Source organism: Cyanistes caeruleus, chromosome 16 (assembly GCF_971803275.1).
Source record: "Cyanistes caeruleus chromosome 16, bCyaCae1.hap1.1, whole genome shotgun sequence".
In the NCBI taxonomy this organism is placed as follows: Eukaryota; Metazoa; Chordata; class Aves; order Passeriformes; family Paridae; genus Cyanistes; species Cyanistes caeruleus.
Genome location: NC_141716.1, coordinates 9,705,595 through 9,777,435, shown reverse-complemented (window position 1 = coordinate 9,777,435; position 71,841 = coordinate 9,705,595). Strand labels below are relative to the sequence as shown.

The window sequence follows — 71,841 nt, the reverse complement described above, 5'->3', positions numbered from 1 at the left end:
GGGCTGTAAAAGAGTGAATTTCTCATCTCTTCAAGGTGCTGAAAACCCTTCCATGAAGCTGTTGGAAATCATTGGATCAAAACCAGCTGTGGAAGTTCAGAGTGTGCTCATTTATTTTGAAACAAAGACCTCTCCTATGAAAAAAATCAAATAAAGTGTGCAATGGGCAAGTGGGGGGAAAATGTAGAGCTGATAACAATAGCAATAGAAATGGCTTTTGAAAAGCTTTTATACATATATAAAAGCCAGGGAGTAAGGAGAGAGAGTAGAAGCAACTTGGATTGGCATCAAAACCCTCTTATCTCCCACATTTACACTCTCCACTGCACAAATTGCTCTAGTTCACCTTTAATTTGCCTTTTGATAGTTGTAGGCTGATACCAAACACTCCTGAAAGCTGACACTTGGCAAATAGCACATTGCACTCCCATCTCAAGTGCATGACATGAGAGAAGGGTTTGAGGCCATCAGAGCAACAAAAGCTGTTGCTGGTGTGTTCCTAGGACATTTTAACATGACTTGATTTTGCTATCCCTGTGCAGCCCAAATGTGCATGACAGTGGAACAGCTATTTTAAAAAACGTCAAAGCAAAGTGTTGATGAGATAAACTGGACATCTCTTATCAGAAACATCTCCCTCCACCTTCCTTTCCTTTTTGGCAAACTCTCAACAGCTGAGGTGCTCTCTGTGCCAATATGGGCATCCCTATGGGCAGCTGACTCCTCCACCCCTCTCCTCACCCCAGAAGGTTTCTCCACAGTCCCCTCTTTGTCACTGACACCTCGGGAGGCCCTGACCTTCACAGCACAGAGAGTGAGTCCCCACACAGACATGCTCAAGGGTTTTGATATGTGCTGCTGCTGCCTGAGCTGCCAGGAGGACAAACAGCAACAAGATAGCTGCACAGCATCAAATATCTGGGGACTAAGTGGATTACTTAATGGTACAGGAAAATCACCTCGCTGACAGACATCAGCAGAGCAGGAAACAGAACCACATGTACTTTGTGCATGAAGAACCAACAAAGATTTGAACCCATCTGCACTGTATGAAGCACCCAGTTCTTGCTCTTAGGGTTTCATCTAATTCTTGCGTGCTGAATATTAAACCTACCCCTTCTTGTCCTCCTGACAGCAAACCCAGACATTATTTTCATCCTCCTTCAGAGTGAAGACCATTGCCTTTAACCAAGGTCTGTTTATAATATGAAAATAGCTGTTGAAATGGATGTTCTTGTGATGCATAAAGTTGTTTATAGATAGGAATTATTTCTGGCAAAAGTTCATATTCAGAGAAACAGCTTTGGAATTTTCTGACCAAAACAAAATGAAACAAAGAAAATTTCCAAGTGATTCCATAAGAATAGAGCAAAGCTGCACTTCCACCTGTAAATTTCATGGTTTTGGATCCACAGAGTTCAGTAAGATGAGGCATATGAAGGCATGTGGTTCCCTAACAAGGTGTAAATGCTCTGACTGATGGTGTCCTGATGTCCTCACTGCATCCAACAGAGCAAACAGGAATGATGCAGACAGTGTTTGCATAAATATCAAACCCATCACAAAGCAGCATCTGGAGTATTGGAAAAGTGATGCTGAAGCAGCTTTCTTTTTCTTTCTATTTTAGTTTAATATTTTTCACTCACTGAGAGGGATTGAAGGACAAAACTGATTTGCTCTTGCTTGGCCAGGGTGTTTAAACCTGAACCCTAACCTCATCCGGGCAATAATTTAGAGCGAACACAAACTCACGTACAAGAAGGGGAAATCACTTTGAGGGCACTGTCTCCAGTCCACGCTGCTGCTCACAGCCACATTTCCCTTCTCTGCTGTCCAGATTTGTTTTCTTTTGTAATTCCAAACAAGCATGTTAGCCAACATGATCATGCATAATTAAATATCTGTCAAACACGCCATGAAATGAAGAAACAGTGTCCAGTGGAGTGTCCTGTGGAGTGCTGGGGAATGGGTTTGTTGTTTGGAGGGCAGGATTCACCCTCTGGACACCAGGGACCTTCACTGGGGACCTCTGTGCCCCTGCAGTGACAGGAGATTCCCTGCTCTGTGGGGGCAGTGCTTTAAGCAAAACGGCAGCAAAAGGAAATGCAAGATATCAGGGTTTGTCTTGATCTGCCTCGCAGCCATTCCTCTCTCATCCTTTGGCTCTTGGGGTGGGAAAGTGGCCCAAGAGGTCACCTGGCTGCAGCCCCCCAAAACAGACAGGACTGAGCTGTAATTGCCTTTCCCTCAGCAGGAGCACTGTGTTTGGTATCTGTCTCCTGCTGAATGAAAAATCAAAATAGGAAAAATTTATGGAAATTGAATTGTCAGACAAGGTAAGACAAACCTCACTTAGAAAAATGGGGTGAAAGTTAGTTTGAAAAAAGCTAATTTTTCATAGGCTATTGCCTTTCTACCATGTTCCTCTTGCTCAGGGCTCTGGATAAGAGAGCTTTCAGTTTGGTATTCTAACCCTGGGACATGCACTGTCCATAAGAACTGAAGATCATTCCTGTTTACATTCTTGCTGCTGTAGCTCTGCTTTTTCCTTGGCAGTTAGTGACAAAATAATGATAAATACAGAGCCAAACAATATCAATTGTTAGGCCACACTTTGCAACCCATAGTCCCCAAAGCTTTTTTGAAAGATAAAAACCATTTTGTTCCTTTATGAGATAGATGATCATGGCTCTACAACCTCCCCCTTCATCCATGACCAACCACATCACTGTCTCTCTCTGCCTTTTCCCATTTATCTTTTTTATGCATGGCAAACTCAGCCAGGCAGGGTTTTGCTTGCTCCTCAGAAGGAGAATCCTTTGCCCCCTCTGAAGTCACCCAGAATATTCATTCCCATTTTTCCTTGCCCATCAGGCTGGGGCTGCTCCCACTCCCTGCCACATTCTCCCTTCTCTCCCTGACATTGCCATGCACCACATCAAATAATTGTTGTTATAACTCTCCTCCTTCCCCAACTAAAATATACTTGATTGGGAGGGAGAGGGGGAACAGGGAAATAGCTGGGTTTATTTTAATAGTTTCCACTCTCAGTTCAGCTTTATAGTACAGTATATTTAACTTTAACGTATGGACAGCTGGATGCATTTAACAGCACAATGGAAAGAATTTAGCCAGTATACATTTCAGGGCCTGGATTTGGAGCTGATCATTACATATTTCTTTATAATATTTAGATGCACCCGTTATGGATTGTGTTGGGCTGATCAAAATATGTTTGTGTCAGGTAAGATTTGTCACAGATGAGTCTCTTTATTTCTTTACTTACTGAAACTCTTCCTGCAGGAAGCTGGGTTTAGCTGATATCAGCAAGTTTAGCCCAGTGCTTACGATGGGGTTACTCGCCTTGCCTGCAGAAGCCAAAAAAAGCCATAAATACACAGAAACACAGGGACATATTCTAAGAGTGTTGTGGGCACATTACTCCACTTGTGGTGACACCAGCTGGAGAGTAAAGGGTCACCAAAGGATCAGCATCTGTCCCCTCTCCTCCCCCCGCTACACTGCAATGATGGAAAACAGCTACAGCCATGAGACAGAGCTATAAATCCTTCATGTCTTTCCTTGGGACCTGCACCCCTCTCCAAACTGGCTGGTTACCCTCTTGCACCCTCTCTACAGCACTCTGGAGATTTTTTCAGTGACAGTCAGGGAAATGAGGCAGTAGGCTTTTCCTCTCAGCAATAAGAACGAAGGAAATTTTTCAGCACACTTCCACATTCATTTGTCTTTTCTCAAAAAAATTAGAATTCTGTTTATTATTTAAAAATACCCTCCTTCCATAATTTTATGCCCTCATGCAGAAGACAGGGTGCCTGAATAACATGATTTTATCAAATTTATCTCGTTGTCTTGGTGTTACTGAGTGTCTCTTGCAGCAGTGCAAACAGAAGGCAGATCAGCCAAGGCACTTGCTGGCCGGTTTAGCCAGCTTTCCCTCCAACACTGGAAAATAACAACAGCTTCACCTTCCCACAGGCCTGGGATTTTTCATGTGTGTATTTTAAAAGTGCTGTTTTCCTCCACTACTGTGGGAACACGTGATTAGCACAGACAAAGTGTAAGGGGTTGTGTTTTAAAGGTATTCTTATCAAAATGCCAAAGAGAAGTCAGAGCCTAAGGAAGAGCGACACTTATGATTTGGAGAACTTCCAGCAAGTAACACAGCTCAGCCCCACGTTCCAAGCTGTGAATTTGGGAAATTGTGATGATTTTAGATGTGTTTGCTCTGTCTCTAAACACTGGGAAAGGAGGAAAGAAGGAGAAAGATGCTCAAGGAGAAAAACCCCTTCAGAGGAAAGACCAAATTGTTGGAAAGCTGCGAAGTGCTCGCATTAATGTCATGTCATTACTCCATATTGCTGCACAGGTTAATATAATTGGGTTACTGTGTGTGAGCAATGATCCATAGCATGTTATGGCACTGAAACAAATGACATTTAACCAAGAGATTTGTAAGGCACCTTGTTATCTGCATGGTGAGCAATTGTGAGGGAAAGTCAGATTGCTAGACGAGCGACTGACAAATTAGTTGTTGGGTTTACTGGACAGCTTGGATTTATAACCTCACAAATCCAACATAATTTATTAGATCCATAAACAGACAGATCCAGTGTTTTTACTTAGATTACGCTCTTATTGCAGTTTCTGATCCTGTTCTGTTTGCAATGCTGTATTATTCATGCAGTACTCAGTCCTCATGGGTGGGGGCAAGGTGAGCTGAGATCAATAAGAAGCTGCAAGTTTCTAGCAAAAAAAATAAAATATTTACAGCCCAGTTAATAAAATAATAATTTGCTGGTCCCACACTCCAAATTTAATCTCTCCAAAGAGGAAAGGATGCAAATAGAAGGGATTGGTAAAAGATTCAAATTCAGCTCAGTAAAATATCTACTCTGTTTCTTGGTAGAACAGAGGCCAAAGCTCTTGTCTGTATGCTAAAAAAACAAAAACAAACAAGCTGAATGAGATATAGTGGGGGAAAGGGCTCAGTCCCACCTGGATAGACTTGATGGTCTGTTTCCACCTTGGCCTCTGGGAGGATGAAATATCCCCATTTCCTTCTGTCCTTACAGAAGGCTCAGCATTGCCCTGGCTGCAGGACAAAGCTGTGTCCTTTCTGGAAGGGCTTTCTTTAAAAGCTCATTGAAAAAGAACATACAGCTTCCACAGGCAGAGTATTCCAAACTCTTAACTGGTGTCAATTCCCCAAAATCCACCTGTCATGACTCAGGTCAATGACTTCTCTTTCTTTCCCTAGGGACATAGAAGAGAAATAATTATCTCCCTCTTTATTCCCCCCTAAGAAGTTAGAGGACACTTTTCAGGGATGCCACCACCCTGTGCACCTCACTGTCCCCTGCAGCCCTCCTTTCCTCTTCCCACCTTGTCCAAACCCAAACTTTGTCCTTTCTTCAGCATCAGTTTTGCAGCCCTGTGAGCATTCCCCTTTGCAGTCACCCCTGTGTCCCATGTCACTGCTGGCACACGGTGCCCAGAGCAGGATCCTGGCCCTCAGGAGGTTGGCTCAAGGCAACTGTGTCCCTCCAGCTTTTTCTATTTGAGGAAATTATGAAATTTTGCCTCTGTTCAGAGCCTTGGCTCACACCAAAATTTTTATGAGGTGATAAAATGATCACCTTTGGGCTTATGGCTACTGACTTAGGCCAAAACTACACCACCCAAGAGAGTATTCTTGCTCCTAATCCAACTGGCATTTGGGATCACTTGCTTTCCAGGTTAGAGGACAGTTTGTTTGGGCTAGAAAAACTCCAGAGAGTTTTCCAAGTGTTTTAGATGTTCCTGTACAGAAAATCTGACCTCCATTTCTTCTGGAACCTTTCCTTTCTCTGAGTAAAAATTTAAAACTCCTCTCATAGTTTGGGTTGATCAAAAATAACCGGGGGAGGCTTGTGAAGCTGGCCCTGAGGTTCAGCTGTAATACTCTGGGTTAAGTAATGAAAATAAGAAAGGAGTCCAAACTCAACCAAAGCTCTGAAAGCCACGGGCTGCTGGGTGAGTTTGGAATCCCAAGCTGAGATGTGGAGCTGCAGCAGTATCTGTCTGCACACTTGGGCTGGTGACAGTGAGCAGCCCAGGGCCGAGTTTGTAATTTGTTGAGCTGAACAAAGAAATCAGAAACACTGGCATCAAGTGCCACTGGCACTGGCAGGGTGCTGGAGAGGATGAGGCTGGGATCAGATAGCAGGACATGGCCTGGCTGCCACAGACTGGGCAGTGCCAATGCCTCCCCCAGGAGCACAGCTGAGCCTGGGCTGGGCTCTGAGCCTGGGCTGGGCTCTGAGCCTGGGCTGGGCTCTAAGCCTGGGCTGGGCTCTGCTCTTTGCTTGCTGCACAGCTACAGCCTCTCAAAGTCCTGCTGAACGAGTCCCTCGGGGGTTCCCCTGATGTAAAGCTGTTATTGTTAAAATAAACACGCATTTAGCTTCACCATCTAATATTTCAGGAGCCTGAGGCTCAGCAGTTGGAACTCATCTCCCCCAGCCTTGAAACAGGAGGCGACACCAATGGAGGACTGGAGCATTTTCAAGGCAAACACTGGGGGATTTTATCGGTGCAGGTTTGGTGTGGCTGTCACTGTGTGGGGCTGTGACACCCCGTGCCTGGCACAGCACAGTGCAAGGTCCCAGCTACCACTCTTCTAAACACATCCCACAGCCAGCTCCTGGAGCAGCTTGGACTGCCTCAGCCAGATGTGCTGGACACTTCAATCCATACCTGAGTCCATGTTAAACACTGAATGGACTGAAGAAATAGAGAAACAAACCCTGCCTATCCCTGCCTGATGTCTTCCTGAGCAGATTTTGCTGAGTTGCTTTGTTGGAGTAATTTGATTCATATTTAATATTTATAAATATTACAGACCAAGTTCATGCCCGGTTTAACATCAATTAATCTACCAATGGGCAAAGCCAGAGAAAAACTTAGAACTTAAAAAGAGCAATCCAACATTCTTTCTTGTTTTCTTTGAAGCAGGTTCTATACAGAGATGCAATACCAGATTTTATATAAAATGCCTAATTAAAGCAAGCCCCCATCCATGCATTTTCATTTTGTGGAATTCAAGAAAGAAAAAAAATCCAGCCCTACTAATAATTACTAAAAAGGAAACTCAGCAGGGTAAGCAGGAGGAAACATGGAAGGCAGTGGAGGAGGAGAAATGCTCAGCATATGGAGGGGTTAACTAAATCTGAGCCTGTGATAATGCTCTCGTGTTTGCCAGGGAGACTGGGGAGAAAATCCTAATGGACCTACTGGAAACTGTTAATGCATTTTGGTTATGTGTACAAAAAGGACACGAAGCCAACACAAGTGGCTAATGAAAAATTATGTGAGCATTCAGCAGCAAACATTATTCAGAGCCCTGATGGTTGTGGAGAGATGTGAATGATGCTGGTCAGGTGAAGAGCTGGAAAACCTGGTGCAGTATCACCTTTCAGAGTGAGTGCTGCCAGCACACTCAGGGAAGCATTGAATCATAGCTGGAAGATGAGATATTGCTTTAGGGAGGTGCAGAGAGGCATGTTACTAGCATATACTTCAACCCAGAGAAAACAGTCATTTGTTTCACAGGTGAATAAATAAGCATTTCCTTGAGCAGACCCAGCCATCCAGCAGCATGCAGTGCTATCACCAGCAAAACATGGGAAAATTTCATGGCTAGATAGAATTCAAGCCCATTGAGCTCCCAGACACTTGGGCTGTCACAGCTTTGTGCAGGGGTTCTCTTTGTGCAGCACCCATTCCAGTGGGAGCTTGCTTTGGGATGGAAACCTCCCTGTGTGGCCACAGAAAAATACACATGTGGTCTTGGATACCCCAGCTGTGGCTTCCTCATGGACAAAGGGAGATGGGCACACAACATGAATTTCTACATTTGGACAGTGGGAAAAATGGCTTTGTAAAGTTTTTCTTTCTACTAATATTTCCTCTGTATTTTCAATGGAATTTGAGAAAAGAAAAATGCAGCTCTTTTTCCTCATCAACTCAGTGGGATACTGCAAATATCAAAAATTTCAGTTTGAGGTTGGGGTGTCTTTCCCTACTGTTAGTTGTCAGCAAGAGGAAGGGTACTGAAAGACCAATTCATATTCAAGACAGGAAAGAAAATTCTCCTTTCTGTTGCTGCCATGAGGCTGAGATGCAGAAAATGGGGTGACAGAGGTGTCCAGCTGTGACCTTTTGCTGAGGTGGACTCCTAAATTCATTTGTCTCAGGGCTATGGGCCTTCCATGTGTCACCATGAGGAGAGCAAAGAGGGAGCCAGGGGGTGTCCTGCTGTCCTTCTGCTGTGCTGGTGATGCCTTGGGCTGTAGAGTGTTACTTTGGGTCTTTGATTTTTTAGGTCTCATTTGAGGAAATCATGAACTCTCTTTCTTGAGAAGGGATGATATTTCCCTTAATTTAAACAGCTTTGAGCAAACAAGCACCAATTTGGATGTACTTTCCCATTTAATATTTACGTGATTTATGCTTCCAAGCAACCCTTCTGCTCTCCTGTTTATATGCCCTCCAAGCTCATTTTTTAACTACAGTTAATCACACTGAAGCAAAACATAACTCACAGGGAGAGGATAATGGCCAACTTTATAACTGGGGCTACTGTATTGGATGTCAGCTCTGCTGCTAAAAATAACTACCCTGGGACAGGTGCCTTCCCTGGACAGCAAAATTTAATGCCACTTTTTAAAATCCTGGCTAGCAGAAGCCTTGGAAGAGAAGAAACCCTTTAGCATTTGGGGAGGGATGGATTGGTATTCCCACTCCAGGAACTGAAAGCTGATTGTTTGGAGTACTGACAGACAAACTGGCTGGACATGAAGCAAACAGCAGAGGCTCAGAGCACTTTGCCTTCTTACCCTTGTCAGAGTTGAGGTTGGGAAATGTCAGGCTGAGTAATTTCTAATCTGTTAATGCTATTATTTGCTGTAAATAGTAAGAAGTCCATCTGTGGCTCCAAAACACAGCTCAGTGATAGGCAGGTGGGACTCAGAATAAAGGAAGAAATAGGAAAAATGCTTTGTGCCATGTTTCTTTTTCTGCACTGAAAATATTTCAAGCTCCTCCATAGGGAAAACACCTATCCCTACCCAAGTCGTGACCCCTGATGTTCCCTTAACCAGATACCAACTCATCAGTACCAAATTCACCAGGCAAACCCACAGACCAGCAGAGATCTGCACCTTCAGGGAGCAAGGAAGAAAAAAGAAATGTGAGAGGAGGAGTTTGTGAGCAATTGAGGAAATACCTGCAAGTGGTTTTTCTCTCTGAGCTTGGCAGATGGACAGGGCACTGTGCAATCCACCTGCAGCAGGGATTCACTCGGTTAAATGCACTCAGTGTTTTAGCAATAGAGTTGGCAATACATAAAAAAATGGTGTTTAACTGCACTGGCAGATCCCAGCACACCAGGGAAGAGGGGAGATGGGTGCTGGCCATGGCTGGCCAAGGGTTTGTTCCCTGGTTTTACACCTGACAGCTCAGCTGCAGTGGGCAGCAGTGGCCCTGCAGAGCAGAGCTGGCCCTGCAGGATTGTTCTCAGGGTGCAAGTGAGCCTGCAAAACCCACAGCTGCTACAGAGGTGTCAGGGAATTACAGACATGAATTCTCTCCTTCCTCTCTAAATGCAGAGTTCTGCTTAACATCACGCTGGTTTTCTGCAGGGTTGTGTTTTGGTTTTTATTTCCCAGTGGGATGAGAAGCCTCCCCAGGTGGTAGGATATGAGTATCCCAGGATGCTTGTCAAGAACATGAGGGAGTGGACAAGCTTCAGCAAACAGAAATGATCAGGTTTCTCACACCTCCCAGAGACACCCCAGCTATGGGAGGCAGCGCTTCCCTCCACCTGCAGCTCCCAGGAGCCCACATTGCCAGGCTGGGGGAGAAAGAAAGGAAACATCCCAGCTCCAACCTCATCTCCAATAACCCACCTGCTCCTCGTGCTTGACAGAAGCATCCTCTGCTCCTTTCAGCTGCTAAACCAAATCCAGCTGGATTTGCAGGGTTCAGCTGTTCCCAAGACCCTCACCCACTGTTGGTAGTGCAGGGAATGCTGGTTCATGGGTCTGGGAAAGCAAACAGGAATTAGAATATCTTGCATGATTTCCATATGCTTTGTGCCAAATTATTCACACCTTGGTCTTCCTTTTTACAACACCAGGAAAAAAAAAATCCACTCAATTAGCTCTAAATCTTCCTTTTCTTCCAGGGCTGGGGGAGAAGAGAAAATGCCTCTGCACAACACCTGAGAGGATACAGAGAAGTTTTTCCTGTGGTTGAGTCCTAGGGCCAAACACATCATCTGGAAAGATAAAGTCACTTTTACAGACTATCATTTTCTAGCAATTATAATTTCACACACATTTACCTAAGGACAATTCTGAAAAACAAGAAAAGTGACAAGTAAACAAATGATATTGCTACCTTTCCTTGAAAAGTATTGTAGGTTCTTTTCAGATAGCAAATACATTAAAAAGCAGGAAAAGAATTTTAAACAGGAATGTATCTCTTCAAAAGGAGACACCAATTCAGATACTGATGTAAGAGGTAAATTAAGGAATGCCAAGTGCAGCAAAGTCCCCCATTTCTTTGTAGGATGCAATTAATGGAAAAGGCTTACTCAGATTACCACAAACCAATAGAGAGAGCTCAATATATAGTTGACTATGTCAATATTTCTGTTCAGTATAGGTATTCTATCATTTTTATTCAATATTGAAACTTCCAAACATGAATTCACTTCCACATGTGATTACAAAGCCATCTGGTTTTCCAGTGCCAGCCCTGCACAAAGGACAAGGTTTCAGTTTGAAGACCCCTTGCCCAGTCTGTCACCACGTGTCCCTGCAAATTGTCCCTCACAAACAGGACATGAGGATCTTTTGAACTGAAAGAGAGAAGATTTGATTGGATATTAGGAAAAATCCTTCCCTGTGAGGGTGTGAGGCCCTGGCACAGGATGCCCAGAGCAGCTGTGGCTGCCCCTGGATCCCTGGCAGTGTCCAAAGCCAGGCTGGACAGGGCTTGGAGCAGCTGGGACAGTGGAGATGTCCCTGCCCATGGCATGGATGAAATCGGCTTTGAGGTCCCTCCCAACTCAAACCATTCCATGACTCTATGATTTATGTTATCCTTGTGACCACTTTGAAACTAACTCCTTAGATAGCAGAGATACTTTTTAGTCCTGAACAGTTCACCTGGGTTTATGGGCAGTGACAACAACCTCAACAGAAAGTAGAAAATGAAGCCAGAATGATTGACAGCTGTATTTTCATTTCTTTTGCATTATCCAATCAGCACTGATCATTACCTCTTTTAATAAGATATGGTTTTATTGGTATTTTGACCCAGGATCTGGATTTGGTACAAAGTCAAAGTCTTGTGCTGCTCCAAATTAGGTCACCTAAAGGAATCCAGCATCTGTGCAAGAGCCCAGGTCACAGAGCTATTTGTGGAATGGATACTGCAGTTTTTGTGAGTGCATGATATATGAACTGTATGTATTACCTTGATAAATTGTTTTTAAATATTTCCTCCTTTTTATTAATTGAAGAGGAAACTCATGCATCAATGACATTTTTATGCTGGTTTACACATAAATTATTTCCCTGTGATGTTCATTTTTATTATTATTGCCGATATTATAGCAAATGCATTTTTTTTGCCTTGTAAACAAGATTTTGCTTACAGCTAAATGAAAAGAAGAGAAGTTAATCACGTTGAAATAATAGGTTTAAAAAGGTAATTCAGTAATGTTTGGCTGATGTTTAATCTTCCCCAATAGAAGCCATGCTGAGAGAAATGACAGAAATTCTGCTTTTGTAATTAAACTGTATTCATCACTGGCAGGGCAGCTGAAGGAGAGCTGAAATAATGCAGTGCCTGCTGACTCCTGGCAAAGCCTCCAAGCAGGGACTTCAAGGTTTGTTAAGTGACAGTGGTGGCTGCAAATCTTGAAAATGAATAGTATCATCACAGCTTCCAGTGTAAGAACTTAACACTGTGGGTCTTTTTTGCAGGAGGGTGTGAAGGTTTTTCTGAGCCCATCAGAAAAGACGTCTCTGAAAACAGCACCCATCTCTCTGCAGAAGAGTAGAAACAATCACCCAAGATATGTCCAGGGGCCTTTTTCCCACGAGAGCTCAGTGTCTTGCTGTTACAAGTTTTTCTGAATCTGATCCCTAGCCAACCACTCTGTATCCATCTCTAATTCCAGGTCTGAGTGCTCCTCCTTAGCACTTTTGAAAGAAATCCAGCACTGGACAGGACCTGGGAGTCCAAATCCCACAGGAAAGCTCAGAAGCTTTGAAGCTTGGTCACCCCTGCTATAAGTCAGCTTCACACTGTCTCCCCATGCTTGACTAAGTCAGTAGTTCTCAGCAGTTCAGAAACCCAGCAGATTTCTTGCATTTGTTCCTAGCTTTGCTTTCTGCTCAGCAGCTGAACAGTCAAATGACATTTACTACGTGAGCTCTGAATGAAAGTTACATTTCCCTTTTTTGCCTTCTGTAGTTTGAACCTCCAGCAAACTTCCCCCTGCAGCTCTGGAAAATACAAACAGTCTTTTCTCTGTTAGAAGGCTGACATGACCAAGCTTTAATTTGTGATTTTCTAGGGAAGAACTGTATCATCCCTCAATGAGAAGATCTGTATGTTGGAGTGGCAGAAGCAGGTCAGTCTCAAACAGCATCTAATTAGGCAGATTTCTGTTGTTTAGCCAAGCAGATGTATCCATCATTGAACTTTAGATGCTGCATCATCCACTTATAGCAGCTTCCAGCTCCTTAAAAATGCAGAAATAGGAAACTTCCTTTGCTTCTTGGCTGGTGCTTTGACCCATGCAGCAGCAATGACTTCCAAGGTATCAGTGAGAAAATTAATCAAGTAGCTGGGAATGAGCTCAGTGTTTTCCCACCTTTGGGATCTGTGTTTAAAGCATTTCCTAACAAAAGGAAAGCAATAAAAACATTTGATTCTTTCCCCAGGCAAGTTTTCATTCTCTCCCACCTTCTCTAAGGTCAGGTGAAATTTTTCTCAAGGAGTTTAAAAGGTGATCAGGCATAAACTGTATCGGATGGAACAAGGAGTCTCTTCAAACAAAGCTGCTCTGGGGCTCATGGTTCCCTGCACTCAGTCCTGCTTGAAGGGGCCAACAGGAGTAACCTCAGTACCACAAGGACAGTATTCTGCCTAAAACCACCACATTCAGGCTTTTCCTCAAGCCGTGCTGCAGCCAAACCTCATCGTGCCCACCTTCACCAAGAAATGGCCAAAATCCTGTGTTGCAGCATTCACATCACATCCCTGTCTCAGGATCCCACATCCCACTTTTTCTATCATGTCCCAGTGTCAAGAATAATACTTAGAGCATCCTAGAAAATGATTTTATCCAGCAGGACTGGTGAAGATGATGTGCTCTTGATCTGCCCTATCACTCTCATTTTACAGGAAGCTGATTCAGAGAGCATTGGGTGCCTGAACCCTGGGATCCATGCTCACCTGTGCTCACAGGTAACTGAGTCATCTCCATGGTCCTAATGCTAAAAAAATAAGCTTCTGTGTCTGTGTGTTGATGCTTTCAAACATTTTTATGGAGTGGATTCAGCTTCCAAGTCTCATACACCTTTCTGGAGCCTGGGATAGTTTGCAGTCAGAAATCACAGCAGATTAAGGATGATCCCTCATGACCTATTATATCCATTATTCATCTGACCAAGGTTTCACACAATGCAACAACTTTGCTAAACACCAAGAGCCCACAGCGTGTCGTGGGAAATGTATTCTGAACAGAGCAGGGGAGCTTAACACACAGAAATTACTGTTTGCCCAATACACAACAACTTCTTTCCAAATAAATGCTTCTTTTCCAAACCATTTCTTGTTTTGTTTTGTTTTTTTGTGAAAAGTCTGATTTTTCTGTTGAAGAATTTTCTGCTTTTCCATTTCTATAAAAATGAAAAACAAAAGTTTACTTTTCCCACTGGTTCAAAGGGACTGTCTGGATTGAGAATCTGCAGTGCATCCTTACCTAAAACTATCAGCATCAATCTCATAACCTGTATGACAATCACCTGAACCCAGTCCATAAAGGGATTTTTTTTTAACATAGTGCTATGTATTACTAAGTTTTTAGAAAGTTATGAAGATGTTTTTACTGAGGAATATTTTCAAGTTTCAGATGGCTGGCAGATGTGTTAAAGAACATATGATTCAAATAGAAAACCTTTCTTTTTATTGCTGAAACACTAATAAGAGTGCACTTTAATATGCCTTAATGTGTTACTCCTTAATTGACAGCAGATGTTTCCTGAACAGCATTTTTTAAAAGACGTGCCGCACTTCAAAACAAGCAGAAATAAAGCCTTACTGTACATACAAGAGTGTCCAAAAACAACGCCTCCCCGTGCCAAGAATTGTTTTTAAAAACAGCATTCTGGATTATTTGAAAATCAATATTGAGTCCCATGGAATATGTCAGAGTAAATCTGATGTTATTTCAACAGGACCTTAACACAGCTTGTGTTCAAGGTCTCCCTTTGCTTTCCCTCCAGTCTCCAAAAATGGGAACCATCACCCAGCCCTCGATGTTGGATCAGAGGAGAACGGAAAATCCCAAGTAGCCAAGTATCCAGCTACCTGTTCAGACAGAGAAAGCTTGCAGCAGAATCAGTGCACCTCACCTGAGGAGCATGACAATTATTCTTATGCTAATGTGTAAAATATTCCAAGATTTGGAACCTCCTCGTGCCTGTCTGCTGGAGTGACACCAAGGAAAGGAGAGGAGAGGAGAGAGGAGAGAGGAGAGAGGAGAGAGGAGAGAGGAGAGAGGAGAGAGGAGAGAGGAGAGAGGAGAGAGGAGAGAGGAGAGAGGAGAGAGGAGAGAGGAGAGAGGAGAGAGGAGAGAGGAGAGAGGAGAGAGGAGAGAGGAGAGAGGAGAGAGGAGAGAGGAGAGAGGAGAGAGGAGAGAGGAGAGAGGAGAGAGGAGAGGCTGCTCCTTTAGCCTGGAGATTCCCCAAGGCCAGGCTGCAAATGGCAAGGGATTGTCATGGAGGTGAGCAGGATTGCAAGCACCTCTACCATCACAGGCCAGAAAAGGAGGAAGTTTTCTTTCACTGTCTTGCCAAAGTCTTGCTCCAACTCCAGATCAAAGCAGATCCCTCAAGGTAACTCAGAGCACACAGAGACCTTCACAGGGATGGAGTTTTCACTCTTCTCAGTACGGTCCTGCAAATTTGGAAATCTGTTTATTACTGAAAATGGGTATGATTACAAAGGGCTAGAGAGGGCTCAAGTTATGTGAGAAAAGAGAAGAAAGATTAATAATGCAGCCCCTTCTCCTTCCAAGTCCTCTTGGCAGACTAGACCATGCTTTGGAGTGCAGAACTGGTCTCAGAAATGATGTCCTGCCCAGTGCTGCTGCCACTGGTGTCACTGCAGACCCTTCAGCAGGTCCTGTGTGACCCAGGGCACTATCAATCTGGGCAGAGTTTAACTTCAAATCTTCTCATGCTAAGGGAGGAGTTAATCTGAAGTCAACTTCATTTGTTTCTTCTTCCCTTTCCTTTGAAAGGTTAATAGTGCTTTTATTTCCTCAGCCTTAATTTGGAGAACATTTCCACTGTGTGTTGTTGCAGGACAAGTCTAGTGTTGCAAAGCAAACAGCTCTGTGCCAAATCCAAGAGAGATGAGCCTGGTGCTGGGCAGGGGAGGTGCTGCCCCTGGGACCCACAAGCTCCAGGCAGGTCCTGGCATTGGAGTGAGAAAGGACACACATTTGGATCCACTGGACACTTTGTACAGACCTAATGTCTGCAAAGGCAATAAATAGCAAAAATAATCAGCAGCACAAGGCAAGCGAGAAAAGCAAGAAAAAACATGGAATTTTATTATCTTCATGAAAGGAGATGGGTGAACATAATCAAATTATTGATGGGGAGAGATCAGAGGGCGACCATCCTTTGTAATCACAGCATCAGCCTTACCAACCTCAGGAGGCCTGCTGGTGTCCTGGGAAAATAAGATTTGCAGGATTTAGTGCACTGCCCCCCAAACCCACCCAGGAGCAGCCCCCAAAGTCCCCACCCCTCCTGCCCGGTGCTCGGGCCCCGAGCGCGGCTGTTTGATGTGTGTGTGATGCTCCCACGCTGGGCTCCCAAACCCTGCTGGGATCTGTGGCAACAAATGACAGAATCTTTAAATACAGCCAAGCTGTGGTCAGTGTTTATTTATTTTTATTATGTAAACAACCCATCACTTTGGGTTGTTACAGTTTAGCTTGAAAGGCATTTGATCATTTAAAATGACTTGCTGTTATAAAATCTTTTTTTTGGGGAAAAAAAAAACTTGTTAAAATACTAAGTAATTGACAGTACTTTTTGTTATCCTGCTTATAAAATACAAATCATAGGGTAATAAATATTATTCATTTAGAGCTGATGCAAACCAAATGTTTTCTTCCTTAAAATACCCATAAAAATGAAGTTTTATCTTCCATCTGGCAATGCCTCTTATGCCAAAATGTTCTGAGTGGAATTGCATTAATAAGAAGACATCAAGAGAAATATGTTACTTGTATCCTTTAATATGCCTTTGTAAACTGAGATACACGTTGGCCTTCTATCAATAAGCATCTCTACCTGTGGGGTTTGAGAAGGATTAATAGAGAAGAACCATTATAGGATGAAAGGACAGAGCATGCTGGGAGAAAAATGAAAATCAAACATCCACCAGTGCATACACTTCCTTCCAGGATAATATTTAGATTTTATTTTATTTTCTTAATTTAAATATATATATATATATATATATATATATATATATATATATAAATAAAACTTTTAAGCTGGTTTTAGATAGCACACATCTGTACTGCAATAAGGCCATTTTCAAAAGTACAGCTCTCAGTGGGATATTTATTTAATTCGTATTGGTTTTGGACCTCAGCCTATAATGAGAAAAGATATGGGCACATGCTAGAGACGGTGGCTGCAACTGGGACTTTTTTGAACATAAAAGTAGAAAAAGCCTTTGCATGTAGGAAGGGTTTAGTGAAAATTCAATAACTTTTGCTTCAGACACTGTGCTTCAGAGCACTAACAAAGACAAGAGAGAACCGATGCAGACACTGAATTCATGACCAAGCTGCCTGGAAAATGCCAACTGGATCTGGCAGCATTCCCCAGCCTTTCTCTCTTTGAACACTCTTCACCTTTCTGTTCAAATTTGATTTTGAAACAATTTCCAATCCCCCTGCATTAGTCACATCTGAGCTGTGCAGGGATGGTCTCTCTGTGGGTGTGTCTGATCCACACATCCCTTCCCACGTTGGTTGAAGAGGTGTTTAAGGTGTTGCCTTCCCAAACAGAGTTAAAACTCCTGCTACAACCACTGGTGCTTGTGCCACGCTGCTTTGCAGCCTCCCAAAGTGCACCCACAGCATCACAACTTGCCCATTGCACAAACACTGGTGGTTTTGCGCCACATTCAGCAGATTTGAGAGAGTTTTAGCACAGGGGAGAGGGCAGAAGGCTTTCCCCAGGAGGTTGGAGCTTGCCAGGTTCTCTGGGCAATCCGTGGGGCAGCTGTCAGTCCTGCTGCTGCACAAACCACAACTAGACATGAAGCAGGGAAATGTTCCTCATCCAGACACTGTACATCATTTCCTTGCTGCTCTATTGTGAGTCTTGCCCATTTTTCTGCACCTTAGGGCCCAATTCAATGACTAAAATTGATTTTTGGTACTTCAGTGGCCATGTGTGGGAACCAGACGTATTATTTTTTTATTGAATACAACCCTTAGAGCACTGGCTCACAAGCTCTCTTCACTACACTATAATAAAGTAATACCAACATTTCCCAGCTCTCCATAACTTCATTACTCTGCGTCTCCTTGGGACACTTTTGTCTCCTGCCCAGGCTCTTTCGTGGATGGTGGGTTTTTCCTTGGAATCTGAGAGCTTCTCCCTTTTCCCTCTGTGTGAGTGAGCTGACACACACGTGTGCACACTCCCTTACACGTGCTCAGCATTATCTGCCAGATTTTGCCAAGAAAACAGCACATGCAATGCACCTCTCAGAAAAATGCACTTGGCTTTCAAGGAATTGTTTTCATTAAAGCAGGATCAGGACCTGCCTGCAGACCCAGAAGTGTGAATGGAAACAATTTCCCCATGCAGGAATCTCAGCTGATGTGCAGCTGCCAAGCTCTGTGTTCCCTTCAGTTGTGTTTTCCCTGAAACCACAAATTGAATAATAAAGTCAGCATAAATCTCCCAAGGAAAAGTGAATCCCATTGAGAGCACCAGCACCTCCTGTGCTCTACCTGTGAGGTGTCCCCTGCATCCCTGGCTGTGCACATCTCCCTCACCTGAGAGGAGAGCAGAGGGTTTCCCTCCTCCATCTGTGCAATCCCAGGCAGGTGCTGGGAGCTGTGGGAGCTCTCCTGCACTCCAGGTGTGCAGTCACAACCAGCAGCAGCCTGTCACTCTTGTGATATCCTGAACTGCACTTCTCTCTCTTTCCTGCTGCATCTTCCAGGACCACTGGGATGAGCATTCAGATAGGCTGCTGCAAATTCCTGCCTAAAATGGAAGTGCTGGGAAAGCCATCAAGTTATAGCTGGAAGTCTGTTCCAATTATTGAGGGCTTGATTATCCAGCCTGTCCAGCCCTTTCCTCCCTCCCCAGCACTATTGAAATCAATGGGTATTTTCTGAAAATCAGATCTGGGTTAATGACGAAGGGTTTTTAAGGATGGAGCAGGGGAAGCAGTGGTTACTGGGGCAAGAGGAAATCTCCTGCAGGTATTAGTCTCACAGGACTGCGTGCCAAAGGTTACTGTGGCGCCCGTGATGTGGAACAGTGATGAAATACCATGGGAAAAGCAAGTCCCCCAGCCACAATGTGTGCATTTGGTGGTCATGGCTATGCACCACTTGTGATCAATGGCTGTAAAGTCAGGGTCAGGGCTGCAGCAGCCGGAGATGCTGGTGCTTTGCAATCTAGCCAGGCCCCAACCAAGGGGCTGAGTTTCCACAATTCATTTATCATAAACCAGCAATTTGCAAATGTTAGCACTTTTCCCACACATCATGAGCCCTGATGGACTTTAATAAAGAGGAGAGCTGGAGAGAGAGAGAAGAAGAGGGAGGGGGAAGAGAGAAAGAATAAAACCTACATAATTAACTAAAGTTCTTAGAATGGCTTTAATTGTGCAATGTTACCTTTTTAGAAGTAATTGCTGTACAGATTTTCATTTGTTGTCTAGTTCTGTTTTTTTACACTGGTTTCACTTCAGTTAATTAGCCACTTGTCTCTGTTGGTGGGGTTTTGTACCTCTCTCTTTTACCCTTCTGGCTGTACAGGAAAGATTTTCCAGTTTGTTTGACGCAGGCGATCATTAAAATTTGACTACCTGCATTAATTTGGTTCCTGCACTGCTTTTAAGTGAAAGGTCTCTAAAGATGAGGGATAACAAAGAAGAACAAATTGTAAACAGAGCTTGAAAATATCTGAGAGTGAGAATGTGCAAAGCTGTGCAGATTCTGAGAGAGATGCTCATCAGAGTCACTGGCAGGTATCACCAGCCAGGTTCAACACCGCTGAGCTCTGAGGAAGTCCTGCTCTGGGTCTGGCCTGTCTCCAGTCCATAAATGAGTAATGTGGCTGAAAGAATGATATCTGTAGACAGAAGAAGGAACAAGAGTTGACACTTTTCACTAATATCAATGATAACATCACTTTAACATGATTTTCCAGGCATCTTTTTTTCCCCAGGCTCGTATTCTTCTTCCCAGAGTGAACAATAACAGAGATTTCGATGACAGGGATAAAACATTCAGAGCAGTGATCATAAGTTTTACTCCTACTGTGTCAGGAAGGAGCTGTACCTCTCACTGAGGGAAAGAATCACAGCTCTTCTGGCTGTAGTTTAAGTGATAGAGCAGAACTAGAGGGTGCATGTTTACTTGAATGTTTTAGGTAGAGATGATCCTGCTTTGAAGCAGAAGCATCAACTGGCTACTCATCCTCTCTGTTCTTTTGCTGATCAAATCTGCTGATGTCTGCTTTGAGTCACCTCTGGAAGGGCTCTGAGGAGTAGGTGGTGGCACTCAGGGGGCATTGATGGCTGGGTTAGTCCAGCAGCCCCATGAAATGGCACTGCCTTGCTGCAGCCATCAGCATGAGGTGAAGAAAGGGGCTGCTCTTGCTGGCCTTGGGCTCTTTGGCAGCCTGGCCAAGCAGAAGTGGGGAACTGTGGGCTTGCACACCTCACAGTCCCCAGCAAAAAGGAATGTGTGATGAAACCTGACCAGTTTGTCACCTTTTTCTCATGCAATTCAATCCTAGTATCATAAATCTCAGAAAATGTCTCATCAGGGTCCTTCTGTAGTGTGCTTAAACATTCTTCCCAAAAAAGTACAGTGGTAGGGTTATTTTATCCCCTTATTTCCAAGCCTGAAACACACTTCATCCCAGCCAGGCTCTGCAGCACGAGGGGCTCAGAGCAAACCCACCTTACAAAAAACACAATCCTTTTGGTATCGCTCAGTTCCAAGCACCACCATCAGAAAACACCCCAAACCACAGAGACAGCAGATGAAACCTCAAAAAAGTGGCAAGACTGATGCATCCTTGGAAATCCTTGGAGCTGCAAGTTTCTCCCAGCCAAAGCCAAAGCCAGAAGCCAGACCTGTTCCTGGTTAGTGCCTGTGCTCTCTTGGTGCTCCTCACATGGTGCCATCAGCCCTGAAGCATCTTCCCCATCTCATTCCAGCCCAGGCACAGCCCGAGGTGCTGCTGGGTGTGCAATGAACCCCTGGCAGAGGGAACAGAGCAGCTGAGCACTGCATATCTCTCAGTGCATCTTCCCTTTAACACATCTCGGGTTTTTTCCTCCCTTTTCATGACCTGCTGCCAAAATCTCTCTTGCTAATGTTTCTGCCACCATCGATGCCATGCAAGAAAAGTGTCTTTGTTAACACATTTAGGGCCTGCTTTTAATTTCTACAGTATTCCCTTTAATAACAATGTCTAATTAAAACATCTGTTAAAAAGTCTGTAACATTAACTTTACAGGGAGAATTTAATAGAATTATATTTGAATTGCAGCCATTTAACGGGTTTCCTAATTAGGCTGTAGAGTTTTTATTTTTTTTAACAAAAACATTACACAAATTAAAATCAGGCCCAGTTTTTTATTATTATTATTACAACACAGAGTGTGGTCAAAGAAAGGCAGGCAGTATGTGATGGTGTGTGAAGGGTAAAAAAACTCAGTGCAGCAACTGAGGACTGAAACACTAAAAGGCATAAAATGAAACAAATAAGAGACAATGTTTGAAAGGGGGAGGGGACCAAGAGACAAGCAGGGGAAAAGTCTCTGGCCTTTTATTTGCACAGTTTATTCTCAAACTGATTCCTGTAAGTATCTCAGCATTTATCTGCCCCCATTCCCTTTCTATTTTTCCCAGATTTCACTTGTTTGGATCTTGTCTCTATCTGGGGAGAAAGAGGGAAAAAGTCTTGAAAAAAAATTTATTTATGTCAGGTTTGTGTTTGCTTGCATTTCGGAAGCTTGGATATGTTTCTTACTAGGCAGAGATTTTCTGCAGTTCATTTAGTAAAGCTGAGCTTTTTCTGTAAAACTTTGCACCCATTGACTTATTGACTGGCACCACTTACAGAAATGTGGAACCTCCAGCTCCTTCAGGAGTTGTGTTCCAGGCTTTTAAAGGCAGGATTTGACAAATATTTTTTTAAATATAAGAAACCATGGATGAAAATTTTTTTCTGGGGAGAAAACAGATCTTCCCATTCACATGAAAACTTCTACTGTTCATTATTAACCTGTTCTGAACCAAAATGAAAACTAACAGAAAAAAATCTGATCTACTGCATGAAGAAATCTAGTGAGTGCTTTTAAATCACTCACTGCAACCCTCAATTTGACCACACCAGAACAAAGTATCTCACAACATAAATGGTATGATTTTCCTAAGAGTGGTGATTTTCCAGTGAGACAGGGTAATTTTTGTGTTCAGAATGGGATGCAAGAAAACAATACATTTTCACTCTTCAACATAAATATTTCATGTGGCTCTCAACAAGATGCTAAAGTTAGTGCCTGTACAAACATCTTGGGTGAAATCCTGGCCCCTGAGTCGTCAGTGATGAAACTCTTACTGACTTCAGAAAGGCCAAAACTTCATCTTTTGTCTTTAAATTGAACTTACATTTCTAGTGAGCACTGGCAAGGGAAAACCCACTTCAAAGGAAGGCTCTGACAGTTGGACACTTATCTCCCACTGATCTAAACTATCGCAATCTCTTTTTGTTTCCCAAGCGAGCCTGGAAATCCCATTGAGAGCAAGTTCATCAAAATAGTTCTTTTGTTCTTCTAATTTACAGCAAATCCAACTAAGAACAAAACTTCCCTCAAGGAATTTTCAGTACTGCACAGGCCAAAGTCAGACAGAATGGGCAGGTTTAGTAGGAAAAAAATAACAACAAAATGTTCAAAACAAAGAATAAGAAATGTATTAGCATTCTTCTGAGACCCAGGACACTGGTGAGGCCTTTGATCTCCTCTGCTCTGCCAAACTGCATTGCTTTTGTGGCTTTTGGACTTGTAACAGAAGTCAAAGTCTGTCTTTGGGAAACCACCTGGACTCTTCTAGCCCAACTATCTATTCTTTAGTGGCTGTGAGGGGCCTCTCCTCATAACCAAATTATTTGTCCCAGGCCTGTATTTCTTCAGCCCACCATTCTGTGTGTTCTTTTTTTCAAGGGAAGAAGCTGAACCCAACTCAAATGTAAATACCAGAGCCAGTGTCCAGGGCATGGATCCCATTCCCTACACTCACCCAAAGGAGCCACCCAGCTCTTACAGCATCCCACAAAGCTCCTCAGAGCACGTCCTCCAAAAACACCTTTCTTCACAAAGAGGGGTCACAATCACTTTGCACAATGATTTGTAGGGTGCTTCCCACAAACATTTATGGTCACCAGCACTCTGCAAATGCCTGTCCAGGAATGAGCTCCAGGGAAATATGCAGGACAAAGTTGCACACAGGAATTATCACAGGACCGTGGTCAGTGTATTTTCTGTGTTTTTGGAGCCTCAGGGAACAAAGTTGTTTTGGAACAAATCCTCAAATCTGCTTGGGTGTTGGTGGGGAGAGGACATTTTGGTAGTTTCGAATGGCATTACACATTTGTGGAGTGGAAATTACAGTTCAGTGTGTGGGCATACTTGATTGGACAATCTTTCAGTTGATGGGTTCTTCTGTTCAATTACTATTAAAATTCATCAAATGGAACAGAGTGGTTTTAATGCCCGTAATTGTTGTACAAAATGCTCTGTAATTGGTCTTACAAATGAAGCTGAAGAGCAAGATCAAACTCCATTGAAAATGAATCTGTCTTTCCACTGAAGAGTTCAAGAGTCACTTCGAAAATCCATTTCACGGGGAAGTGTTTAGCCAATTCCAATTCTGGTTCGTTTTGTGTGGCAGTTTTTATTTGCTTATTTTGGCCTCTCATATGCAAATGAATCTGCCAACTCTTGAACTTGGTTCCACGTGCTCCCCTCACTTGTTAATCCAGTGCTGCAGTCAGGCAGCAGCAGGCAAATTTCAAACCCTTTCAGGTGCATTTTTGGGTGAAATGGGAAGTCTGGCAATGGAACTTGGGCAATGTGAGGTGAGGAGCTGGCAGGTCTGAGCTGCCTCTGGTAGAGGAGCCAGTTTCAGCAAGCCTTGCCAAGCTGTGCCTGGTGGTTTTTTGTGGATGGCAGGGAGTGGTTTTACCTGACAGATGAAAGGAGAGGCAATCTGAGACGCAGGAATAAACAGAAAATCAGGATTTCTTACACCACTTTTGCCACCAAAAGCAGCATAACCTGGAGCTACACTGTGGGAGAGCAAGCAGGACATTCAGGTCATTAGTTTTATTTGGTGCTCCATAAAGAATTCATAGAGATGATCCCAGATTCTCACCTGGAAGCCTCCCTCAAAGTGATTTTCCCAAAGGTGGGAAACAGTACAGATGTGATGAGATGGAGCAGCCAAAGCACCTGGACACTCACTGGGGCCCTTCCTGACCTGCCCATCCTGGTGACCAGCACTGGTCATGGTCCATCAGGGTGCTGAGGCCCTGGCAAAGGTTGCCAAGAGAAGCTGTGGCTGCCCCATCCCTGGAAGGAAACAAAGCTGAGCTGGACAGGATCAAACAGGTTTAGTGGAAGGTGTCTCTGCCCATATGGAAAGGACTGGAACAAGATGACCTTTGGGCCTCCTAGCCCAAACCAAACCATTCATGATTCCATGGTGGAACACGATGGATTTAACCATGGACCCAGCGTGTCACAAGCCAATATTTAATTCTGTCTCCTACATCCTAAAGACTCCAGACAAAATCTTCTCTCTGGCCCCTCTTCAAAGCCACCTTCTTCTTCTACCCCTTGCCTCAGCCAAAAATTTCCTGGTTTTCACTATCGATTCTGGAAAACACAGCTGATTGTTCATGCTGCTTCTGTCAGTTCTTTTCTGCTTTGTCTACTCTCAAAGAATTAAAAAGAGGGCTCAGAGGGGATCACTACTCTTTGTATAGTGAGTAGAGAGCGTTCTGTGGCACCTCTCCATGGAATGAAGTGATGGCCGTGCAAGAAGAGCAAATCAGAACTGAAACTGGGTGGGGGGGAAAAAAGAGAGAGAGAAAACTACATGCTGCTGTCCCAAATCCATTTAAAAAGATACAAATCCCTCTCTGTGCTCCTGACTTTTTACCAGGGCATGTTATTCACACTCACTCACACTGACTCTGTCATTATAAATCTGCTGAGGGCGTGTGTGACAGGAGTTCAGGCCAGCAGCTCCTGGGGATAAGAGAGGAGCTGTGCAGGAGTGAGTGTGTGAGCTCCCCTGTGTGCCTGTGAGCAGGTAGCTGGGGTAAAACAACCAGCCCTAATTAAACTGCAAGTGTAAACAAATAGAGCAGAATTTCAGATTGCATCCAACAAAATTAGGAAAAGGTCATGGACAAGGCTTTATTTTTTAAAACCTATCAGCTCTGTTTATTAAATGTGATTGCTTCGTACACACTCAGCACTAATTGGATTGCAGGTTATTTTGTGTTTAAGTGGGGGTGGGTGAGAGAATAGAATAGTGAAACACACTTCTAATGGCATCAGTTATGTCCTAAAATAGTTTGTTAGTCAGCATCCTGACCTTTTCTTTTCCCAGCCCAAGCCCTGAACAAAACACCTTGATTTTTTTGTCTGGATTTTTGTTGCTGATAAGCAATTCCACTGCAACTCCACGTCTGGAGCCGTTTCTGGGGTGTGTTTGTGTGTGTGTATGTGCATGTACAGCCAGGAAAGGTCTGTGAAGCTGCAGGAATGGCCCTAATTGCAATTAAATCTGGGTGCCTCAGCTTCCTCCACATCCTTGCCTGTGTAGGATGAGGTGTTCAGGTGTGTGTTTTAAGTCATCAGGGGAAACCAGGGTGAAACAAAGAAAATGCACTGTGAAGAACAAGCAATTAAAAAATTTCCCGATTATAGAAAAGGCACAGCAGAGCTTTTTCTGTGGAGGGCACTCTGGGGAGGCTGGAAAGGTTTGGGTGCAGGAGCCAGAGCCGAGGCCAAGTGGTGCCTGAGACCCTTCCTCACCTACAGAAGGAGAAAATAGGAGCAGAGCTCTGAGAAGCTGTGGGGGAAGCTATCCCTGACTGCATCTCACCTGCCCTTCACTCACCCAACAGGGCACAGGGCAGAAAGCAGAGCCCTGAGGGCCATGGCTGCTTTTATCCCCTCCGACCCTCGGGTATTTTGTGGAGCTCAGCACTGGGTTTCAGTGGCTTTGATGAGAGACACCCACACACCCCCATTGTCAAACAACAGCGTCCTTTCATCTCCCTGCCCGGGATGGGCATCCCTGGGGGGACACTTTGTCTTTTAGAGAGCTTCCTTGTCCCCCCTTTCTCTCCTTTAGCTTCCCCAAGCTGGAAAAGACAAAAACAACCCCAAGGCCTTGAAGCTGAGGGTGGGTGTAGGACAGGGCTGGCAGGAAAAATCAGAGCTGATTGTTCATGGGGTTGCCAGTGTAATGTCCCCCAACTCTGGCTGGTTTGGTGACGCCAAAAATTCCTCTCATGAGCACAACCCTGCATGGGGAGCTGGGCTGGCTGCTCCAGGGATCTGCTGGAGAAGCTGGGATGGAGTGAGGCCCATGGAGACACCTGTGGGCACATGATCCTGCCCTGCTGCCATGGGATGGGGGCTCCTCATCCCCCTCCGTGTAAAACCCTGCAGAGCTTGCACAGATCCCAGGCTCATTCCAGAGAGGATTTTATTTAAATTGCACAACGGAATGATAAGTGAACTGACAGCCAGAAATGGGAACTGGGACTTACAAAAAGTCCTGGAAAAGATTGAGTTTTCTGCCTAACATACTGAAAGTATTTTCTCCTGAAAACCAAAATATTTCATTTTGTTTCAGCTGGAATCATTGCATATTTTGGTGAGGAAAACCATACATGTGTGGCAAGGGAGCTTTGTCATGAAAGGCATAACCTAACTAAATTCCAATTTTCTGCTGAAACAACCGTTTTGATTGCAATTGTTAGGTTATATTAGCCATTTCTCCTTGTTCACTGAATCATGTGTCACTTTGTAGCCACAAACAGTTCAAAATCATATTCATACATGAATTAAAATTATTCCTGCTTTTCTTCAGCAATTGTTTGTTGCTAAGAAGAATCTGAATATTTCTAGTCATGTCTTGAATCAGCACTCAGGGAGCTGTTTTGGTCAGGCAGCATCACTTATTTTCTGCTCCTTGTGTAACTAAACAGCAAGCTGAGAATTGCTTTAGCTGGCACCTGAAAGGATATTGCAGTTTACTGGATGCAGACACATAAGTGAATTGCTGGTAACACAAATGAGGAGATGAACTGTTTTCCTTAGATCAAAATGATCCTTCAAGTAAAAACAAAAACTGTGGACTGATTTGAGGTTATTTTAATGGCAATAACAACAAAAGGATGGAGATTAAGGTCTTTAGCAGGGAGTTTGGGGGGAAACTGAGATTGCTAGAAATAGTTTCTAAGATAGATTGACTTGAATAATACTGTGGGACACAGAGAAGAGAGAGAGACAATGCCTGAAGAGAATAAATCAAATATCTTACAGCATTTTAGGCATTCTTTCCTTTCCTAGACACTGTTTTTAGCTTCCAGAAATATGAACAATTCCAGGCAAGCAGAGAATAGCCTGTTCATTTCCCCCCATGATGAATAGTTGCACGTTAGCCTGCTCATTTAATGACAGCTATATATAGTGTGTATAATAAATCAGACCCCAGCACACAAATGCTTTCTGTTTACCTTTGAAATACTACTTTATTTTTTTTTTCCCCCTGAGAATTGTGATTGTTACAGGAATCAGATGAATCCACCTACATGTGCAGGGATCTGAACAATAAATTACCAGAAACTTTTGGTTCAGTGAAATCCCCCATCCTCCCAGGACTGCCCAAGACCCCAGGGCCTCACAGGACCAAAGTCTGCACAGGCTCTGGAAAATTAACTCAGCTCAGAGGGAATCTCAGTCTGAGCTTTGCATGAAAAATCTCATTTTAATCAGGGATCTCAGCCAATTAGTCTGATTATTGCATTATAAACACTTGTCAACTTTTATAATATGTGCTTTTGAAATACGATGCCTGAACTCCTCATCCCCGAAATAGAGTACTTTTAACCTGAAGTACACTAAGACTTCCTCTACAGTAATTTACCAGTTACAGTTTATATATACATGTATTGTCATAGATATGTGGGTGTGTGTTTGTGCGTTTGTGTGTGTGTGCATTTGTTGGATGAAAATACCTGATGTTTAGAAAGTATCTGAGATATCTCACTTCTAGGAAAAAACAGATTCCTTTCCCAAATAAGTATTACTAATTTTATCTGGGCTAGAAGATGCACATTTCAAGTCATTCTCTCCTATCCTGAGCCACTTCCCAGGGAGCTGGCACAGCACTAATAAGATGAGCTGATATTCCCACTTCCAAGATGAGAAATTCACAGATTGGATTCCCACTCTGGTTCCACCCCAAAGTATTGTTCTCCAGGGAAAGAGAAGGAGCAATCTCTATTTTTTCCTTTATTTTGGGAAAACTTTTCATGCAAAGAAATGTAGTAAAAAGTATTGAGAATTGCTGAAAGACATACAGATTATGTATGTTTTTATAGCCGTGAAGTCACCCAAATGGCTTTGTCTCCATTTCCCTGTTTGGCATAGATCACTTATTGTGCATATGTTTTCAGATGGAAATGCTGAATTAGACTATGGTGAAATGGATAATGCAGCCCTAATGCTGGCATGAGCTAATAAGAAAACAGCAATGAATCCACTGCTGCAGATTGAAGTACATGCATTTCATATTATTACTCAAGGCTTGTCTCTCCGATTAGATGATTGCATAACCTTAATATTATAAATCTTGCATGATGTGAATTGTTCAGCTGTAACCATAATCAGTTTTTACTAAGGTGGCATTTCTGTCATCTTGTTAAACACAAACATTATATATGCTCTAGTCATAATTTTATAAGAGTTGCTTTTAGTGGGTGACGGCTTTGTCAGTCAGGCGATGCTGTTTAGCTCAGATATGCAGTGCAAGTGCTTAAGATACTCATAATGGCAGTATTTGCTTCAGAAAACATCTCTTTGTAGATCCTTTAATTTTCTGAGGGTAAATTTCTCTTCAGAAGAAATGCAAAAACTTGCAAGCTCTTAGACAGAAACCTCTAAGGGCAGCTTTTCAGATCTTCCAAGAACCCAGTTTATTTAATCAAGTGAAAATGGCTGTACACTCCACAGAAATCACTGTGTGCTGCTGGTCTTCAAGTTCCCCTGCTCAGCTCTGAGATCCCACTTGCTTCAGTCCAATTTTCCACATCTCCCAGCTCCACATGGGTAAATAAATTCCCCCCAGCACAGCTTTATGGGGAGCTCACTGCTGCCAGCGTTTAAGGGTTTAAGACCCATTATATAAACCTCAGCCAGGTTCCTTTCTCCCATCAATTCACTGGGGATTTACACAAAAAGCTCACAACTGGGTGATAAATTTCAAGGCATATCGTGGGAAGAAGGGGACATGGTGAGTGTGGTTGTGCTGCAACACCATCCTTCATGCAGAACCTGGGGATTTACCTCCTCAACAAATTTATTGGCTTAGTCAGATGCTCTGTAGAAAAAACAAAAAAAAAATTAAAGCTAAGTTCCTGCCTTCTTCAGGTAATGGGCACTTTCCTATTTTTCCACTGTAGATCTTGTGTTGAGATAGTTCTTTACAGGGAGGAACATGTTGAAGAGATAAGGGCAACACGAGCACTTCCACATTTCTTCAGGGTTAGGAAACGCTGAGACTGCATAATCAGGGAATCAGGAGCATAAAACAGGAACTATCTCACCTCTCCAGCTCTGCAATAAGTCTAATCATCCTTGTTGGCTTTAACAGCAACAGAATTGGTCTTATACTCCATAATTTTGTACTCAAAATTACTCCTTAACTTTTATGCAAGAACTAGGTTCAAATAGCTTTTATAAGGCAGCCTGTGGATGTGATTTTCTGGTAGAATATATAAAACAATCAATTGCAGTGATCTGTTCTTTGGAGAATAAGAGTCTTTTCTGTTTTCTAGTATGCTAAGCATCCCTGCAACAGAACCTGGCACATTTGTTTACTGTGGAAAACGCAAGGGACAAAAAGAGTAGGTTTAGATTAGATATAAGGGATAAATTCTTCCCTGTGAGGGTGGTGAGGACCTGGTTCAGGCTTCCCAGGGAAGCTGTGGCTGCCCCGATCCTGGAATGTTCCAGGCCAGGTAGGACAGGCCTTGGAGCACCCTGGTCTGGTGGAAGGTGTCCCTGCCCATGGCAGGGGTGGAACTGGATGAGCTTCAAGGTCCCTTCCAACCCAAACCATCCTGTGATTCCACCTGCAGGACTCTGTCCTCTGCCTGTTCTCTGCCTGTTCCTTGTGCTGTGGGAGGACTTGCAGAGCCTTGTGGGAGAGTTCTTAGGAATTGGTTTATTTTATGGTCCAGAAAGGGACCTGCAAAAGCCTTGTGTTCCTAAACTCCCTGAAGCACAGGGCTAGCCCAGCACCAGAGCTCGAGGCCCACATCCAGCTGTTCATGGGCATCTGGAAATTTTCCTGTACATGACTCTATGAAGGCAAGAGGGAGATGGTTTGGGTGGCAACTCATCCTGCAGGAAACCCCATCCAGTGATTATCCTCAGTGCTCTGCCAGCTGCTTTACTATGCTGGAACTCTGACACCAGAGAGGCTTTCTCTCGTGGTTGGGAGGGAAAAATAGTTTTTAATATCAGATTTTTAAAAAAAGAATGTATGGCCCCTATACACTGTTAAACTTCACTTTATTGATCATAAATCTGTGTTTTGCTCAATGCAAAAGTTTTTCATCTTGCACAGAAAAATGCTGAAACAGCTACAAATGTCAAAAACACAAAGTTTTCTCTCCTGGACAATTTATATGGAAGTTATTGGATTTTTTTTTTTGTTGAAAAGCACTCTTACCACACTGCACTCACCCACTGGGTTAGGAGAAATTGCCTTTCATTGCCAAGCTTTGTTCCTGCCCTTCACTGAAAGGAAGAGACCTGAAAAATAAAGCAAGGCTGTTAACCTCTTCTACATGCCACTAGGGATAGAAGGGCTGAATTGGATAAGAAATCCAACAATGGGAATAAGACCTCAATAATAGCAGAGAAGGAGATATTCCTTGGCAGAGCCACTGCCTAAAGTAGGACACAGGCAAAAGTGTAAGGTGAAAGTGCTGTGGCTCAGAGCAGAGACACCTCACACTGAGATTTATCCCAAGCTCCACACCCAAAAACAACAGCTGTAGGAGCAGGATGGGCAGGCCAGGCCCCAGGGTGACATTTCTGGAATTAATGTGGCCCTGGGGTGCATCCCCCTGCCCTGTGACCAAAGGCATGGTCCCACCAGTGTCCCAGCCTCTGTCTCTGCAAGTGGGTCAATGCACCTTGGGACCAAGAGATTAACAGCCCTGTCTTGGTATTAATGACCTGCAAAAGCTGTGAAGGTGCAGAGCAGGGCAAAGAAATCTTGATTTATTAATGGCAAAGCAGAAAACTGGAAGGAAGAAGTGGAAGAAAAAATTCCAGCCCAGCCAAGGGTGGTATTGAGACAGATTTACCCTATTGTATCATGCATTTAAAATGGGTCATTTCAGCTAAGGCAGCTGTGTGTTAGCACATTGAATATTTGGTCTCATATATTTTTTTTTAAATAATACATCCCATTCAGGAAGATGAAATATAGGAAAAAGGATTCTTTTTTCTTTGCATCCAACTGTCCAAATTTCAAAAATTGTGCTTTTCCCTCATAACCTGGAAGCCTTCTTTTTCTGCTTGTTCTCCATCACGTGGTACAACAGGTCTCTGTGCTCCACTACAGTGGTCAGCATCTCCCTAGAGATAATGGACTGCATCATCACCTGGATGCAATTCTTCCCTTTGGTCATAAATCATGATGGGAATACAGTAACCAAAAGCCATGAAATATGAAACCACATAAATAAAGGAAGGAAAGGACTGTGAATTGTCTGGGGAAATCTGCAAAGAAAGGGAGGAGGAGAGACTTGCACTGTTGGAGGAGCCACAGCAAATATATATCCTGATTTTAAAGTCAAACTGTTGCTATAATTATTTAAGATTGGCCTCCCCCTGTGTCTCACAGGATGAGGCTTTGTTCTCCTTTCCACTAATTTCATGTGCTTTCTGTTCCTCTTGGGCTTTGCTTTTATTTCTGTGCTTTTCCCACTTCTAGTAGTTCTGTCTACAAATACCCCTGTTATTTCGTCATCCCTCCCAGTCCTCAGCTTCTGGACTGCTTCTTCTTCCTTTGCCTCTGTTCTGTTAAAATCACATGATTTTTGTTACCAAAGCTGAGAATTCCAAACCTGAGTTCCTACAAGGAAAATACTGGTCAGCCAAGTCAACAACTTCAACTCTCATCCAAAAGGTGGGGTCCAAGCACATCTACATGTTTAATTATATCAGAAATGTTAAATCCTCCTTCACAACTGCCCAGCCCAAACAGGATCAACTCTACAGTTTTGGAAACACAATAAAAAAAATTTAGTATATTGTCCTATTAGGAAGAAAAGTAAAAAGAAACTGAAAACAAAACATTGAAAAGTTTAAAAATGGAGTCCTAAAATCCTACATGGGAATCCTTAATGCTAAAACTTTGCTTAATTTTGTAGGCAGCATTTCACCCTTTAGATTTATTGAAATCAAGGCAAGGAATCTGTCACTGCTTTGTTCTGTACCAGTAGCTGGAGTAAACCTGTGTGTCCATTCCACTGTGGGAAGAGCTCTGTTTTCCTCAGAATCATTGCAGACATACCATGTAGTCTAAAATACCCTGGGATTTATAATTTGAGCACAGTTACTTTATATATGTCAAAACCAGTGGCTGATCCTGCTGTCCTGAGGCTACTTCCATGTACTACAGCACTAAACACTTTTTTTCCAAACTGCTGGCTGCCACCACAGGTTCCCTTGTCCCTGGGAAACTTGATATTTCACAGAGCTGAAGGACCCTAATTAAAAAATATTAGACCTATTGAAACATGCATGATAGAATATTTTTAAACATATTTTATTTTCATTGTATTTTAGCTTCTCCTTACGGACACATATTCACATTATATTCACATAGATACTAATAATATTTAAAACTTGACAAACTCCCACTTTCAGTGGTTGGTTGTTATGCTCTGTTCAGGTTCCTCCTAATGAATTAAGGCATTGATGAGGATTTTTACCACTGGTGTAATTTTATTTTTATAACACACACCCATCTGTTTGATGATAGGTGCATATTAGAAGACAGGATAAAACACACAGAACCTGGAGGTTTGGTTTGAACCATGTTTAAGTGGTACAGGTAGAATTGTGTTTCTTTTGGATCAGCTGCTTTCCTTCAGCTCTGCAGTGCAGTTAATAAACACTGCAGACTGCTCTTTCAGAGCTTGTAAACTTAGCAGAAATAAAAGGAACTAAGGGGTCTGACAACTGAGTGAAGCATATAAATGCCACTGAAAGCCTTTGGGGCCCCAGCTCCTGGGGAATATATCAGAGCCCCTGCAGGGTTTATAAATTCTGCTTATTTACAGGCAGGTTTCTGTCCTGACCATAAAAACCATAGGTCAAGAAGCCCTGCTAGATGGGGAGCACAAATCCCAGATTTCAGTCAACTCCAGCTTCTTCTTTCACAGGTCTGTGCAGCTCATCAGCAAATCTGTGGTGTCTGCTCCTGGATGTCACACCGAGCCTGTCACAGGGAAAGCATCTGCAGCTCCTGACCTGATGTAGGACTGATCCCCTGCAGATGTGAGCTCCTGGCTCCTGCTCAGGCTCTGCTTGCAAAACTCTTCACACTTTACAGCCTGGGGGACCTTGCCAGGTAGCTCAGATGGGAATGTTTCAGGGCCAATGTTTTAGAAGCACATAAGCTGGCTCAGCTGCTTCTCAGCAGAGGACAAGCAGGGCCATCCCTTGGGGCTGTGTCTCCGCTCACCTCATGTCCCCAGCATCTAAACAGGCTCCCCAAGGCATAAATCAAATTTGCACTCCCTCTACATACCCACCTAAGTCTCAGCTTCAAGGAGGCTCATGAATAGACAGATGTTTGTAGGAACCCAAAAAGCCCTTCACTGATTCCATGCTCCCGAGTGCTGTAGGCAGGCATCCACCCAGCAGCAGGAGGAGGAAGCACCACGAGCACTTCAGGTTTCCTCTCAGCATCCTGATCCCAGCTCCATTCCACCACACCCACTGTCTGACAAGCTGCTTTAATGGATGGGCACTGGCCTTCTGTGGAGGGGCTACGTGTAAAACTTCCCTGGGCTTCTCTTGTCGAAGTTAAAAGCTTTTCACGTCTGTGTTAATGTTTCTTTTTTTTTTTTTTCCCTCCTGTCTGCTGGCACCAATGACAAATACTACATCTTGCATTGAGTAGCAGTATATTGAATGGCTGGCAGAGGCAGAACACGGCACCTGTGATTTATCTCCGGGAGTTTGGGTTGGATGACACTGCTGGGAACAGACGGGGGCTCTGAGCTGTCACCTGATTACTAATTCTAGGATTTCTCCTCCGAGAGTGAGAAGGAGTGAGCTGGAATGAAGGGTACAAAAAGCAAATCAATAAACAGGTTAGTGTTTGCATCATTATTAACACTCGGGCTGTCAACACACCCATTGAAACTATCGCTCAGGGCAGCTCCAGATTTAATGGTCAGTGTAACAGATTTACTGTAAATGTTAGCTAAGGCAGAGCGGGAGGGGGGGTCTCGCTGACAAATAAGGGAGATTTCAGTGGGATGCATGGAACCCTTTATGTGTGTGCATAAATAACACCAGGATTGCCAGGCAGAGGAGGGGAGCCTTCTGCAGTATTTCTTCTGGCAGGGCTGTGGTGTGTCTCCATGCTCCCCTTCCCTCCCCAGAGCCCCTGCCTCCCTCCACTCACAGGCAGCAGCTGCACATCAATTAAATCACCAAGAGAGCTTTGATCTTGGGAGTCCCTCACAAACCCCTTAATAGCCCGGAGAAGGGAGGGGAAGGGAAGGCTGGTGCTGCCATATTCACACTAAATTAGCCTGTGATGAGAAAAAGCTTTAAATGTAGTTGGGTTTTATTGGTTTTACCCAGCTGATGAGCTCCTGCCAAATCCCCCTCTCCAGAGACAGTCACCTTTGCAGAGGTTTCTTAGGAACACTCCTGGCATCGCCCCTTCCCTGTTGATCTGTCCTCACACTTCCCACAAGTAACACACAACCAAGCAGCTCTGAGCTGTATAAATGAATGCACAATCAAGTGTCTCTGCTTAAATTACTGATGAAATGATAAATCTGCTGCAGAATAAATTGGCTGAAGACGAATCTTTCCAAGCCCTGTTGGTGCTGCCACTTTTTCAAATGAAAACCTTCATAAAGAAATTAAACTTGTTAAAATGAAAAAGCATCTAAATTCAAGTAGCTTTTGCAGGGGAGGATTTCCCAGATTGCACTGTCATCTCACAAAAGTCTTTCTCCAGGAACACTCTGCTGCTTTCCTTGCTTGTTTTAAATGGTTCCCACATGCACATTTGTAATTGTGCATCAATCTCCAGGTAACTGCTTCTGCTCACTGCTGCTGCCAGGAGAAGGAGGGACCCAGAGGCTGAAAGCTCAGAGTGTCAGATATTCCAATCACAGGTACCTCTCCCTGCCCCAAGGGCTGCTCACTGTCCTGGGGGTTCGAGCCTAATGGCAAAACACAGTATTCTGGAGCTGCCCTGTTTTGATATTCCCAAATGACATCTTCATCTCCTGCCCTCCAGACAGACACCTCAGGAAGTACAGGTTTGTACAAGATAAATCCCCTGTGTTCCAGGCTTAAGGAATTCTTGCTGAGAACACCCACCCCAGTGGAACTCTGCCCTCAGAGCACGGGCTCAGGACACAATGAAAGATGCCTGAAAGCTCCTAGCCATGTCCCAGCTACTGCAAAAGCCTCTCATAGGAAACTTCCACTGAGAGCATCCAGAGACCCAGCAGGGACCCAGGGCAGAGTCTGAGACCATTTGAGAGTCACATCTCTGCAGGGCACGGGTCAGTCACAGAGCCCAGGGACGGGGGGAGATTGGTCACCCAGGAGGAATCTCAGGAACAAGAGCAGCACAACTCCCTCTCCCCCTCTCTCCAGGCTGTCCCAGCCTCACCTTCCCTGTCCATGGTGTCTCAAGATGCTTTTTATGCTTTTCTGCCCCAGAACAGGCTTCTCTCAGCCCTTCATTTCATTAGAAACAAGCCCAAGATGAAGCTCATAGATTCCTGAATGCCTTTTTCTTCCAGGACAAGCCTACAACAGTGGCAGAGGATTTATTTACCTGTTAGTACTGGCATCCCTGGGACAGCACCCCTCAAATGTCTTCCACACTCTGTGACTTGCATTACCTGCCAGGACCTCAAGCCCTTCTGACACCAGTAGGATTGTGCAGGAATCAGGTCTGGTGGAACATGAGGGGATGCAGGCAAGGTTTTCTGTGGTTGTAGTTTATAACTACCAGTATGGAAACCCTTCAGTATCTGACTCGGGCCCAGCAATGTGGCTCTCCTCACATCATTTGATTTTGTGATGCTGTGTTGTGGTTCAACCCCAGATCCCCAAAACAGAGCTGGTAACTCTGCCAAGTGCATGGGGGCAGCTCAGATGGACATCCCCAAAGTGCCTCTGGGATAACCTGAGGCTGTGTCTGAGCACCTCTCCAGAGGGCACATCTACTTTGTGCCACAGCGTTGCCAGCTCAGGCTTCCAGGCTTCCTGGGACTTGCAGCATTAGAAACTCAAACCCAAATGCAGCAGCTGCAAAATCAGCATTAACACATTTCAGTTTGATTTTGATTTCTAAAGGGCTGGTGGCAAAGAAAAGCTCTGGAGCCTCTCTGTGGAGTTGAGCTCTAATTCCTGCAGAAGAGAGCAGCCCCATGAGTTCAGAGCACTGCTTGCTCCCTTTAATCCTCACACTATTGACTGGAGGAAGAACAAACCTCCTTGGAAGCCTTAATTGGAGCAAGTGGCGTCTGACGATTTTTGTTTAAACTGTAAAAGAAGACTCCTCCCTGGTGGGAGATGTTCAGCAATCAGAATGAGGAGGAAAAAAACAAACCCTTACTGCACACAGCTTGGCTGTGCAGTGGATAACCCAGCAGAGAGCAGCCCTGGGAGCTGCTGGAATATTTGGACAAGGTGACCCTGCACCGGGCACATTAGCTGCATTATCGGCCTATAAACTGTCTCACTGCTTTACATATCTGCATGGCCCACATATTGAAGGGAAAGATTAGCTTGATTATCAATGGGGGAATGAGCCAAACAATTACTTTCATTATTGAATATCCAATTAATTATTCAGGAGGCAAATCAATTATTCATATCTCATTTAAACTGGGTCGGGGGAGAAGCGTTGCCACTTGACAGAGATGTTCACAGCCTCTCTGGGTGTAGCAACAATTCTGCTGCAACAGGGAGGAATTGTATTGGGAGCAAAAGCCATGTCCAAAATTATATTCCCCAGACCATATGGATATCCATCCATACACATTTGGTGGCCAAGGCAAATTCCAGAGAACTGTGAGAGTTTGGGATTCCCTGTAGGGTCTCCTCAGCCATGATTATTGCAACCTTTTTAATGTGATACAAAGCATCCTGCAGGCCAGCACCAACAGGAGTTCAGAAGCCCATGGGAGTCGAGCAGGTGCAGTAGGAGCACTGAGACACAGAGCACTCAGATGTATTTGGTCTTATGTGAAAGAAAGAAAAAAGTTCTCATGCAGATAGCAGGAGGGAATCTCCTGAAGAACAGCAGACTCTTAACCATTTTTCAAAACCTGGTATCATCATAGAGACATTTTGCCAGCAAAATATCTGTATATCTTGCTTCCCTTAAATAATGGAAATAATATTTTTTTTAAATGGTTTTCCCACTCTCTTGTTGTATTTGCTTTCTTTGGAGGCAGGAATGGGAGCAGCACCCCAGTTCTGCAGTGCCCAGCTCATCCACACACTCTGCCATGGCCACACATTGTTCCTCCACCCAAAGCATCAACAGCTTACTGCAGGTTCCAGAGCAACCATGGCCCTGCAGAGCAGAGGGTAAGGCAGAGAGAAAGGGGAGACTGAGACAAGGTAAGGAAAGAAATACAGCCTGGACAGAGCAGATCCAGGAATATAACCAGGATGAAAATTGTATGGAAAGGCCAAGGTCTGAAAACTCTGCTTTTCCATAAAACTACCCACACAGGCAGTGACAGCTGGCTGCAACTGTTTGAAAAGCAGGAAACAGAAGGAATCATAACTCTGTGTGTGTGTGTGTGTGTGTGTGTGTGTATTTCCAAGACAAATGAGTCCCTGGGATGTTCAGTGTCTGGGAACACTCCTTTCCTCCATGCTTTCCTCCATGCTCTCTCACACAGTCACTTGTCCTCACTGCAGCCAAGCCCCAGCCCTCCAGTAATCTCAGTTTTGTGTCTTCTTCCTCCTTTGCACAAGCAGAAGCGAGTGATACCATATTGGAAACAAATTGTCAATTACTGAACAATCAAGCCCTCCATTTGTTTGTTAGATTGACTCTCAAATAGCCCGATTAATTATAACAGCACTAATTATTAAGATACACTGGTAGTCATCGCCTATTCCAGAGAGAGGAAGAAAGTCTTTCCTTCTGCTTTTGCTGTCACAGTAGCAGCCTTACCCAATAGGGCGATTTATCTCTGTCAAGCCACTAAAATGATAATGCCAATTAAATCACACAAGTAATTGCTGTTGGGGTCCCCATGGAGTTCTCCCAGCAGAGTCAGGTGGAATATGAATGCAGGCTGTCCAGGGAGGGCTGGATCCTGCTCAGGGAGAGCTCCATCCACCCTAGTCCCCGTCCTGCTCTGATCACTGCCGTGGGGACCACAGGCAAAGCCCCCCTGCTTGTGCTCTTGGGTCCCCAACAGCCCCAGCTGAGCACTTTTCCAGCCAGGAGTGGGGGAATTTCCTCAGTCTCACACAGAGATGCCACTGAGCACTTCAGGGCATGAAGAGGCACAGGGCTGCCCCTTTTTGTTCTCTGCAGGTTCAGCTGGTTCGCAGCTTCTCACAGCTTTGGGAGCCTCCAGCATCTCCTGCTCCTGTCCTGGCTGGAGCTGGGCTGTGTCCCCCATACCCTCAGATCAGAAATGCAGCTGGATGTCTGGGCAGAGCTGGTGTTAAAGGCCTCCTTGGGCAAAAAATAAAGATAAATGTGCAACACAAATATGCAGTGTGGTCCAGAGAGGGTTGAAGGATCACGTACCCAGGTAACAGTGGTTGTGACTGATACAGCTGCTGCAAAAAGGGAAGTGTGGGCCCCATCCCCTGTCCTGTGCTTGCTGGTTATTGTAATGAATCGATGTCTCTGCAGCTGGGCAGACCCCACCTAAAAAGAACAGTGTGATCTAACCCAATCTCGCTCCTCATTCAATTAAACCCCGTGAAAGCAGGCATGTAACCTTGTTAATATCACGTTTATTAGAGGGAAGGGGGACAGAAGATTAAGATATACTTCATGTTGTTGCTAATTAGAAAAATTGAGACTTTGCATCTGTGCAAGGCAGAGCAACATGTGGCATTAACAGATGTGAACTCATTACACAGCTGCATCAGAGGAAATTGTGCCACCACAGCGACAAAAATCTCAAAATCAGATTTCCCCCAGTGCCCCAGCTTCCCACTGCCTTCTCCTCCTTCCTCTAAAAAAAGTTTGCTCTGGGGTTATTGGGATTTTTTTTTTTTTTACTGTTTTTCTTGGGGAGCAGAGAGGAAGGGAGGCTGTTCTTTTTGCAAATATACACTGAACCCCCCAGAGAAGCTCAGAGCAGAAACAAGCCAGGCTGCAGCACGACAGCACAGCCTCTGGCTCCTGCTGACACACAAGGTGCTCTGCAGCTGGAATCAAATCTATCCTGCCTTTCCCTGGCTGTGGTGTCTCACACAGGGAACAAGCAGGGAGGGCTGCAGGCAGCCTCTTCCCGAGGGCTTTCCCTGACATGACTTCCCTGCAAGGTGGAGGGAAGCAGGAGTAATACCTTAAATGAGGTGTCACCAATAAAGTGCTTCAAATCCTGCCCTTCATCCCCTGGGAGTCATCTAAGATCATCAGATCACTTGTCATCTGCAGTAAAGAGCAGCCAAACCACATGAAAACAGGTCACTTTTTTATCATTTCCCCTGTATTTTCTGCTTAACTTTTTGTCTCAGATAGCAGAAGCCAATACCAGAGAAAAATCAGAGGTCAGATTTGGGATTCCTCCCTTGCAGTGCTCCCAGGAGCTGATTTTCTCCCTGGCACAGCAGAGAGCAGCCCAGCAAAGCAGCTGTGCAAAAATGCACCAACTTTGCTGATGCTTGTTTCATTTGTGCTTCATTCAGCTCTGGAGAGGCTCAGCTGTATTTCTGGGCAGTCAAAAACATCACAGTGTTATCAAGAGGCATCACTGTAGCAGGCTGATGGGTTTGGGGATGCACAGGCAGGGTGCTGGGGTATGGATGAGGGCTGGAATCCACTTCCCAAATAGCTGGGCACCAGCTGGACACAAAAAAAAATAGAGGCCGGAAAATGAGCTCCAAAGACAGTTTTTTGCTTTCCTCTGAGAAGATTCTGCAGAGACAAAGGGGTTTTTTTGGGGTTTTTTTGGTTTTTTTCAGCAATGCCAACTCTTTCCATCTCCCTTCTCATTCCCAAGGATTTCTACTGACTTGCAGTGCTACATCAAACACCTGATCCCAGCACTGCTCCAAACACCTCAGGGCAGGGTGAGGTACAAGAGGTACACCTTGGGCAGCATCTGGAAAATGAGATCAGCTTTCCTCCTGGCCATAAACTCAGAGCCCTGGACATTTTGCTATATGAACTCCCCCGTTGAAGAGCTCTGCTGATGAAAACCTTCAGTGACTTGCCTGCTGCCTCCCTTGTCAAGGAAAACATTGAGGAGGGAACAAAAAATAAACCCCAAAACCTTATTTTTAATGAAAAAATCTGGGTGGTGGGCATGCTCTGGACTGTCTGGGAAAGTTCTTCCCTTCATTTGCACCGGGAAAGAGCTGGTCAGGACTGGTTTCACACCAGCTGCTCTGCTAGAAATGTTCCTTGCTTGCACCATTTCATTGCAGGCCCTTTATCATCCCTTTGTCCCAGGCAAACACACCCCGTGCAGCACAGAAACCATCACCCCACACACTGCTGAGGCCCTCAGTCCCTTTGTGCAGGCTGTTTCATTTCATAAACTCAAGGGTCACTTTTATTGTGGTCTCTGCTAAATGAAATCACAAAAGCAATTTAAAATCGCTTAAGCAAATCATGAAAGATGCAATATGAGGAAAGGGCTGTGAATAATGGTTAGCCTAAAGCATTGCAACAAAGGGAGTGACTGTGCTTCTGTCAGGTCCTTTCTCTTGGTCTGTATCCTTCATGCTGAATTCCTCATCTTCTGCCTAAGATTTTGGGCAGGAATTCATCAAAGGAGAAAGCCAGTCTTATCAAATTTCTAACATTGCCTGCTATTCTTCATGGAAAAATGATCTGCAGGACATAGAGCTGCAACAAAATCTGCTATTTCAGACATGCAGTAGCCAGAAAATAATAACAAAAACATAGGATACAATTTTTATCCTGGAAATTATTTTCTGGGGAAAAAAAAAAAGTCAGTGTAGCCTGTGAAATTCCTTATCTGACCAGCATTCAGAAGAAACTTCTGGCTGCCTCCAGCCAGAAGCTTTGTCCCAGTAGGCAATAGTCCAATACAGAACAAAGTTCTGGAGGTGACTAAAACGACAGTGAGATAAATTTTCCATCCCATCATCAGCAATATTCTTGACAGAATATTTTCATTGCTCAGGGATGACTTTCTTACAGCTCTGAAAAGCTCTGTTCACCTTTCCTCAGGCCTTTTACTTGTATGGCACTGGCTCCCACGCTGCCTTATCCTGCAAGCAGAGCATGTGTTTTCTCAGCTATTCCTTGGTGTCCTGGAACCTGTGAGATCAGATTTCCCTGCACTCAGTGCCCAGGTAGGGATAAAAATTCTCCTTAATTGAGCACAGGCACCCAGCAAGGGGCAGCCCCTCTCTGTGACAGATTCATTGTCACCCAGGATAAAAGATGTCTGGGCACACTCACAAGCCAAAGTGATGCCTGAGAGCTCCACTGGACCAGGTTCCTGTGTGTCAGAACTATTTCTACTCATGTTTTCTTCATCTAGGTTTTCTAAGGCAGCCACAAGTCAGCAGCATTCAAGGAATTTACAAAAAGCTGTAGTTGGCTTTGGTGCCTTAATTTCTGGCTGGGGTGGGGGAAAGAAGCAAAGGAGAGGATTTGATCCAGGAGTCTCAAAGTGAAGGTCAGAAACTGCACTCACCATCACAAGAGACTTTTGGAAAGCCTGTACTTTTGCTGTGGTGATGCTCAGCTCTGTGAAGGAGGAGGAACACCCAAATTTCCTTCCTGTGGCCAGCGTCTCACAGGCCCCAAACTTGAGGCTTCCAGCTGGATCTATTGGACAATATTCAAAACAAAAAGGTGCTGCAGCAGACTCTCATCTATAAAATGTGATCCAAGCTGGATCTGCACATCTGAAACAGCAGAAATTCTGCACATGGCAAGCCAGATATGCCCTTACTTTAAGCCAAGGATCACTCTGGATCTCAACAACACCTTCTCAAGTGGCCACGCTCTGCCAGCCACAAAAACAATCCTGCAGAGACACAGCCCAGGAGCCCGAGGATCCCCAAGAGCTGGAGAGGATTGGGTGCTATGGAAAGGAGAGGTGAATTCCCACTCCAGAAGTTCATAAGGTTCCAATGCTGCTGCAGCACCTGGCCATTAACCTAAGGAGCCCCAGAGTGTCTGGACAGGTCAGAACCAAAGCAGTAGAGGAGATGGCCTAGAAAAGAAGAGCTTTCTATCTCTTGCCTCAAGAAGTGTGTCAATGAATGCTTTTAGCACCCCCCGCTTCAAAAAGAAAATCCCTTCTAAGCTTATGCATGATAATAACATTTCCCACATTTTCAATTAGCTCAAATAATCTCACTAAAAGCTATTGATAACCCACCTTTAGCTGCGAGCACACTTGCACCTGTGTGTGCAAGGAGACAAGCCATGCCTGACAGAGTGGGAGGCAATGAGAAATGAACTGCCTGAAATTAACTTTAAGCGTCCAAGTGATTAAACCATTGTGCTGTGATTGTGTAGGATACTGCCTTTCTTCGGCAATTAAGACTGTATTGATCAGATAGCAGGAGGAAAGGGGCCGGCAGAGCGATGCTCATTCAGGCTGCCATAATTAAGAGTGATCATCTATTGTTCTGGAGCACGAGCACAGCCCAGCCCCATCAGGCTCTTCCCTCTCCCTTCCCTGGCCCTCACTCCCATGAACACGTGGATTGAGCATCTGCTTGGAGTGAAAACTGGAGCAGGAGCTGGCTGAAGTTGCTCTGTAGCAGGTCAGGATTAAATTTCTATCTTTCCCCATCCATTCAGCTTCTGCTGTTTACTAGAAAAAAAAAAAAATAGGGGGGAAAAGGGAGTATGAGAGAATGCAGACCACATCTGAAAGCAGCTCTTGGGCTGACTGTGGGGCAACAACAGCTCACCAAAACTTTGGGGGAATTGAACCTCTGCTTTTGTGTGGGCCACTCCATCAAGAACACTTTCCAGAATAGATCCTCTTGCTCCCAAAATATTTTTTCTTAAGTCATTTGTGTAATGTATATTTTTTTCCTTCCCAAATGCACTCAAACCAATCTTCTCGCCTTAAACACAGCATGAAATTGGCTTCTTATTTATATCTTAACTAGCAAATTTTTTTCTTACAACTCCTGCTGAACCTTGCTAACATGCAGTGTTGATTTGCCTTTCTTCACTTTCATGGCTCCAGCCTGGGAAAATTGGCATGGCATAACAGCATTTAAAATATCAGCTGACATACTGTAAGTTCATGATTTCTATGACAGCAGTCCTTGGGCATTTAAACTCTTGTGGTAAAGGGTATTTCCTTACTTAATTATTCTAGTTCCCAGTATATCATTTCTCAGGGTATGGATGGTACTTACTGTGAGCCTCAGAAAAACGATCCATGTCACTCAAAGTGTGTTATTGTGGGCTTGGGGGAGGATTTGGATCATTTCCTCATGAAGACTACAGATTGCAGCACCTGAAAACACACTTCCCCAGAAAACAAGGGAACGTGGCACTGAGCCACATCACTCCAGAAGCGATGCAGTGATTTATTATTCACCAACAGGACCTTGCAAAATCCTGATGCTGGCATATAAAACACAGTGATAATCACTGATATTTTCCTTCACCTCTGTGGATTGCTATCAAACTTAAAGAGAAAAGAGCTGCACACCTGGGTGACGTTACTTGCCACAGCCACAAAGCGAGTAGCCTAATTTTCAGTTGGTCCTTTAAACCTAAGTGTGTCTTCCCAGTTGTTTATAGGAACCCACAAGTGTGACTGAAGATTTCTCATTTTCCATGTCTGTCCCAATCCCTGAGCTAAAAGTGTAGCCTGGCAAGCAGGGCAGGCACACAGTGTCTGTGTGCAGTCCACATCCATGAAGTACTTTCCTTCATAACAGTAAGTCAAGAACTCTGTCCTATCCTCTCAACCTCATCAGCCTCACTTCACTTTAAATACATCTCACTATTTTAGTCACAGTTCTTGTTTTAGTAGCTGAGATGTGGCCTTGCCATTGTTTCCCCAGTTCTCTCAGTCCTGGCCCTTGCGAAGATCACTGTTCATCTCTGTTAGCCCATGTTCTCTGCTGCTCACAGATCTCCTTCCTGCCTTTTTGCATTTCCTGCTGCTTGACAAAACCCCTACCCATGATAACAGGACACCAGGTCCTGGCAATCTGAACCCTGGCAGTGTGCAATTTCATTTTCACTGCCCTACCCCAATCCTGCCTCCTTGCTGACTTTGAATGCTACAAGCTGCTGCAGGACAGGAGTTGGAGATCTCTGCCTTGCTCCTTCCCTTCCTTTCATAAGCTCAGTGCTGCTCAACAGCTCTTGTCTGGGCAGAGTAAAGGGTTAAACATGAAGATCTGGACGAGGCAGTGCTGTCCTGTCACAGAGCTGCCCTTTTGCCTCTTGGTTACACACATGCACACTGCTCACATAGCCTGCGTTCCTCCCCGTTAACACCATTAAGCTTTGACCTGAACTAGACATCGAGCTAAATATGCCTGCACCTGTCCCCTTATAATGACCTGCTATTATCATTTTCCACCCCTCTTTCTTGATTGATGGATATTATATGCAGAGTGACCCTCAGGATTTTTTTCCCCCCTCTTTTTGTTAGGCCTTGCTAAAGCAACCTGCAAATTAATTTAATATCCTCTTTTGGTTGGGAGCTATGAAACGAGGGCTCGAGGCTGATGATGCGTAAACCATTTGTGGCATGTATTTAATCTCTGGACAATGGATAGAGATGTTAGTGCATGCTACACTAAGTTCTATTTACGCTGGCTATTAAGTGCAGTCAAGCTGAAGGCAATCGGAGCACATTACAGGGCCTAATGGGAGAGGATGCTACACAACAGTACATTAAAGACTGAAAATGAATTAAGAAGGAAGCATGGTAGAGAAAGCAGACAAGGAAAGGGTTCTGTATACAGATAACTCTTATTGACAGCACAAATATTCATGTACTCTGAGTTCCCAAATCCAATTTTGGTATTGGATACCACTCTAGAGGGAATGTTTTGAATTCCATTTTCGTGCAGATACAAAATGACTCGCAGCCAACCTGCCCCTCCCACCTCCACCTCAGTGGTTTGCCTAACCTGATGCTGGGAAATGCATCCCCTTTTTCTGCCTTGCAAAGCTAAGCCAGATCCCTCCTGACCGCCTAAATCAGGCTAAACTTTCTCAACCTGCTCCCTGAAATGAGTCCACCCCAGGAATGACAAATAGAGCTCGCTGCACTCCCAGTCCTGCTCACTCTCCTTGGCACATCTTGTCTGGCTGTCACTGAGAAAATTCAAGCCCTCTGGGACAGACAGGAGAGAAATGCACAGTGGGAGTAGCCTGTGAGTTGTGAGCACTGTGTCTTTGCTTTTGCCCTTTTTGTCCCTGTTATCTGGATGGGAAGAATTTAGAAATTAAAAAATGCTGGCCTGCTGTCTTTTCAAAAACCAAGCTCCAGAAGGGGTGACAGTGTGCCTCCCAAGGGTGGCACAGATTTACTCCATCTCACACATACAATTTTATGAGTTTACTTTTCGGCATAAAAATCTCTATTTGTGAAGAGACTGTCTTGCTATGTCTCCCTGAGTACAGTGGCTTCACTTAGATGGGTGAAAGAAGAGCCCAGTTTATAATTAAAACTTGCACATGAGGAAAAGAGAAGCAGAAACTGACACACTAAAGCCCCATGCTCACACTGATCAGCTCTGCTCGTTATTTCACCAAGGCTTTCCCAAGATCCAGCTCTGACTGACACTGTTCCTGCCCACTTGCCTGACCCACTCCCTGCTCCCCCAGGGCAGGGAAATAAACTGTGCCCTGAAAGCATCTGCCCATGGTACTTTTGACATTTATTTTAGGACCATATTACTTTGGCTCAAGGATTCCCTGCCTGTACTGCTAAGAGCTTCACTGACTGACTAAGGCTGGCCACCAATCCTGGCCAGAAGAACCTCACCCCTGAGTTATGAAGACAGGCCCAGTGTGTCCTCCCTTCCTTTGCAACTCCCAAAGGTCAGACTTGCCTCTGACAAGAAGCTCCTTGATACTTCTGGCAGGTTGGGCTTCTTCACCAACTTGATGGGAACAGAAAATACCTGTTAAGAATCAGGAAAACAAACCCTATTAATATACCCAGTAAATACACTAAGAATGGACAGAGAGCCTGCAAGGAACCAGGCGCTCTCTGACATCCCAAAAGCCTGAGTCTACACCTGGAAAAGAGTTTTCCTTCAGAATGAGATTGTGCTGAAGAAAATTTTTTCTTTCTTTTTGGTGTCCAAGACCTTATGATCTCCTCTTCCTTCCTTTTCTTGAAGTGTACAGTAAGGGCATAAAGGAATTACTTTTCACATAGTCAGTTTATCCTAAAAGCAGTTTTGGCAATAAAAGGAAAGAATATTAGAATCCTTTAATAACCATCCTGGTTTGGCAGCAGGGGAGAGTTTTGGGTCTTTTAAAGTACTAGCAGAGTAAAAAAATCAATTCATTGCTAACACAAACAGAAATATAGTGAAACCAATACCTGACCTCAACTACTACAGACACAGGAATTCAAAGGAATCTGTTCATTGACCAGCCCATGACTTTGTCTGGTTTCAAGGAGCAAACCTGTAGTTAAGCTCTGCAGAAAGAGAAGTGCAGTTGTTTGCAAGCAAACCTCCCTAGTCCAAGACAAATGACTTTCACATGGTATTTGGATAGGGCTGGAGAAAGGAAGAGAAAGGAAAGTGTTGTTTTATGGGGGTCTTTTTTTCCCTGGCTGATGAAACACTTCCTCCTCTCAAGGATATTCTTGTAACAAGTGTCCTTTCTGTTTTCCAGAGCAAAGCATATTCTGGAACAGATATATCATTTACATTTTCTATTAAATATATCTAAATTATTTAATTAATAATTATTTCCCTAGGCAATATAGCCATGTTTGTGGAAATTTGAGACCTTCCTCATATTTCTGCAGTAAGTTTCTTTTGTCACTGTCATTAGAGTTCAGAGTCTTTTGTGATAGCAAGGCTGAATTAAATCTGGGGTGTTTGTAGGAAGCAGATGCTACACAGCTACCATGGGCTCTGCTGTGTCTGATAATTTTAGCACAACCTCCTGCCCCATTCCTGTGGCCATGGCCCAGCTCAGTACACAAATCACAGCCACAGCCTTTCAACAATGCCCCAAGAGTGATGAGACAAACTGCAAACCCAAAAGATGTTCATGGGCTTCTTATCCCTTTTTGGGTGTTGAATGTGATGCTCAGCCGCTGTGATCTGCTGAGTAGTTCAAGAATGAATTGTTCTGACATCAGTTTGAGATCCTTCCTATTTTTAAAAGCATCTTGGGAGGAGGAAGAGTAAGGGAGAGATGTGAACAAGAGTTTCCTTCTAGCTAGCACTAAAAATCCAATCACAGCTTTTGTTTCACCTTCCTCTTGAGAGTTTCCATGTCTTCCCATCCCCATCAAAAGACTGGGTAAGAAAAAGAAAGAGCAGGCAGGGGAGGAAATATTCTCAAAACTCTTACAGACCTCAAAACTTCTCATCAGAAGAGAAAAGGCTGAATTAAATCAATTTCCTGCCTTGGAGGAAAGGAGAGGGAAGGAGGAGTCAGGAAGTGAAGCAGTGTCACACAATCAGCAAGAAACATTTGTCAAAGACCCAAAGGTCCTCTTTTCCTGGGGCTAACAGGAACAAACTCCCACTGTGGCCAAAGAAGAAGGTGTCCCTACCTTCAGAGCACCCCTCACTGGTCACTGGTGAACCAGGAAAACTCAGATGCCACTTGCAAGGACCTGTGAGTAATGCAAGGCTGGCAGCACTTTGCACTTTGCTTCCTCCCTGAGGGTTACCAGCTTAACAAGTTCTCCACAGTCTAGGGAGTGTTTAAAAGGTTCAAAGTTTCTTGTTGTTTATAAGAAGAACGTCTGTGTTTATCGCCAGTGCAATAAAGCTGCTGAAAATAATCATCATAATCAGTGGATGCAGCCCAACAGGAACGTCAAGTCCAAGGCAGGACCTTCCCAGCCCAGATACAACCATCATTGCTGATCATTAAACTCTCTGTGGAAGCCAATGCACAAATGAGAACCCATTGGGCAGTGCCTGACCCTTTGTCAGGGGTTAAAACAAGCAACAAGGCAGGGTGAAGGACTTTGAAAACTGAACACTTGCCTGCTGGGATCCAGCCTCATCTGGAAAGCCTCACCATCATCATCTTGTCTAACACACCCCTCTGGGCACTCTGCACATCCTCAGATGGCCAAACCACTCCTCAGTGCTGTCTCACATGGGCTGACATGAGGTAAGGGAGCAGAGTCTTTCAGACTCACATTTCCAATGCCACACCATCCATTTGAATACACTGCTCTAGAAGAAAAAACTTGGTTTAGTTATTAAAAAAAAAATCTACTTTTCTAAAAGTGTCACTGGCTCTGATCCACTGGCATGTCCAGGGAATATGCCACTGCACATACAAACATGGGAACATTCTCTCTTCATGTGTGTAATCAGAGAAATCTGTGGGGCTGAAGGAGGGGGCAGGACAAGCAAACTCCCAAGGGCAGAACCTTCTACTGAAGGCCAGATGGGAGAGAGCAGGGTGGGAAGGCAGCACATTAAACAAAGCACAGGAATGCACTGCTTTGTCCAGCTGCTGCTGCTGATGAGCAGAACAGGCCCACGTGATGTGAAGTGGAAGAACCACAAAAATTATCACGTAGGATTAATTTAAGATAGCAAACACATGACAGCCCGCAATCCCTGATTTTGTTTTCCAAATCACAGGCTCACCTGCCTATTGCCCAGGATTTATGCATTGGGGCAAAGGGTGGGAAACCCATAATTCCCATACAAGTTAAAAAACACTTCTCCTTTCACAGAGAATCCATCGTTTTAGTTTGTCCCCATGACTTTGTAATGTTTATACAGATGACAGATACTGAGTATCCCTCTGATAACCTCGGAAAAACAGGGTAAATAGAGGTGCTGAGGGTAGGAAAAGCACATTGTCCTGATCCAGGAGGTTGATAGGAGAGCACAGGTAAGCACAAGGGTCAGCAAGGAAGGTTAGAGCCTGACTTTTGCAGAGAAAAACATTGGTTCAACAAAACGGCTGGAGAAATATGGCAGATTCTGCATGAGCTGCCTTATCAGGAGTAACGCATTTATTTAACTGACTTAAAATCATTTTAAAAATCCATGCAAGGTTTTTGGATTCTGAGACATCATTGGCAGCACAACAAAAGAACAGAGGCTTTAAAATATTGTATTAGACAGGAAATTGTGCAGCTCTCCACTGAAAATCTCTTCCCCACCTCATTTTCCACATTCTTCTGCACTCTTCATCATTCTGGAAATGGAATTTTTAGGCACTCTCAAAAATGGCCACAGCAGATAGTCTTGGCAAATCCAGCTCTCAAGGAGAAAGGCAGATGAAGGGGTCTGCAGCCCCACACCATCCCTTCCTGCCATATCTGACACCTTGTAGATTGTGATGAGTCTCGAGTGGAAAAGTGAATATTTTTATTTTCTAGTTCCCCTAAGGAGTTTCTCAGTAACAACCTTTGCCTTGTAGCCTGTAGGTCAAGCAATTACCTCAGGTATATCCATTTACCAAACTGTAGCCTTCTCTTTTAATGTTTTTAATATATTCTTCAATCAGAAGGCATTGAAATAATTATACCTTAACATTTTGATTTCCTGAAAGTTTTTGGGAAAGAACACTAAAATAATGCTTTGTATACCTAAAGTGTCTTCTCTCCTAAGTATTGTTTCTTCAGTTCCAGTTTTCTTGCTCTCTTTTCCATATAGAAAATGTTATTCTGTAATTTTTATTTCAAAAGGTATAAAATCTCTGGCAATCCATCTCAATTCTCCAATAGTTCCTAGCAGTCTATAACAATGCCAGTTTCTCCAAGGATCAGTTTTACATGTTTTTTCCTAGCTTTGTCGTGAAACTTGTAAAATGAGGAGCAGGTTCATTGTTAACCCACCTTCCACAATTCCACTTTCTATTTTATAGCAACTTTGATATTTCAAAAACCAGCCCTCTGCCTCTGTCCTTTCCTTGCCACTGCATTTCATTAACCAGCAATGCACGATCTGAGCTGCAAAATTCAGAGAATCAATACCCAAAAACTTTCCCTCACCTCTCCATGCTTCACCAAACATCAGACCATAACACCCCCTGGAAAATATACATTAGGGATATTACAAGGTGTGTTGTTACCAAACTCGATTAATTTCAGCCCCTTCCATGCAGGACCAATAAACACATGCTCTTTTCACCTACAAATCCCCAACAGCCTCTGCAATTAATACCTAATTAACAAACAAAAGCAGAGATGCCAGGTGGAACAACACAAACCCATTCACAGCTCACAAAGAGAACAATTAACTCCCACCAGCCAAGGACAGTGAGAAAAATATTTTGTTATTGAATAAAGCCCTCCTGGCAGGGTTGGATGTGTTTATAAAAATAAAATTAACCAGCTCCAGTTCAAGTGCAAGATGTGGGCTCTGAGTCAGGAATTGCTTATGCTAGGCCAGGGGCTGGACCAGAGTGTCATTATAATTCCCTTCTGATGATAAGACCATAAATCCACTGTCCTTCCAACAACTTTTAAAACAAATTATTTATGTCTTTTTGTAAGCCACGAAGTTGCTCCCACGAGCAAGAGATAAAGCAGACTTCACCACTGAAAGAGCTAAAAACTGCACAAATTGGCTTCCTCCAGCAAACCTCACACTTGTACATGGCTAACAAATTAACAGCATCTGTGGAGGGGAAAAAATACCTTCACTGTTCCCAAGCTGAGAAGTCGTGCCTGAGCTCCAAGTGAGGTCCAGCCCATGGGGTTTGGCTGCCTGAGACGTGAGTTTGGTGCAGGTGTGTGTCCTTGCAGGGTAAAGCAGTGCCTGTCCCCATCGCTGGAGCCCAGAGAAGGTGGCTGCAGAGGACTGGCTCTGCAACAGGACTGAGCCCTGCTATTCCCTCTGCATCCTCCTCTGAGCTGGGAGGTGTCCACATCCATCCCCCTGCCTCTCCTTGTCCCATTTTCTCTGAATCTGAAGCCTGTCTGGTGGATACCCCTGGCCTCGGAGCTTTCAGGGTGCTCCTGCTCTCAGCCCACCCTCTCTGGGTTTGGGCATGTGAGTGTAAAGAGCAGCAGCCCTGGCTCATACTCAGCAAGGCAGGGATGGATCCTCTCCAGGGAGAGTTCTGCAAGTGGGCAAAGAGCAGGGCCAGCCTCTCCTGCTCTCTGGCCATAAATGACACATTAATTACATTTCATGTTAAGAACTTTTTCTGTTTCTAGAACTGTACAGTTGTTAGGTAAGGAACATCATTCTAATTAGTGCAGTGATGTTCCCTGCCCCATCCCTGGAAGTGTTCAAGGCCAGGTTGGACAGGACGTTGAGCAACTGTTCTAGAAGGTGTCCCTGCCATGGCAAGGGACTGGAACAAGATGATCTTTAAGTTCCTTCCAACACAAATCATTCTGTGACTCTGATTCTGGGATAATAAAAAAGATAATTCTATGTGAACTATAAAAATCTACAAAAACTATAGGAATCTATAATAGATAACTCTACTTCACTCTCAAGTCTGAGTTTTCTTTGCAAGTGTTGTGTTCCTGTTGGAGCAGGTACCAAACCAGGGCTTGGCAGTGGCCACAGGCACAGGTTCCCCAGCCCTGCTGTCAGCAGCACATCATGATGGGTTAAATTATGCTTTTTCTGAATCACTGAATAAAATAAAATAAAATAAAATAAAATAAAATAAAATAAAATAAAATAAAATAAAATAAAATAAAATAAAATAAAATAAATAATGTATTTCCCACCAACTACCCAGGCTCTGTGCTAGGGGTTTTTAACTCCCAGGTACCAGGTCAGCACCTGAAGATGTGTTTGGAGGGGGACAGACACAGCAGCAATTGTCCCATCCACCCACCCTGCCAGGGCTCATGTGGTGACACTCAGTGCCCACCTGCCTGGCCCTCAGGTTTATTTTCAGCCACTGTGATGTGACCCTGCACTTTGCTAAGTCCAGTCACATTCCCACTGCAGCCGATGCACGCACAGTTCCCAAGTCCTGCATGGACTAGCCAGTAAATCAGGGCTGTAAAAGTATTTTTGGCCCCCTGCCCAGTATGTGTACCTCTTAATCCCTAATTCCAATTGTGTAAACAAGGCATGACATAACGGGTGTGCCATGGAAATATGCTCTATAAAGTTGATTACCGTGCTTCATCCCATTAGAACAGCAGTCACTGTAAAACTCTAGATAAGGCTAAAGCAATTTATTTGTGTTTCTAAAGGAGATGGGCACATTTTGACTTTTCAGGGCATGATGAAACTTGACAGGCGGACTCTAGAGCTGTTTTGCAGCTCTTATAACAGCTCATTTCAACCTTAAACCAGATATCCCAAAAGGTCAGATCAACTGTGGCTGTTTCTCAAGTATGCAAAGAGGGAGAGCATAAAAAGCCTTGGATTGCCTGGGTGACCTCTTCAGCCAGATGTCAATCCAGCTCCTGCTCTCTCCCGAGTGCAAAGGCAGCTCTGGGTGCTTTTGGAGGTCAGGAGCTCCAGGCATTAGAGAAAGAAGCGCTGCAGCCATGTCCCCGTGCAGCCAAGCTGACTGTCACAGTAGGATTTTGTGCCAGGATGACAGGAGGCAGCTGTGCTCCCCTTGTCCATCCAGCAGCCTCCAACAGCCCCTCCAGCTCCCACCTGCAGCCCACAGGTCAGGCTGAGGCTGTGAGCATCACCCACAGCACCTGTGACCACGCTGGGACTCCAGCCCAGGGCTCCTGAGTGCCCTCCCAGAGCTGCTCAGGGTGAGGACCGGGGTCAAGACTTCCCTACAACTGCCCCTTCCCATGGCATTGCAGCTCCAAAGGGAACCAAGCACCCATCACAGGCTCAGTTCCATGAGGAACTGTGCATGGGCAATACCCAGAACTGCTGAGCCCAGGTTTTTCTTTCCCTGCTTCATGGGTCGAGGCCAGAATTCTCTAAAAAACACTGGGAGCCTTCCTTGAACCTGCCCCAGGTTTGCAGCAAGCAGGAAACCTTTGCAGTTTCAGATTTCACTTACAAATCAGCTCTGAGGAAAACAGCTACTGTGATCGAAGGCATTAAAAATTGATATAATTAACACAAATCAAGGGTATAATATACATCAACTTGTGCATGAGTTCAAAAGCTCTTTTTAAAGCCATAAAAGCCAAGAAATTTTTCCATTATCTCAAAAAGAGCTTGATAAAGTCTTTTGCTTGTAGAATTAAGCCTGTAGCAGCTGGTAGGGTTACTGAACCAGCTACAGCAGCCTTGTGCTGTGTTATAAAGACATCTCTGTTGCTGGAGAAGAAATGATAACATGCATTCATACAGGAATTTTTTAACCTGATTCTTTAACCATCTCCCACCCTCTCCCTCTGTCACCTCTTGGAAAGGTTTCTCAGACTGGAACTGTACTTGAATTTAGTCTAATTGGAAGGAAATGTGAGACCCAAATCTTGGTTCTCATTGGCATGGAGACACTTGCATACAATCACGGTATGCAAAACAGCAGAAGTCTGAATTCATAATTGGACGTTCCAAAATGTAATTATGAAAGATGAAATGCTCCTTTCAATGAGAAGGCTGTAAATAGAATAATTAATTTTGTGTTTGCTTGAACAATTCTGTATTATGGACCTTACACTGGAACTGAAATTAATTAAGTGCACTAGGATTTATGGAGGAGGTGAAGAGAGAGGGAAAAAAAAGAATTAATCTGAAGTAAAAGATAGATGACTTTGTGAGTGTAATGATGCGTTAGTCTGGGGTATTCTTTAACAAATTTAGCAGGCATGTTCTGGGTACAAACAGCACTCACTGACAGAATTATCTCAACTAATGCAGCTGCTGGACTCTGAGCAAATTGAGATTGCAGATGAGTACTTTAGATTTAGAGCTATTAACCCTCTGTGTGCTGGAGATGTGTTTCCATTCCCTGTGTGGCAAGGTCGGCTGCGTGTCCCTTGGGCCAAGGTCTGCAGGACGTGGCCATGCAGCTCCCTGGGCTTGTGTGAGCACACACAAACACACATGAACACACACAGGAACACCCAGGAACACACATGAATATACTCAGGAGCACACAGGAACACACATGAATATACTCAGGAACACACAGGAATGCACACAAACACACATAAATACACAAACAAACAGGAATACACAGGAGCACCCAGGAACACAGACAAACACACAGGAGCACACACAGGAATACACAGGAACACACACAAACACACAGGAATACACACAGGAACACCAGGAACATGCAGGAACACACACAAACACCCAGGAATACACAGGAGCACACATGCTGGCAGGGCTGGATGTCAGGCAGCTCTGGGAGAACAGCAGAGAGGCAGAGCACTCACAGGAAAGGGAAAGGAAATGAGGAGAGCAGAGTTCAGAGTTACATCTCTCAGTGGACTGAAGGAAAAAAGGGAGAGTGGCTACTGCCAGTTGTGATTTTTAAAGCAAACAAAGCCAAAGTGAGCAGCCAAAGGAATAACTGTAAACCAAACAGCCTAGCTGCCACGAGCTGTTCCTGAGGTCATTTCAAATGGAAACCCAGAGCTACTCCTTTCCTCTGTTAAGATCAGGCCATAAAAACCCAGGTGTAAAAATCTCTTCCTATGCTTCATTCAGGACTAAAGCACTTTCCAGCCCTGAATGAATGAGGGATTTCAGATTTACCTGCCTGGCAGAGACCCCTGACACCCGGGGCAGTAAGCGCTTCCAACATCCGGAGCAGTCACTCCAGTCCCATAAACGTTATGCCTTACTGGTGTAATTTTGAATAAAATAATGTAATGGGCCATAGATTCCCGAATAATCAATGTGATACTTCCCCTCCTCAGAGGGACTCTGAGGCAGCACTTTGTTGGCTGGGCAGAGCAGGATTCCTGCACCATGCAGGGACACTCTGGAGTTTAGCACGTTGTGTCTGTGGAGTGTCAGCTTTCCCTGCCCGAGCAGCGGCCGCTGAGAGACACATGGCAGCTGGAACCAGCCCCTGGGAATCTTCTGAGACTCTGGGAAGCAACCAATGAGGATGTGCTGGTGCAGCCCTGGAACAGAGGGAAAAGCAAAAAGTATTGAAGAGAAGATCCCTTATCTCTGCTTTATCATCTGCTCCTCCTCTGCTGGGATTTCTTTGCTAGAGAGGAAGTTTCTCAAGGCTGATTTTATTCCTTAGTGTGATAGGATTCCTTAGTGTAGGACTTCCTTGTATTTCAGAGACATCTGCTCCAAGAGGCTGACAGTGCAATTAACACAAATTGAGTTTATCAAAGTTCAGCATGACAAACTTCTCCAAAGTCACTTCTCCTTGGAAAGCTGTGCTTGGTGAAGTCACAGGGATGGGAAAGGTGTGAAACCCACAACCCTCAGATATGACCTGAGATGCTCACAGCCAGGGTGAGTCTGAAAGTCATCCCTGCTTGTATCAGGTCAAGGTGTTCCCAAGCCTCAGTGTTACCTCTGGGCTGGAGGAGACTCCACAGAGATGTGACTGCTTTGTACCAAAAACTGAAGTATCACCATGTGGGAATAAGGGCCTCGTTCCACAGGGAAGAAAGTGCTGGGAATGCAGTTTCTAAGAGTTAGAAGCTGCCTGGAGGCTGGTTACCCACCACCACACATTGATCTCTGGGTAGCAGAGTGCACTGGGGTACAATGCCTATTTGCTTGCTAATATTTGTTTTCATTTTCCACAATAAAATGCTAAATATGAACTATGGTTACTCTGCCTTAAATTGCACCAAGAGCTGCATTTTCCAGTTGCTTGGTTATAGCTCTTTAAGTGATACATTATATTGTTTGCCAGAATACTTCTACAAAGTCTTTGCTTCATTTAACTTGTAGAACAATTCAGCCAGATTGGTCTATAAAAGGTGTACTTAAAATCAGGATTACCCCAGGACTCAAAAGTGCTGGGTGCTAAAACGCAGTCTCTCATTTCCCATGGCCTTCTGAGCATCTGAGCATATTTATACCTTCTGCATTGCAGCAAACTTAATCAGAAGGACAGGCTTGCTAACATCTGTGCATTCCATTCACTTCTGGAGTTGTCTCAATCTCTTCTGAAACCTGATTCTGGCTGTCAGAGCACATAGCTCTCCATGCTGGGTATTATTTGGACATGTAGACATCTGTCATCAGGAAGTGTGATAGATGGTTTTATTAACCCACACAGGCAAAGACTGTGACAGCAAAGGACTCTTACACAGGGAGAAAGTACCCTGGAAACCTTACAGGTCTGCTCCTTACTTTTCCCAGCCTCTGGTTGCAGCAGGGACCGGACACTTGGAAGAGGAAAATAGGTTACACATCTCAGGATGACATATTCCCCCCAACAGCTCTGTCCAAAATAAGTTAAACAAGTACCACAGGTGATATGGAGTCTCCAACAGCAGAAGGAGAAATGGAAAAAGAGGAGGCTTAGACTGGATCTTAGGAAGAAATCCTTCCCTGTGAGGGTGCTGAGGCCCTGGAAGAGGCTTCCCAGAGCAGCTGTGGCTGCCCCATCCCTGGAAGTGTCCAAGGCCGGGCTGGATGTGGCTTGGAGCACCCTGGGGTAGTGGAAGGTGTCCCTGCCCATGGCAGAGGGCTGGAATGAGATGAGCTTATGGTCCCTTCCAACCCAAACCATTGTACAAATCCGTGATGAACTGATCTCCAGTAGCAGAAATTCCTGCAAGTAGGAGGGTTTGCAGCAAGTTACAGCCAGACTGTGCTTTACAAATAAGTTTAAGGAAAATGGAAATATGTTTTAATAGAAATTATCACAAAGATTTCTTTAAAGTCATTCATGAATTAAACACAAATTCACCAACTAGTCCCCACAGCTGTTTTATCTTCTCAAATTCTTTCTCCTTCCAGCCTCCCATCTAGCAGTCCCCTGGTGTGAAGCAGGACTTCACACCAACAAATGCTAGGGCAGTCTAGAGCCAAACTGGAATTTTTGGATGCTTAGTTTTGGGATTTGGTCTGCATCCACATGTAGTTTCAGCCTGAGTAGGGACAATCCTTTCTGTCTCCCAACCTTCCAAAAATAGTCAAATGCAACAAATCCTTACTGGTTTTCCATTTCCCAGGACTCTAGGATTCCTGTGCTGAAGCTCCAGAGAACTGAGACCAGGAATAGACAGAGGAACATGTCCCAACTCCTTATTTTCCAAAAAGCCTTTTACAACAGCAGCCAGTGGCTCACAGCTGGGAAGTGACAGGGCTGGTTTTGGGCATCCAGGGACCTTCATTTCCCCTCTCCTTGCTGTCCACTTGCTTTGAGCTGATTTTTTTTTTAATTATTTTTTTTTATTTTATTTTTTGTGAACAACTCCCTCTAAGCCTGCATTTAAGCTGAACCCCCACAAAAATGCTAATACATGTGTGTGTGTGTTGTGTGGTATATATCATATTCACAGACATCTCAGTATGTAGAGCTACATGCTGTGGCACTGGTGAACTTTATCTAAGGACACCAGAAAGATGAATGAGATGAATTCAGTTGTATCTTTTTATTTACAAAGGTGAGGGACTGCAGTCTGGGTGTGTCTGCCATTTGGGAAAAGCTGCATTTGAAACTTCATCTCTGTATGTTTTGGGTTGTTTTATATATATTTCAAACATTTCAGGGTAATCCATGTTGTTACATCCCACAATGCTGCTGCAGACTGTGAGAGGTGGATAGAGAGTGATTTCCTTTAAGCTCTAATTCCTGGAAACAAATGACTGTCTAGAAACCTCACATTTAAAAAGAAAATGAAACAGGTATGGGAAATCTGAAAATGGGATTTAAATGTAAGCAAGAGTCTTGCAAACAAGATTGAAAAGTTTATATGGAGCAGTGAACAAGCAAACTCATAACCTTGAGCCGATTTTTGTTCACTTGGTTTGTCGATGATGCCAGGCACCACATGCAAAACAACATTTTATCACATGCAGATAAACAAAGGCTTATTTTCAGAAATATTTTGTCAATGAAAGCAGAAAAAAAGGCAAGTCTCACTAACCACTGTAGCAGGATAACTCCAGCTAATAACATAACCTGCAATTTTGCAGTTTTATATTAGAAGGAATTAGAAGGAATGAAAAAACCCCTCTCCAATCCCCCTGACACTGATTCATCAAATAAATTAACTGTGTTCATCAGTTAACTCTCACTGGTCAAAGAGGGTTAAAAATTCTTGGATCTAATTCACACTGCTAATTTTGCAGAGGGGGGAAAAGCACAGTAGGAGCCAAATCTGCTATTTTGCCATAACTGACTGAACCTTGGGGGCTGGTTTTATTCTCATAATATTTCTTTTAATAAAAAAGTGCCAGATTAAAACAGCCTTTTAGAAAACATTAATTCAGGAGCTAAAAAAAAAAAAATTTCAAATGAACTCAAATAGATTTTCGCTGGTGCGTTAACGTTGCATTTAGGATAATGGATAAGGAGAAGGATGGATTCTGTAGGTATAAATCAATAAGCAAGGGGGGTTGATGAAACTGCAACCTGTGAGAGTGAAGCCCTGGTGGTTTGTGATATCATCAGGAGCCTAAGATTAATTTGGTTGACAGTCCAGTCTCCTGCATTCATTATTTTAGCAACAGGACCACACATTAACCAGGCAGCCAGCACACCCTCACTCAGACCCCTACAGGCACCTGGGTTACAGCAAAAACTGCAAAAGGACACGTGAACAGATTATCCTTCCTGCTGTAAGAAAACTGATAGAGAGGGGGGGGTTATGGAGAGATGGAGTAAATAGGTAGTTTTGGATTTGCCCCACTGCTGGTCACACACCTGGCAAGGACCTGGCTCTGCCACTCTTACAAGGCTCAGTGATGCCTTGATGAAGCTGTGTTAAAGATTTCATTGGGATTTCAAGGGGAATGTCACTGGTGGCAGCACGGATAGATGGACAACAAACACTCTGCTCCCAGCCTGTTTTCTCAATGGTTTCTGCCTTTGAATTTTCTATGGCTGAAAATAAAAGTTTTAAGAGACAATTTTTTTGGTTTGCAAGAAAAAGCAAAAGAGTTAATATAAGTCAGTCAGGTGCTGGAAACCCTAAATAACCTTCTGTACTCTCTATTTTCTATAGAGATATCTCACAGATCATTTTTCTTGCAGGCTTATGACCAAATCCTGCTCACCTCCTGCACTAAGGGCCTCTGAAACCCCATGAAGGGGCCATTGATTTTAATGGCTCTTGGATCAGATCCTTGCTCTTAGGAATAGCCCCATTAATTTCATATGGCCTGTTTATGTGAGTATATTGGCCCCAGTTTGGCCCCAAGTCTGTGACTTCCCAAGCCCTGGGAACAGGCAGAAATCCCTGTCCTGTTCTCTACAGTCTATCCCATCCAGCTGGAGTTAAGTGTATCTCATTACTCAGGGAAATTTGGATCTGGACAATTCTTCACTGATAAATAACATATTGCTATAATTAGCAAGTGTGGACTGGGAATCCTGGAAATGGAGTCTGTCCAATCTGTCAATTTAGGAACATATTGTTTAATTTACACAGTGCAGCACATTGTGCAACCTGAGAAGGCTCCCCCAGCTTGGGCCAGAGCAGGGCTTGCTGCTGCCTCCAACTCTGGAAAGCAGCTTTCAGCTTCAGACAGCAACTTTGACTCTCTTCTTCTTCTTCCTCTTGGCCTCCTCATCCAGGCTGGAAGTGAAAGAGGCTGAAAGGACTGAAAGAGGCCACGCACAGTTCCTGTACAACCACTGCCAAGCTGCTTTTATAGCTAAACCCTGAGGATTCCCATTTTCCAGAAGAAAAGTCTTCCCTTCTGGAAGGCTTTGTGCAAGGAGTGTTGTGAGGGGGACAGTACAGTCCAAATCATAGAATCATAGAATCACAGAATCAATCACAGAATCACAGACTAATCATACAATTATAGAATCATGGAATGGTTTGGGCTGGAAGGGACCCTAAAGACCATCTTAGTTCCAACACTAAGTTCCCATGGGCAGGGACACCTTCTACTATCCCAGTGCTCCAAGGCCAATCCAGCCTGGCCTTGGACACTTCCAGGGATGCAGCAGCCACATCTCCAATTATTCAGACATTCTCTGGTCCACCTGTGCTGGTGTCTGACCACCCTCAAAGTCCAAAATGACCATCCAAAACCTGCTCCACAAAGGGATGTTTGCTTTGTATATAAATTACCATGAATACACTAGCAGAAATGCACAGCAGAGTTGTTTTAAGGCAAATATACCCTACTAAATTTCCACCTAGGCTGACTGGAGTCAGAGCATCACATTTTGCCTTGCATTCTCCAGGCCAGATTCTTCTTCAGTTATCAGACTTCCCCTTCACTTCCCTGCTTGTCTTCTAATCAAAGGAAACCACTCCAACTTTTAAATGAAACTAATTTTCATATTGCCCACATATACATACAGTTAAGAAATTACAGTGACAGTGATAAAAAATGTTAATTTTTCTTTCCAGATGCTTGTAAAACAGCCTTAACATATGTCCGCTGTTTAATTAACAGAGCGGCAGCATGGTGGAGGGAAGCCAAACTAATAATTTAAAGAAGCATTCTCCCTCCCTTGATTTGAATCCCAAAACACATCCATCATGTGCATTTCTGAAACTGCAAAAGATTTAATTTTCTGAACTTTCAACAAACATCATAAAACAAGTCAAAGAGAAACCTGAAGTCAGGAGCGATCGCCTTTAAGAGAGTGCCGCTTCAGAACTTGCAAAGAATTCATTTTGTTAAGTGACTAAAAACTCCAGTGCACTTTTTTTTTTTTTTTTAAATTAGCTTTTATTGTCACCTCCTGCTGGGTGGCCAAAAGGTGCATTTTGCTGCTCAGGTTCTGGTTTTGAGCTGCCTCCTTGCACAAGATTGATGAGGATGTAATTTCTTCCTCCAGAGCACAGCAGAGCCAGGATGAAACCAGTGGCCTCACCCACTCATGGAGCTTTTTCCTGTAGTATTTTTGTGCTGCCAAATTTCTGGGGTATCTGTCTTTCCTCCCCAGGAAATACAGACATGCTGCTGCTGCCCCAGCTTACAGCTGGGGGGCTGAGACAGTTTAAATTGCACGTTTGACACATGCATTTTAACTAACTCCACTTTTGGAGCTGCTCCTCAGGCTCTGGAGGGGGAGCAGTGAGGATGCTGAGGACCTTGGTGTGAGGTGAAGGTCTCAGTCCTGCAGTCCAGAGTCACCAGCCCAGCACACAGCTGATATCCCAAGCTCTGCTCTTGCAAGGGCAGCACTGAGAGTCTGAGATGGAGCAAACAGAGCAGACGGGGAAGGTGCTGCTCTCTGAGCTCACATCTCTCTGCCCCCTCACAAAAACAAGGCCAGAGGGACAAGGCAAACCTAAAACTGTCACTTGCAAAACTGGCACAGAGGACACATCTCTGAAGCCAAAGTGAACTTCCCAGAGAGGGCCTTGCCCTTTCTCTGAAAGCACATTGAGAGCTTCATCCCCCTCTGCCCTTCGTGTCTGGGATGACTGTAGGATATTTAAAGGTGCAAAAAGCTCTCCTTACCTCCCTCCCCCTGTTGTCAGCAAACAACAATTTGTACGTAGAAGGGATCAAATCCCTCCTGTAGATTACTCTGAAATCCGTGGGGGAGGAGGAGGTGCCACCACAGCCTTTAACCTCTTCTGGTCACCTCAGACACAGGGAAAGCCAGCACTGCCCACTGCTCACAGCCAGGAAATGATGCACCCCATCCTCTGCAAAGCTAATGACTCCTCCCAAGGGACCAATATGCCTGGGGAAAGGAGGTTGTGTTTTATCAACCTGATGGAGCAGTCTCTGCTCCCAGAGAGACACACGGTGTAAAAGACAGAGCAGCAAGGTGCCAGCTGGGGAAATACACCCTTTCCTCTGTGGAAAGGAAGAGATTTGTCAAAGGTGATGCTGTATTTTATTACTGTATTGAATGAAAGAGCACATTAACAGACTTCTGGTAAATATTAACCAGGAAGAAGAAAGATGGGGACAGAGTATTTTCCTTCTCCAACTTTTGTAGAGAGCACACAGTCATAAAACAACCCAGAAATTAATCTGCTGATAGATTAGAGACTGTGAGCGTTAATTGACCTTTTGATCTCCCAGTTGTTATTTTGGGTCTTGCAGGGAGGGATATTAATGAATCTGAAGTTATTAAATGAATTTCTCACTTGCTGTGGCAGCATTTGGCTCCCAGGAGAGACGATCCCTTTGGGCTGGCCCTGCTCTGGCTGGGGTTCTCGGAGGGGTGGAGACAGAGAGACAGGTATACTGCATGCCAGGCAGGAGGAAAGCACCCAGCTGTGGTTTCCAGGCAGTCTTCATGCCCTACATGACTAAAGGGAGTTGAAAACTCCACAGCTTGAAATCGAGAGCATGTCACAAACTCTTGGATCAGTGTCACTCCTAATTCCAGCACAGCTCAAAGCCAGGGGATGTTTATCACCCTCCAGAGCCCACCAGGAGGGTGGTGCAAACAGACCTGGCCAAATTTCCCCAGCTATCTGTATCCCTGTATCTGGAGCAGCTCTGTGCCCTTCAAAAGGGTTATACCAGGCCATTGTTTTGCCTTGTTTTCAACGTGGAACCTCAGGCTGTGTTTTCCAGAGATCCTGCTCCCTAATTGTGAGACCACTTAGGCCATGGACAAAGTCATTGTCCTGTGGCAAGAACTGAGTGGAAGGTTTCCAGAAACCTTGAAAAAGCCTGAGCTGGCCTTGTTCATGTCATGGCCCGATGTGGTACTGGTGTCATGATCAGACAGAATTTCTCCAAAGTGCACAGACAGTGGAAGGACCATCTTGGATGGAGCTTCCTCTTAGTCTGAAAGCTGGAGATAAATATTTGGGGGGAAAGTTGCACGCAGTGAGTCAGTTAAGACAGCAGGGCCTTTCTCCAGAAACCTGGCCAGCCCTTCCCACTACAGAACTAGTCTTTGGCTAGCTCTCCAAAGGAGGTTCAGTGACTGTGTACATTAAAAATGCTATCACCATTATGGGCTCTTCACTAAAGGTACAAGAGCATGACAAATATATGTAATTTGCAAATTGGCTGGTCTTTTGCAATAATTTAGAGACACTAGTTAGAGGCAATAGAAATCTAACAATTACTGATGTTTAAGGTTTGCATTGTTGCTCTGTGAATATTTCATGCATAAATGAACTTCCCCTGGACCAACTGCTGTTTCTGATGAGGCGCTCTGAGGCTTTATTGCCAAATACACAGCGGGGCTCCCCCAATGAGCCACATAACGGATGATGCATCACCTTCACAGCTTAAATAATGCAGAGTATCTGCATTTTATAGAGTGGTGGTACACTTTATTTACATATCAACTGAGTGGCCAGGCTGAATATGAAGAAATATGTGAAGGAAAGAACATGGCACTTTTAATATTTCATATTAGCAAGCACCCTGCAGGAAGAGGCTCGTCAGGCTGAGATGAGAGTTTATCTGCCTGATTTCTGTGTGTGAGTGTCTCTCCCTGAGAAAATCTCTTGCAAAACTGATGCAACAAATGTCTTTTCCCATTCTTGTGAACTTCTTCAGCACCATTGAAAACAACAGATTCAGACTGCTAATCAGAGATTGACTTTCCAGGTGCTATTTGTTTGGGAAGAGAATCAAACCCACCCTTAAAATCTCATCCTGTTCCTTCCTGGGGCTGCTGGGAGATGTAGTCTTCCTCTCTAGCACTCTGGAGAGAGCTGCAGGGTATTTCTTCTTACAGGGAGGTTATCCATAAAGCCTCATCATCCTGCTAGGACTGCAAGGAGGCCCTGACCTCAGAGAAAAAACATCATCCAAAATGCAGCCTATTGCAACAGCTGATGATACTTCCTGTGTCAACAAGTCTGGGTTGATGGAAGGGGAAAAATAGTACATGAAAGCAAGAATTACTTCTTCCCTATGAATAGTGTGTCTTGCACATCATAGTCTATATGGGGCTGTACCTCAGGGTATGGATCCTCATTCTGAAGCAGATTACCCAAACATTCACACTTGAACCCCAAATCCTTTGTCCTTCATGAAAGCCCCTCAGATCTCATCCCAAAAAGGCCCTGCCCAGGGGACTGGTCCAAGCCCTGGGATGTTTACCATCAACTCCCCTCATAGCAAAGAGCTGCAGTGCCCAAACATGGCAAAGATATTAAATTCATTAAAGCAGCAATCTGCACCCTCCATGGAAAGAATGGCCCAGCAGAGCACAGGTACCAATTCTTCATTTGTTTTTCTGCAGGACTGGTGGGGATGTGTTTGCCCACCACAACTTCCTTCTCTGCCCAGCATCTGGTGGCAGCGTGCAGCATCTTCCTCACATTATGTCTCATTCAGAGAGGAACTGATGTGTACCAGCCCTTTTTTGTACAAACCTATTAAAATTCCAATGCAAATGACCGGATTCATAATCTGGGCTTCATTGAGAAACACAGTTTCCTGCTTTCCCCAGTAATGAAATTACTGGTTGTGCAGATGCTCCATTTCTAAGCTAATTCAATCTCTGAGTGTTTTTTTAAGGTGGGATGTGTGAGGGCAGGGGAGTGAGGATGTGCAGGTCTGTGTGTGTGTATGCACACAGCCCAACACATCTGCACAGCGTGTTTCCCAGCACACAGACCCACGGGCTATTTAGTTAGATAGCCAATTATAATTATAAATGCAATGGGAATACCAGCAGTATATTGTATAGACACGATTAAAAATAAACTGGGAAAGCTAAAAGCAGCTTAGTCGCCAGAAACTAATACACTACTGGGGCAAGTTGTGGAAATGCCTGATTATTCTCTTTTGCTCACTCCATCCCTGGGGGATCTTCCTGAACTGTTACTTTAACTGCACAACTTGCCTTTTCCACTGTGATAGTCAGCAGATGAAGCCCTTCACATTTAAGTGTAATAGTGCCAGAGAGACCAACTGCTCCTAAGAGTTACGACCTATAAATGTCGCTTCTGTGTCAGGATGAGGATGTGCCACTGAAGATGCTGAAGTCTGCAGAGGGTTTGCTTGACAATTCATGCAGGCCATTAAACTTACTCCTCCCATCATCCACCCAGCATTGTGTATGCTGGGATTTCTTGCTTGCTTTCACAGCTTTGAGTAGCTCCTCCAAAGCTGGCAAGAACTGAGCAATTTATCCCTGGGACGGAGTGTACGGCACAGCATTTGTTCAAGCTGTACTTGTCTTCACCTGTCGTGGCTGATGAGAGCTCCAGGACAGACTGCCTGCACTCGTCTGTGTCAGATGTGGGTATCCTCACCCAGGGCAGAGGGAAAATGGAGATGAACATCAAGTGGTGCCAGGATGAGACAGGAGTCCTGTAAAGCAAATATAAATCATCCCCCTGTCCCGGACAGTTGTCCAGTGCAGGTGGTGCTGCCCTTTTCCTTTTCATGGGAACATACACACAGCCTTCTGCACCCAGCCTCACTCTTTCCTGGAGGAGTTCTGGGGGGTCTACAGGGGGAACAAGAACATTTCTATTTCTCCACAGCACCAAGATGTTTCTGGCCAACTGAATAAGGGGGATTTCAGTCTGCCTTGTCAGGGGGACATGATTACATCTTTGCCTGAAATGCTCAGCAAGAAGAATAACAATAGCTGAGCACAGGGTTGGGGTTTTTGGACTCATAACCCAGTTCTGGCCTGAGCTGAAAGCCCAACACACCACAGCCATAAGCACAACTCAGAAGAAATGCAGGAGTCCACACCATGTTAGCATTTATCCCAGTATCCACACTAACACAGGTACAAGATAGAGATATTAAATATTTACTTATTTTGGTTATCACTTAGACCCTGACAGCTGGTCCCCAAGGCAGGCTCAGATATGTCACAGTGTGCACAAGCAGTGTAAGGCATGGACAAGGCAGCTCCATACACCCACGAGTGTTCCAGCCCCCAAAAGAGAGTTTTTGAGACCTTGGGAAAGGAGGAAAAGCACCTCTCTGAGAGGAATGATGGTGCAGAAAACCCCATGGCTTGGTGTTGCTCTGTTGGGGGTGGCAGGGCAGAAAGGAAAGCCACAGATAGCAGAGGGGATGAGGTTGGGCTGAGTGAGGAGGTGAGTGGAGCAGGCCCAGGCAGGGCTGTGCAGAAAGGCTGGACCTTAGGGACACCCCGGAGAGGGTGACAGACCCTCCGCAGCAAATGGAGGTGGATCATATGGACAGCTGCTCTCTGGATGGGAAAAGGGAACAGCACAGAGTACTGACAGGCTGACAGGCTGAACTGCCTCCACTTGGGGTATTCTTATGCTCCACAGCAGCTTGGAAACTGGAGGAATGAGCCTGTGTAGCCCCAGCCTGTGGACAGTCAGACACTGCCATCCCTATTCCCACTGCCTCCCATCTCGGGGTCCCCACGGTGGTTCCTTCCTCTCCCCTTCAGCCTCTCCCATCTCAGGATCCCCACAGTGGTTCCCTCCTCTCCCCTTCAGCCTCTCCCATCTCGGGGTCCCCACGGTGGTTCCCTCCTCTCCCCTTCAGCCTCTCCCATCTCGGGGTCCCCACGGTGGTTCCCTCCTCTCCCCTTCAGCCTCTCCCATCTCAGGATCCCCACAGTGGTTCCCTCCTCTCCCCTTCAGCCTCTCCCATCTCGGAGTCCCCACGGTGGTTCCCTCCTCTCCCCTTCAGCCTCTCCCATCTCAGGGTCCCCTCAGCAGCAGCGGTGGCTGCCAGTGCCACCAGCACACAGGGAGGAGGCAGCAGCTGATTTTGCAGCCACTTGACCAGAGATGTTGGTTGAATTGGGCCGAGATGGGGAGGGGGAAGAGCTGAGGATCCTTTTGAGGCCGCCACCTGGGACTGGCGGCACTTCTACTAATGCACAGTGAACAGCTAAATCATACATTATTGATTTGTCAGACGTATTTGCATATAAATAAGCATGATCATTCATACAAACCTTAATGTTGTTGTTCTCCCTTTAGTGTTGTGATCACAGATGAATGACTCTAGTTAGACACAATTCAGGAAAGCTTGTACCGCTGCAGCAAAGTAAGCTGCTGATTTAAAACTACATTTATTGGAGCATGTAAGTGTGACAGTCTGTTGGTGAATTTGGGGATAATTAGTCTAAAAGACAAGATAAATGAATCCTGAAAGTGGTATTGTGATGAAGAAATGATCCCTCCATGCTAGTAAAGCTTTGATGCCAGAAATATTGTAAATGATAATTAACTGGGAAACACAGAGGAATTATATTTCAATTGTGTTTTCAAAAGGACTTAGAATTTTACAGGCAAATTGATTCGCTTCTCCCCCTCCCCCAGCCCTGTGATTATGAAAGATTGTCTAATTTACAACATGAACTATGAAGCATATGACAAATCGCTGGCTTGCTTTTATGCATCTTGTTTGTACGTTTCTCCCGGGTAGATATCTGCTTATTGTTTTTAAGCAAACCAAGACATGTATTTTTCAATTAGTCTTTCCCTAGGCCTAATCTAGACAGATCTACAGGCCAGCACAACACACTGACCCATGAAAATTATATCTGCTGTATTAATTCATTAAGCATTGCAGGATCAGGCTGTAAGATCTCACTCCCTGATAACATCAGCAGCGTGAGCAGGGTTAGTCTGCATCCCTCCCCTGAAAAGAAAATATTATAGATTGTGCAATGCAGGGGAAACATTGCTTGCTAACACTTCATTTTAATTGTCCTAAATTAGAGCTGAAGACTTACAAAACTGTGCGTGACAGCCAATGAATACCAAATGAATTCATTAGGATCAAGGCTGTTACAATGAATAACTAACGAATCCATAACAACAGCTATATCCTTTCTGCCTCTGCTGGCGGCTGCAGCAGGGAGCCCTGGAGGGAGATATCCTGACCCTGGGGCCAGCACACTTTGCCCCATGCCAGCCTGTGATTGCAGCTCTGAGGGAAGCTGGTGTCTCCTGGATTGCTCAGGGTTAGGGAGCAGTGGGTGGAGAAGGGGAATCAAACAGGACATTGCAGGGGAATCGCAGGAGCGAGGCACAATCACCAACCCCTGAGCTTCAGAGCATCCTGCCTGGACTCCACAGGGCCAAGATGCAGCTTGAGCCACATCCTGCCACTTGTTCCAGGGTATCCCAGCATTGCTGCTGCTGAGTCCTGCCCTTCTGATGGTATTATCAGAGTGAAACCCATCTATTATCTCCCATAACTGCTGCATCACATGCACTCCGATCCACCCCAGAGGATTCAAGTGTCTCACGATGGTCTGGACTGTTCCTATCTGTGCTCTGGGGCCAGCATGTCCCTGGTGAACACAGAAAGGTGTTGTTGAAGGAGGGAAAAAAGAAAAGAAACACCTTTATATGCAAGGAGTTTGCACCTTGTGTTTCACTGGCAGGGCTCACCATAACTCATACAGAATTCAGTGAGTTGGGATTGTGAAAGAAGTGGGGAAAAGAAGCTTTTATTACTATGGAGAGGTTTTATATGGTATTGTCTTCCTTAGCAGAGGATGTCAATTTTTTGGGTGGCTATTCAATGAAAGAAAATGCAAAAGACAATGACTCAGCTAAGTGGCCTCTCAAACCACTGCAGCTGTGTCAGGGAAGGGAGCCTTGGAGCAGGAAGGCGTGAAGACCACCCTGCCAGGGAGCATCTCAGGACACTGCAGATGATACCAAACCATCACCAGGTTTCTACCAACAAAAAAGAGGAAAAAACTGTACTGAATAATTTCTGCTAATTGGATGCTCAAAGAAACACACAGAGAACCAGGGGAACGTTTTATTCTGCATTGCTACATCAATGCTGTTTATCCCCAAGGGATGCTGAATTCTTCTTCCTCTGGTCAAGGTTCCCATATTTTTGCAGAGATGTTGTGAGAAGGAAGGAACATTTCTGAATTGAGGAAGGATTTCCAAGGAGCCCAGAAATTTGCCAAAGGTCTCAAGCTAATGCCCTTTTTTCCTTTTAAAAGAGGTGTCCCTGTGTAAGTAGAAAAATGCTCGGCCTCCCTGCCCCTCTGGGCTTGGGGCAGCCTTACAGGTCAAGGTGATGAAACCTGGCAGGTGAACTTGTGCCCTTGCCTCCAGATTTCTGCCCCATTCCCTAAATAATGGCCCCTGTCCTCAAAAAGGAACACGTTCCTGACATGAGCTCCAACATACCTTCACCAGCACTTTCACTTCCCATGAAAACCATGACAGCAGAGAAGCTGCAGGGATTGGGAGACAAGTGTCTGCTGCTTGGAAGTGGAGCAGGACAGACAGCAAGGGACAGCTGCTTCTTAAGCTCACTTCAGCAAAGCTTCCTGAAGCAGCACATCTTGGTCAATGCTTCCAAGTAATTTTCAGGTCTTGGACCAAAAAGTCTGGGTTTGTATGAAAAATTGTTTGGATTGTAAGGAAAAGGCTGTTGGAACCCTGGGGAATGAGTTCTAGACAGGAGACGAGCAGAACTGGGAAAAGCAGGGACAAGCAGTAATCATCCTCTGAAATCCAAACAGCAGGAGCAGGGCCCCTGCCCTTGCTGATGTGCTTTTGGGAAATGGAGCTCATCCTGGAGAGAGAAAGTAAAAGCCAAGCATGTGCAGGGAGCCTGTCTGGTGTGCAGCCTCCGTTCAGGCTGTTTGCAAACTCTCCCTGTGCTTATCATCATGTAATTGAAATAACGTGTATTGACAGGGACTTGAAAACAACTGCTCAATTTTCCTGAAAATGCAATTAAACTTCGTTTATTCTGGGGATCGATCCAATTAAAAGGGGGGAAATTTCAGATGGTCCGAGTCTTACAATCCATCTTAACACACTGTGTCTATCACTGTGATGTAATAATTCCCCCAATCAATGCTTTAAAAGCATTTAGCAGTCTTGATAATGAACTTTTGTCAAAATAGCCTTACAAAGCAATAAATGAGAGCAGATTAATATGTAGTCATAAAGCTATGAATGGTTTAACGCTTTGAAAGGTTTGCTTCATAAATTAGACTTCTTTATTTATTTCTTTATCATAATGTCTCTCTCTGATACTATTGCCCAAGGTTTTGGTAGACAAGAGGGACCTGGGGTGAGCCCTCGTTACGAGAGGATGGATGGATATGAACTAAGGATGTTTTATTGACATTTCAGCTCCCGTGGCCTCCACGGGCAAAACCAGAGCAGCTGTAAGTGAACTTGTCATAGCACTGATCTTCAAACCCTGAACAAAGGGATCTCTGCTCAAATTTCCAGCAAGGCTCATTCCCACCCATTCAAGCAGCCCCACTTGACCACCCCAGGACTACCATAACTGCGTGAGCATCTTTTCACAGCCACTGAGGATTGAGAAACAAGCCCCACTCTGACACTCTGAGGAGTTATGCAACAGCTCTTAATTGTGGCACTTCTTTAGGAAATGCCCAGTTTTGATGTCTGCCTTCCCTGGTACTGATTTAAGATATTAAATCATCTTCCTAATATTGTAGCTTCGGGCTGAGCCCAGCAACTCCCTTCCTACTTTATAACATCTGTGGATGCCATGCATTTTGATTCTCAGCTAGAATGAGTTCTTGAACAGTTTTCTGCTTCTTGCACATAACTGTGCTTAGGAGAGTTGCCCATCTCCCCTACTGCACTCTCAATGTGCTGTTCACAACAACCAGTTTTTCTTAAATGTCTGGTGTTCACTAGAAGAACCAAAATTAGCAAAGACACAGCTTAGAAATGGGAACCTCAAAGGATACATTACTGCTGGAGACAGGAGCAGGGAAAATGCTTCTTCTCCAAAGGAGGGCATGAGGTCCCAATTTAGAAATGCAGATTTCCATTTTAATATTAATTTTTAGTGCCCTGGCTAAAACTCTCTCCTGTTAAAGTCTAATAGAAAGTAACCTGGGTGCAAGACCCTGCTGCTAGAGAGGGCAGATGGTTTCAATCATTTTTATTCTACTCAAGTGCCATGAAAAGTTGCCTGCAGTGTGTGTGTGGTGTTGGAGGGTGACAGCTCGCAGGAGACAGGCAGAGAACAGCTTTGCCCCTTCCTCCTTGGGCTCTTTTAGCACGCTGTGAATGCCCTGGGCAAGCTGCCAGCTTCTGGAAAAGAACCCGTGGGTCACAGACCTTCAGCTGCACTGAGGGTTTCACTGTCCTGGGGCTCAGTGTCCCTCTGGAGTTGAAAACACTGTGAGGAGAACTGGTCTGCAGGGTCTTCACCAAATTTTAACAGCATCCCACATTAGAAAGAGAACTGGTCTGGTTTTCAGGGATGCTGGGGCCTCTCTGCACTCACTGCACTTGCTGTGCAAAGGCAGTTCTCTCCCTCCCATGAAATGTGCCCTTCTCTGCAGGGCCACAGCAGCCCTTCAGCATCTCAGAGCAGCAGCCTGGCATTTTTGGAGACACCAAATGGAGGGAAACAAACCCACTGCACTGAGTGTGAGCCACAGGGAGAGCAGAACCA

General features: G+C 44.5%; 3 long non-coding RNA genes across 4 annotated transcripts; 1 reads left to right on the top strand and 2 right to left on the bottom strand.

Annotated features, from left to right (window-relative positions):
- Positions 1-28,187: 28,187 nt before the first annotated feature.
- Positions 28,188-30,752, bottom strand: LOC111938295 (uncharacterized). The gene is made up of 2 exons (XR_002868920.2): positions 30,658-30,752; positions 28,188-29,287 (listed from the first exon to the last, which is right to left on the bottom strand). It is a non-coding gene; the product is annotated as an uncharacterized LOC111938295 (long non-coding RNA).
- Positions 30,753-37,027: 6,275 nt separating this feature from the next.
- Positions 37,028-48,875, bottom strand: LOC111938261 (uncharacterized). 2 transcript variants are annotated; one of them, XR_015276943.1, is made up of 7 exons: positions 48,577-48,875; positions 46,441-46,512; positions 43,774-43,885; positions 42,774-43,214; positions 42,081-42,214; positions 38,981-39,103; positions 37,028-38,905 (listed from the first exon to the last, which is right to left on the bottom strand). It is a non-coding gene; the product is annotated as an uncharacterized LOC111938261 (long non-coding RNA). The 2 variants fall into 2 exon arrangements; XR_015276944.1 differs by lacking the exons at positions 37,028-38,905; positions 38,981-39,103; positions 46,441-46,512; positions 48,577-48,875 and adding an exon at positions 39,700-41,649.
- LOC147650177 (uncharacterized) lies at positions 42,952-52,031 on the top strand. The gene is made up of 2 exons (XR_015276945.1): positions 42,952-43,164; positions 46,276-52,031. It is a non-coding gene; the product is annotated as an uncharacterized LOC147650177 (long non-coding RNA).
- Positions 52,032-71,841: the final 19,810 nt, after the last annotated feature.